This window comes from Amborella trichopoda, chromosome 1 (assembly GCF_054954075.1).
Source record: "Amborella trichopoda isolate Santa Cruz 75 chromosome 1, AtrichopodaSantaCruz75HAP2 v2.0, whole genome shotgun sequence".
In the NCBI taxonomy this organism is placed as follows: Eukaryota; Viridiplantae; Streptophyta; class Magnoliopsida; order Amborellales; family Amborellaceae; genus Amborella; species Amborella trichopoda.
The window spans coordinates 36,069,734-36,141,822 of NC_142336.1; the positions used below are offsets into that span (position 1 = coordinate 36,069,734).

At 34.7% G+C, this 72,089-nt stretch overlaps 1 protein-coding gene, 2 long non-coding RNA genes and 1 other non-coding gene across 5 annotated transcripts; 2 read left to right on the forward strand and 2 right to left on the reverse strand.

Annotated features, from left to right (window-relative positions):
• Window positions 1–15,075: 15,075 nt before the first annotated feature.
• On the reverse strand, window positions 15,076–18,748 carry LOC148783802 (uncharacterized). The gene is made up of 2 exons (XR_016053207.1): window positions 18,216–18,748; window positions 15,076–15,388 (listed from the first exon to the last, which is right to left on the reverse strand). It is a non-coding gene; the product is annotated as an uncharacterized LOC148783802 (long non-coding RNA).
• A 3,735-nt stretch (window positions 18,749–22,483) lies between these two features.
• Window positions 22,484–38,242, forward strand: LOC18433262 (uncharacterized). Of its 2 annotated transcripts, none has more exons than XM_088863674.1 (3): window positions 22,484–22,643; window positions 22,856–23,035; window positions 37,827–38,242. In XM_088863674.1, the coding sequence occupies exons 2-3, from the start codon at window positions 22,859–22,861 to the stop codon at window positions 37,899–37,901; spliced, it is 252 nt and encodes an 83-aa protein (XP_088719800.1). In that variant the 5' UTR covers window positions 22,484–22,643; window positions 22,856–22,858; the 3' UTR covers window positions 37,902–38,242. The 2 variants fall into 2 exon arrangements, with proteins under 2 accessions (XP_088719800.1, XP_088719804.1); XM_088863678.1 differs by having other exon boundaries at window positions 22,636–22,764.
• A 7,550-nt stretch (window positions 38,243–45,792) lies between these two features.
• Window positions 45,793–45,908, reverse strand: LOC148783803 (U5 spliceosomal RNA). Its single transcript, XR_016047241.1, has one exon. It is a non-coding gene; the product is annotated as a U5 spliceosomal RNA (small nuclear RNA).
• A 2,878-nt stretch (window positions 45,909–48,786) lies between these two features.
• Window positions 48,787–54,102, forward strand: LOC148783804 (uncharacterized). Its single transcript, XR_016046789.1, has 2 exons — window positions 48,787–49,022; window positions 53,372–54,102. It is a non-coding gene; the product is annotated as an uncharacterized LOC148783804 (long non-coding RNA).
• The last annotated feature ends 17,987 nt before the right edge of the window (window positions 54,103–72,089 follow it).

A 72,089-nucleotide genomic window follows, 5' to 3' on the forward strand; every position in this document is an offset into this window, starting at 1 on the left:
ACATCAACACTCCCTCGCATGAGCATCAAACATATGAGTTATACTACCCTTCGCCCTTTTATTTGAACTTGTAGCATTTTGTGTCAACCCTGAACACTGCGATAATGACATGAATACAATTTGATCAAGTGACCTCATGCTATCTTTTCGACTCAAACCAAACAAATGTTTAGCCTCAGACTCTTCTATCCTTAGTACATCTCGTTTGTCTTTTGATAATTTTTGGCAAAGAATTATCCCCTTAGAATTCTCCCTCAGTGAAACGCCTAATAAATAAGTACGCACACATACGTAAGAACCTGTAAAAGGGGTGTCTCTACAATTTTGCATCACCACCAACTAAAGTTACATAACGCCACAAAGGCGTTCGTGAGGGTCCATCAATCTCTTCATCTTTTACACTCATATTATCCCTTGCAAAATATTAAATAACATCATTTGGTTTCATAATATTACAAGAAGCGATACGTTGCACCAAAACAAGTGAATATTACTATATATCGACACGAGAATAGAAACAATTCTCGTTATTTATTACTTACATCTCTCAATACATCTTCCTAACTCTCATCTTTGCCTTATCTCACTATGCCTCTCTCTCTCTCTCTCTCTCTCTCTCTCTCTCTCTCGCTACGCCTTTCCTTCTCTCCCTAAACTAAGTCGAAGATGTATATATATAATAAGGACAAGAACGCTCATAATTACATACTATGAAGCAATGCTTTCCATATCCATAACATCATCACCCTTGAAAAAATAAAGCCTAAACACTAAAGATGTTTTCAATACAAATAAAACAGATATAAGTGAAGAAAAGTGAAGATGAAATATCAAATGCTCAACCAATTCAATGTCAATATAGTAACCAAATTAAAAAAAAAATCAAACCACATAGAAAATAGACAAGATAAGGAGAGCGATGAGATATCAAATGCACATCACAAAAGTGCAGTCAATAACCTAGTAAAAGAGATACAAAGATATATATATATATATATATATATATATATATATATATATATATATATATATATATATATATATATATATATATATATATATATATATATATATATATATATATATATATATATATCGAGAGAGAGTGAGTGACAGAGAGAGAGAGAGAGAGAAAGAGAGAGAGAATAGATACACAACAAAGTGCATTAACCCATAAAGATTTTAAATAAAAAAGTAGATAAAGTAATAGAGAGGATAAATTAAATGCACAACCAAATGAAAATAATTAAAGTCAAAGGAACATAAAGATAGAGTAGAACAGTTCGCCCAAGGGGCCCATAAAAATCCAGCATGAAGGTGGCACCCTCCACTAATGACTACGAACAAGGAGCCTCAAAGCGTCATGGTCCACGGCTGCACGCATCGACAAGCACCGGCCACCCTCCACCAAGGATCTCCAAAAATAGATGAACTGTAGTGCGGTGCATTTGAAAGTTGAGAAAAAGCGTTGCTCATTTCGCCTTCCATTTCTTACCTACAAAATACTAAATTCTAATAATGCGCTTGTAACTTCTAATATATAACAAAAATATAGAAAAGAAGGACCATGATTCATTTCCAATTATTAAACATAGAGGATGTGGGAATTAATTATTGACATTATAAAAAGATACAACATGATTAATCTGATTAGAAAATATACAACACTTACAATTATAGCATCATGTATAATCTGGTAATCATACCACATTGTTACTTAATATAAAACGCTAATAATGGAGCTTCTAATATATAGAAAAAATATAGAAACGAATCACCATGTTCCAATTTCCCTATTTTCGAAATACCAAGATATAAGATATAATCGGCAAATAAATTTAAACAAATGTAATGAAACATACCACTTTTTCAATTTAATATACCACAATTCCAAGGAAAAATGTTAAATTTACGTAAAACTATCATACATCTAAGGAAAAGAAATTAAGAATAACATTAATACAACTTAACACCAAAGGTAGCAAAAGGGAGAGGAGAGAGGATAATTTATAATACAGGCCTCAAATTGCATAGAGTATGAGAGGGCGGTGAGTACCCGTTTATTGTCTCACGTAATTTCGGGTGGATAATTACATGTTTGTAAACTGAGGAGCTCACCATAAATGAAACACTAAAAAAATAAAACCTAACAACAATAACTAATGCAGGACTACGGCCCATGACCATAGACCCGACTAGTACTTGTATACCAAGGAGCAAAGCTCCTCAAGACCATCTGCAACCACTTCAAACCACTGGATAGTATCTTCAATTTTTGTAAGCCTGGCATTTACAACTTCAAGAGTGGAGCAAACTAGATCAAGACGAACTTTTAGGCCCTCATAATCAGCCCAAACCCGTAATTTATCTTCCATATGACAATCAAATCTCACACAGAAAACCTCTGTCTTCGACAAAACTTCCTCGGCCTTGGAAACGAAGAGCATCTCCCCATGGGGAGGGGGGACAATAGGGTTAAAGGTTGAGCCATTAGGGTTTGAAGCCATCCTCTATGTCATATCAGACAAGCGTTAAAAGTCAAGCCATATGTGAGAACTTGGTTTATCTATGGTGCTCTTTATTTTTTACTTTTAATTCGACGCTTTAATCTATATTACAAAGAATAGACACTACAAACTAAAATACTAAACATTTCTCGCATTAACCTATGTAACAAATGTTACCAATTACCATACTCGTCCCCAAAAGATATGTTGTGCATGGGGAATCATAGTGGGGCCACTAAATTGTGAAGTCGTCCTCTATGGCGATTATGCGATGTGTAGGATTAATTGTTTCGTGAGTAGATCTAACACGAAAAACCTTTGTGTTTGACAAAACTTCCTCGGCTTTGGAAAATATGGGCATGCTCCCAAGGTGGTAGGGGACACTAGGGATAGAAGTTTTGAACTTTAAGTCATCCTTTATGGAATATTATAAACGCCTTAAAAATCAAGCTATGTAGGAACTTGGATTATACATTCTGCTCTTTTTCTATGGGTTTTCTAACGGATGCTAAAATATTCGCTATTTCTCACATTAACTAGCGAAGAAATAGGTTGAAAAATGGGAAAGAGAAATGAGGCTTCTTCTTCTTCTTCTTTTTCTTTTTTTTTTTTTTTTTCTTTTTTTCAATCACAGCTTCGAGCGGCTCAATTTTACTGCAAGAAAGAGCTTTGCAGGGTGTAAATCAATCAAAAACTTGGGGTTACCTTGTTCTTTAGAGAGAGAACATATGATTTCTGATGAACCAATTTGTGAGAATTTTTTGTTTTTCAGAAGAAAAAAAGTTAAACACATCAAGGAAAGTGTGGATTTTGCAAAGAGGATATCTTCAATTGTTCCAAAACGTAGGTGGAATTCAATTTGTTTTGATGAATTGAGGTTCGATATGAGCTCTAGGAATGTTTCTGGTGTTCTAAATAATGTATTTGAAGAGAGTCAGGATGCTCGATTATCTCTCTACATGTTTAGAATGATGGCTTTACAATGACGACGCCTAGAGCTGTCATGGATAGGGCTTGAGCTTCTTTGGTTTTTTTCAAGAAAGAAAGTAAAAATGCTCTGTTTATTCACAAAGAGAGAGTAAATTTGGGGTTTCTGAGCTTCTTTGGATTTTTTTATGAAAATGGATGGGGCTTGAGCTTCTTTGGTTGTCCAAAGAGTCCAATCGTTCAAATATGTTTCACAAGACTTTTGGATTGCAATCCAAAAATATTGCAATTTTTGGTACATCCAAACTAGCACTAAGGGATCCAATGAACCTCAAGTGCAATAATATATAAAAATTGAAAAAAATCGGACAAAAACAAATCATTCTCTAACTAAATGTAAAGTTACTTCCAATTCTTGGACAATACACAATTTAGTAGTAAAATTAAGAGCATAAAGTGTGTTCGCAAGATCAAACCCAAACGGTTAATCGAACATGGATACGATTACTAAAAAATGAAAAGCATGTGTTGAAAAAGACTAAAATGACTAATAAAACAAATCTACCAGAATATGAAAAGCATATAAAGAATGATTTAAACAAATGTTATAGAGAATGATTCAATCAAACGTTATCGCATATAAAAATGATTAAACAAAATGTTATATGGGACCTTTGCAATGGTGAATAAGATCACAGCTAATCTTGAACAATGAGCTCTCACTTGTGCTAATTGTTGAACGATAAAAGGAAACAAATGATTCAAGAATAAATGCATATAGAAATAGAAATTTGATTAATTTCATAAAGAACATGCAAAGGAATTACCAATAAAAATAATAAAAAGATATGAACGAATACACTGCTATTACTATTTGAGAACACACATTGAAAGTGCAAATTATTAACGGAACATTTGCAGCTAGATATATGCTTTTAGAGAGACTCTGGACTCTATATCATATGGATATCATGATAACTAATTTCATATCTACTAGTGCCTACAGATTCAAATTCCAGAGACCCTAGACATTAGGCTTTAGTCTACGATACTTATCCCACACAAACCATGTATATTGTGTTCTCAGATAAGTGATAAACAAGTAGATAAGTAACATTAGACTTTTGTCTTTCTAGCATACATAGGAAATAAAAATCATTCCTTATCAATAGCATTTTAGTGGTTATCAGCAGCATTTGAGTGGTTATCCACAAGACAATTTCTATGCACATTAATATAATATTGAAGCAACAACCAATACATAAAATCTGCAATTTTATTTTGAACATAAATTATGCCACTACATGGGAAATGTAACATGCTAATATGGAGAACATAAGGAGACATGTCTCTTACAGACTGTGTTTCTTTTAGATGGGTCAATGGCCTGTTGGGAAATAGGTATGATTTTGAGTCATTTAACGCTTAGAGCACTGCCAAAACAAGTAGATATGTAATACAAAGTTTCAAACTAGCAGTGTCATGAGTCATGTGTCATGACTAATAAGACCTAGACATTGAATTTGAATGAACATTCGTGGAATCTAAAGATAGTAATTAGCTGCAAAGGGGAAGGTATGCCATGGATTCTAATAGAAAATACCCCCGAAATCAAGGTCACAAATTGCAGAAGAGAGGAATAAAGTCACCAACTTTATCTAAATAATTTGAGATTTATAGAAAAAAAAGAAATTTGAATTTTTTCTTTAGAAAATACATGTAACATGCATGAAATATTTTGAGTGCAGGCAGCAAAACTGTAGACTATATTAAAAAATGAAATGTACAATTTTGGAAGTTTGGTGGCCCAAAGACTGTCTTTTAACACTCGGAGAGTGGACAAAGAGGAGGAGAAAGAAAGAGGAAACCATATTTAATCCCTCCAAGAAGAGAGAGAGAGAGAGAAAGAGAGAGAGAGAGAGAGAGAGAGAGAGACCGAGAGATAGAGATAGGGAGAGAGAGGAACCAGTGATAGAGAGAGAGGAACCAATGATAGAGAGAGAGGAATCAACACCTAGCGCGGCTCTTTTACTTACTAATCCTTGTAACAACATGATTTTAAAAACCATTTTGTATGAAACATACAAACCTAGAATGAGAAAGAATACCAAAAATATATCAGGATTCAAGAAAACGCTAAAAAGGCGAAAAAAACAGCTTTGCAAAAGATTGAGCAACAGGAATAAAATCGAGGAATAATGTAAAGTTGTAAACTCCTGAGTTTACTTACATTACAAAAACGAGTTTACAAAACGGTTATGCAAAAGATTGAGCAACAGGAATAGGGCTTGTTTTGGGATCACAGGAATAAGATCGTAGAATAATGTCAACTGCCGAAAGAAACACTATAAAGTTCATAAACCCTTGTTTTGCAAAAGATTGGGCAATTGTTTGAGGCTTTGAGCTCAGCAAAAAACAAACACTATAAACGCTAATGCTTAAGCGTGTACTCTATAGATGATATTTGAAAGCTTAAGTCGCCATTAGAGGAGAGGATGAAGAAGTGAGAACTGAGAAATGAAAACTAGCTAATTGCTGCTAATCTTAAGCTAAGCCGTATAAACAAACCTAAAAAAAAAGCCATGGAAAATACCTTGCGGTTGTGGTGGTCTTCCTCTTATTTGTTGTGCCAGTGAGAGTTGAGAGTTCTGAGGGTGGTCCAGGCTTAATGAAAGGACGTGAGGCCACGAGGGTGGTCTTGATTCGATGAGCGAGAGAGACATGAAAGGTGAGAGAGGTGAGACCGTGAGTCTAAGAGAGAAATGAAATAAGAGAGAGAGGTGAGTGCATGATAAAGAATGGGATATTCGGATGGGGTGGGGTGGTTCTTGTGTAAACGATTTGAGTGTTGAGGAGTGAGAGATGGAGAAATGGAGGGTGCGAGAGAGGAAATTATATAATCGTTATAACTTTTTTAGGCAATCTTAGCCCTCCATTCAGAATGCACGGTTGGATAAGTGGAAGTATATACATTGTAGGGAAAGCATAGAAAGCCTACCCATATATTTTTTAAGGGAAATGTTACCATGTGCCCCAACAGCTCATAAGTTATATGCGACCTCACTTCTTAGCCGTTCGATCTGATTCAAATGGCTATGATCGCTCCTACCTCAATGTCACGACAAACACTGTTTTATTTTTCATATTTTTTTATAAAAGGCATTTTATGATGAAATTTTGGGCATCCCATCAGAAAATGAGTGCGAAAATGGGAAAAATAAAGAATAAATATTTTATGTAAAAGTAAATGACCAAAATGCCGCTACAATTTTCATGCAATGGTTGTATAGTAATATAATGCAACAACCTTCAAAAATCATGTTAGGCCAATTGTGTTGTCCTAAAATTGAAATAGGACACTCTTTTCATTCTAATGAGCTGTCACAAAAAATAAAAAACCAAGAAACAGACCGTATAAAGTACTTTATTTAGCCCAATTAACATAGTCCGTCCATTTTGATAAGATGCTTAGATCAAGGCTGTCGAAAGATTTTTTTGTTTCCAAATTTTTAGGATGGCTTTATTATCATTAGATGAACAATGTTAAAAAGGAAAAAAAAAATGAATTTGAATTTGTAAAGGCTAAGATCTTGGAATTCACCAAATGAATAGTCTAAATTCGTTGTTGGAGGGGACTCATTTTGAACATATCTAGGGTTCCAATTGAAACCTTTTTTTTTTTTTGATTTATTATTGAGGTAAAGATTAAAATGGACTGCATATATTAATTGGGCTAAAATAATACTTTCTAGGTTGCATTTTCAAATTTTTCTTGTTTGTGATTGTTCATTTGAATTAAAATAGTGCATATTTTAACATTTGAATCAAACAAATGGCCCTAACATGGTTTTTGAAGGTTGTTGCATTATATTACTATACAACCTTTGCATGAAATCACTACCCATTATTGCCGAGTAAACTAAAAATATATAAGGATAGTCTTATAATACGTATTTATCCCAAAATATGAACTAACATACTTCAAAATGGTTCAAAACTTAAATTGAAGTATATCTATCGAGCATTATCACATCAACATCGAATATATGGTCTTTAATATCTTGTTTTAGGGTTTCAAGTTATCATTAACACAAGTGGTGACCACATGTCTTGTTTTCATCCCACAATCATAGATTCGAGATATCGAGTTACGCTTTAGGGTTTAAATATTTTGATACCACAAGTAGTGATCACATGTCTTGTTTTTACCACATGTCTTGTCTTCATCCTACAATCTTAGATTCAAGATATCGAGTTAGGTTTTAGTGTTTAAGTATTTTGGTACGATAAGTGGTGACCACATATCTTGTTTTCATGCTACAATTATAGAATTGAGATAACGGGTTAGGTGTTAGCAAGTGTTTAATGATTCAATTTAACGTAAGTCTATGAACATAAAATATGGGTCCAAGCTGGTTAGGCTCAACATGAGTGTTGACCGCCAACATATGTTTTAAAATAGTGTATGTTTTAAAATTAGGAAAAGTTCATATAGAGCTAAGGCTCTAAACAATCAAATTAGAGCCTACCTCAAAAATTTCACTAGAAGAGGTTGTTTTGATGCCTAAATATCCTTAAATCGATCATCTCGATATCAAGATGCATGGACATAAAAACAAAGGGATTTCAAGCTTTGGAAATAGTGTATTTTGTACAGGATTTTTGGATTGTACCCTTCCAATATTGAAATCACAAATCTCAACACTATTTGAAGGTAGGTTCTAATTTGATTGTTTAGAGACTAGGCTTGTGGTATTTGTATGACCAAAAACTTTTGTACACACACTCTCTTCATCTCAATAATCAATCTCCCAAAAAACGTTTGATTTGAACTATAGATGTGGTCAAAATGGGTCAAAATGAGACCCCTTCAACAACGAATCTAGACCATTTATTTGGTGAATTTCAAGATCTTAGCCTTTACAAACTCAAAATCATTTTTTTCTTTTTTAACATTGTTCATCTAATGATAATTAAGCCATCTAAAAAAATTAGAAACGAAAAAATCTTTCGTCGGTATTGATTTAAGCATCTTATCAAAATGGATGACCTATGTTAATTGGGCTAAAAAAAAATTACAAGATGCACATATTCCACTACTTGCAGTGCCCACACCAATCTTTATTTTAGTTAAAAACTCTCTCACTCCCCACATCGCTACCGTCCCTCTATTTTTACTATCTCGTACCTTTTACTTGTCGTAGTACACACACCTCTCTATTTTTTTTCTCTCCTAGCTATTTCCCCTCATAATACACATTGATTCACTGAATTCCATGTTACCACATCTCATTTCATCAACGTACATAATGCAGTAATGCAAAATCATATGTACTTTCAACTAATTTTATATCCATTTTTTAATAGTAATGTATGTAAGTTCATCTAAATCCAAAGACTGACATTTATGTACTTGCATCTTATCAGTACCACCTAGAATACATTAAGACATTCAAACTGTTGGTCCAGCTTACAATGCCTTGGTAGGGAAAATATACATAAATGTGAAGGGCCATTTTGGGTATGTCACAAAATTGTTTACAACCCTTGAAATGTAATCAATCAAGTGTTAGCATTTCAATGAATATTTAATTCACTCGGCATTAAATGCACAATTTTTTGATAAAGAGAGTATAGATTTTTTTAAGACCAAATTTCACATTGCATATGTACATGCATCCTATCAGCACCACGTGGAATACATTTAGAATTTCAAGCTGTTGTGTCGGGCTTCCAGCACAATAGCTTACAAACCTTTGTATGGGAAAATATAAAACGATGCCAATTTACATATAACCTGGAGGGCCATTTTAGGCATGTTACAAAAAAAATTTATAACCAATGAATTGTAATCAAGTGTTATCATTTCGTTGAATACCCGACATTTAATGTGCAAATTTTTTATAAGGAGAGTATAGATTTTTTTTAAGACCAAATATCACATTACATATGTACTTGTATCTTGTCAGCGCCACGTGGAATACATTTAGAAATTCAAATTGTTGTTCTAGCACAATGACCTACAATGCCTTTGGGTGGGCATATATAAAACGATGCCAATTTACATATAACCTACGGGGCCATTTTAGGCATGTTACAAAAAAATGTTATAACCAATGATTTGTAATCAAGTGATATCATTCCGCGAATGCCGGACATTTAATGCACAATTTTTTGACAAGGAGAGTACATACTTTTTTAAGACCTAATGTCACATTGCATATGTACTTTTTTTCTGTTAACGCCATGTGGAATATATTTACAAATTCAAACAGGTGTGCCAACACAATGGCTTACAAGGGCTTTGGGTGGGAAAATATAAAATGATGTCAATTTGCACATAACCTGTAGGGCAATTTTAGGCATGTTACAACATTTTTTTATAACCAATAAATTGTAACCAAGTGTTATCATTTCAATGAATATTTCATTCTGGCATTTCATGCACAATTTCTTGATAAGGAGAGTATAGATTTTTTTTAAAGACAGTGGCCATCAACAAAGTACACGACCTTGGCCCATCTCTCACTCTCTCTATATATGTCTCCACTCTCTCACTATGTCTCTATATATTTATCCACAATTGAAAATTAGTGATTTTGGTAGCTTTCAAATATTGTCATTTTTTAACTTGCATTCTGTCATGTGCCACCTAGTATGCATTATGACTGAGGATAAATTTTTTTGTTTTGGGCACAATTGGCTTGAGCAAAAACAAAATGAATGCATCGTATTAGACATGCTGTGAGAGCAGGTTGCCACCATGCAGAGCCATAAGTTACAAATAACTGTGAAAATACCGGGATAATTTGTTTTCCTTGAAAATTTGAAACATAATAAATTTTATCGCACTTAAGTAATCATTATCTCTAATAACCTTTATATAATATTGTCATGTTGTCCATTTCACACATCTAATGTAATTATAGTGCAAGTCCTCGCATCTTTCATGTAATGTACATATAATACAGGTCGTCGCATTTGATGCACAATAGTTGATATTATTGTAAATTGCATAGTGGTAAGAACAAAATAATTTTGTGATTTCTGATCGAATACAATGTTCTTTAGCAAGTACAAGGAAAAACTTATATATATTTTTTAAATGATAAAATACAAATATACATTATTTTTTAATTATATATGAATTGAAAAAAAACTTAATAATAAATATTCGCTTAAATAAATTGTTATATAATATGATCTTGCGTTTTCACGATTTTTCATATCTTCAAGAGCATTTAAAGGCGGCATATATTTTAGGAGATCATTTAATGTATTTTGAGAAATATTGACCTGATCATTTAATGTTGACAGCGTTTATTAATTTTGGGAAGGATATTTTTGAGAAATATGGAGTCATGATCATTTAATGCTCGCGTTTCATATTTTTTGGGAAATTATTAATGGAAATTTGGGAAATATGGACTCAAGATCATTTAATGCTGGCGTTTGATATTTTTGGTGAAATATATTAATGGAAATTTGGATGTGCATGATTTTGAATTCCGTAGGAAAAACAAGTTTATGTGCCTGAAGGAGCACGATGCACTTTAAAATTTACAAGGGAAAATGAGGTCTTTTTGTCGATATATAAAATTAATAATAATATCTTGTTTCTTACTTAGATGTGAAGTGAAATACAAAATTAATAAAACTGGTTCCACTGAATACATTTTTATATAACATGGTCTTGCAGTTCTTCAAGAATATTTCCAACAATATTTTTGGTCTTCACAGCATTTAATTCCGTTATGATATTGGATATGTATCATTCTCATTTTGGAATTTTCAATTTATTCATTAAAATATCCTATTCATAAATTTCAATCCTGAGCATTTAACGAACGACCCGGTTTCTATGCGGCCAAGCCCACATATGTAGAAATGCTGGCCTATAAATAAATATATTTTTTATATGGATTTTTTAACTTCATTTTTTAGGAGATGTAATCTCTATCATGGAGACCATGAATATGAAAAAATAAGTAAATTTTAAATATTACAATTAGTAATTTTTGAAAGAAAACATTTGGACCGTTAGTTTCCATTGTTTTTAGGTAGAACACCTACTGGCATCCATCTTTGAGATGGATGATTTACACTTTTTTGGACGGTATATGTAGCTATGCAATCCAGACCGCATGAGTCAGTTTTCCTTTTTGGACCGCATATGTAGTTTTTTTTTTTTTTTCTTTTTAAGGATAAAATATTAATTAGATCTACTTTATTCTAATATGTGATTGTGAAATCTACATGGGTTAATTTAATTATACTCCCTATTATGTCGTTAACTGGTGAATGTTGTGACTAATTTCTCAAGAAATAATATAGTCATCATCGCGCAACTATAATATTCAAATCTTAACGATCTTTCTATTTTATTATTAAAATATTATATTTCTTCATTTCTGAAAAAGTACAATACTCTTTAGCATGACCTATAGATTTTTTTTTAAATGGTAAAATAGAAAAATAATTTGTTCTTTAATTATTTATGCATGGAAAAACAAAGTAATAATAAGAATTCGATTGAAGATTTTGTTATACAACGTGACCTTGCAGTTCCACGCTTTTTCTTATCTTTAAGACCATTTAATGGTGGTGTGTATTTTGGGAGATTGCATTCACTGGCATTTAATGTATTTTGGGAAATATAAACTTATGATCATTTAATTCTAGCGGCGTGTATTAATGTTGGTAAAGATATTTTTGGGAAATATCGATGCATGATCATTTAATGCCGGCGCTTCATTTTTTTAGGGAAAGATATCAATTTTTGGAAAGATGTATATGCATGATTTTGAATTACTCGCGTGTTAAGGAAAAACAAGTTTGTGCTCCCGAATGAGCACAATGCTCTTTAAAAAGGTATGCAATACTATAACACATATGCAATCATTCTCTTTTTTGGAAATTTCAATTTATTCATTAAAATATTCTCTTATGCAATTTGATAAGTTTAAAACTAATGACCCGGTTTCTATGCGGCCAAGCCCGCATACGTAGAAATGCCGTAGAAATGCCGCGGGACTATAAATAAATTTATTTCGCTAATGGGTGAGGTTTGTATAAGGTGTCAACCTTATACTATTGAAGTAAGGTGCTCCTCAAAACTATGCTAAAAATGTAATTTTGGTGCTACAAAACCTTACGATGATATAAAAAGCTATTGTTGCCCCCAATTACAACATTTAAAGTTTTAGAAATAGTGATGGTTAAGCAAATCTATAAACACTTGAAAATCTTGAAAATAGACGGTACAAATAATGTGTTAGAAGATGAATTATTTTTAAGACTAGAAATATCCTTTTTTTTTCCCTTTTTTTTTCATATCAATGAATGTTGAGGTTGAGATGATTGATTTGAAGGCTTTCCAACATTGGAACAAGCTTCACTAATGGGTACTTAAGGTGCACCTTACCTGTACGGTATAAGGTTGAAACCTTATATAAACTTTTTACTGCGTTAATAGGTGAATCGAGTCACTGTTTTCTAAAAACATAATATACTCATCACCGCAACTATAGCATTCAAATCTCAATGATCTTTATTTCTCCATTTTCTTTTCCTTTTAGTGCCTATGAAGGCCACAAGAATCAACCATGGCCTAAATTACCATAGAAAAAAAAAATTTAATTAATTGCACCTGTTACTCTCTATTTTCATGTACAAATTTGGATGCAGCATACATTTTTATCCAATTAATGGCATGGACGATTTTTATAGCATCTTATACTTAATATATTCATAGAATTTCTTTAAAAAAAAAAAGTTTTATTGAGAGAGTCTTTTGATGGGCACACACCGCACACAAGGCTAGAGAGAGTACTAGTGCTGCTAGCAAGAAGGTGCACTAAGATTCAAAAAATGATTGTGGTTTGTTTCAGAGTACAGGTGATGCTATCGATGAACCACTCTTATATATGTTCAGTTCAAGGAACATTCCCCCTCCACATCGCAAAATTTTTATCTTATAAACAACATTCCCATCCACGTCACAACTCTCCCACTATTTTTACTCTCTCCCACCACCCTTTATCCCTTTATTTTTATCTTACAAATAACAATCCCGTCCACATCACAACTCTCCCTATATTTTTACTCTCTCCTACCCGTTATCCCTGAATCCAGCAACCTAGCCATGCAAACTCCTTGGTATGCCCCTCTCTCTCTCCCACCTCTCTCTCTCTCTCTTTGAGCCCTAATGTTCCTCCCTCTAAGCCCCTCTGATTTTTCTCCTTTCCCCACCATTTAAACCTAACACATAACGCATCAACTATAAGATTTAAAGTATTTTGCAACCTTGCCGATCCTTTCCATAGCCACAGCGCCACACCCAATTCATGCTCACTCCACATAATAAAGTTTTTTGCAACCTTGTAATGTGTTTTTCTCTAAAATCCCTTCTTCTTCTTCTTTTATTTAAAGCCCTTTTAATCTTGTAATGTATATTTTTCTAAACTCCCATCTCTTTTTTTCTTTTTCTTTTTGATATCTTGTTCTTTGTCCTTTATACTTTCTTTGCATTCTATTAATATTTCTGTTTTTTGGTTATGCTTCCTTGTGCAAGGTTGATGACTTGTTTTTGTTTATTTTCATAACTCAAAACTTCAAAACTTAGCTATTTACACAGTTAGCTATTATACATGTGGGTTGTGTCTTCTTGCTTATGTTGCTTATGTTGGGTTGTGTCTTCTTGCTTATGTTGTCTTCTTGCTTATGTTGGTTACCAAACGTGATCAGTACATTTTCATATAGATGGGTCACATAGCCCTTGTCAAACAAATTATCTTCAGAAATCTACGTAGTGGTGCTTGCCATATCCAAGATTCCAGATTGTATCATTACATTGTTAAAAGGGTGATTCTGTAGCCATCGAAGAACTGCAGTAGTCTCTTGACTCTGGAGCCCATAGCCTTTTTTGAATTGAATTCTCATTCCAAGTGCCATATATCTAACAACAAGATGTCCATTTGAACGTTAAAATGTTTTCCCTTTCCCAATATCCTTTTGAAAGATATGACTCCAATATCTTTTTTATCCGGCTGTGTTTTTTGTCAAACCGGCCGGTTTTGTTGCTAACTAGACGGCATGAATTGAAATGGTTGTTCGACTCCTAACCGACAGTTTGATTCCTAACCGGCATACCGATTGTGATTTGAAAAGGCGTATTTTCACGCTTTTTGAAATTTTCGCCGTTTCATCTATATCGTCCTCAATAGACAATGGGTTTTGATGAACTTTTGAGGGCTTTTAATCCTAATCTAATCATCTACCATATGCTTCTTTCAATTTGTTCAAAAACCAAATTATTGAGGGTTGATTTTGGGTGGAAAAGTTGTTGCTCGAACACCTTGTGTTCGATCCAATGGTTTAAAAAACGGATCGGTGACCCGGATCGGGCTTCCAAAAAACCGATCCGGATCGACGAATCGACGATCCGGATCGGGAATCGGGTGAATCAGTCAGAATAAAGCTTAAAAAAAATCCGAAAAAATTATTAAAATTCATTATAAATATTTTTTTTTAGAAATTCAATAAGAAATGAGGGTACTCCATTAAGAATTTTCATGTTTTTGAATGAATATGCGAATATTGATATGTTCTTTCCCTGCATGAACCGCCATTCAGCATTTAATTTACATCACACAAAAGGATAAATATAGAATTATCATGGAATAAGTATATCAACATACATGGACTACAATAAAACATAAAATTAGTAACATATGATCTAAAAATAAAATAATAGACGACGTTATTGTTCTTCTTGGTCACGTTGGTGCCATTGATTGAATTTGTTTAACAATTCATTGATTCGATCTAAAAACGAATCATTGATATTAGAAGGCGTCTGACTATTCCCAAATCCCTGAGTGTTAGTACTTTGTTGTGTTCCCAATCTAAAATCCCCGAAGATTGTTCATCCTTCATGCTCACCTGCATTGTTGCTGTTGGGACTCGACATGTGAATAATGTGGTTGGGATAGGGTGGCTTCAGAATCATCATCTTTCTCATTTTCTCTTTGAATAATATGGATTAAAAAATAATAATAACAAATTTTCAAAAAAATCGATCATAGATTAAAAAAAAAAATCACAAATTTTCAAAAAATTCTATCATGGATTACAAAAAAAAATTCGATCATGGATTAAAAAAAAAAAATCACAAAGTTTCAAAAAATTCTATCATGGATTACAAAAAAAAATTTGATCATGGATTAAAAAAAAAAAATCACAAATTTTCAAAAAATTCAATCATGGATTACAAAAAATTCGATCATGGATTGTATAAAATTCGATCATGGATTACATAAAATTTGATCATGGATTACAAACAAAAAAAAACAAAAAATTCAATCGTGGATTATAAAAAAAGAAAAAAACAATTCGATCATGGATTACAAAAAATTCAACCATAGATTACAAAAAATTCAATCATAGATTACAAAAAACTCTATAATGGGTTACAAAAAAAACAAAAAACAAAAAATTCGATCATGGATTACAAAAAAAAAAACAAACATTTCGATCATGGATTACAAAAAAAAAACAAACATTTCGATCATGTATTACAAAACATTTGATCATGGATTACAAAAAATTCTATCATGGGTTACAAAAAAGAAAAAAAAAACAAAAAATTCCATCATGGATTACAAGAAAAAAAAACAAACATTTCGTTCATGGATTACAAAAAATTCAATCATGGATTACAAAAAATTCTATCATGGGTTACAAAAAAAAAAAAAAAACAAAAAATTTGATCATGGATTACAGAAAAAAACAAAAAACAATTCGATCATGGATTACAAAAAAATCGATCAAGTATTACAAAAAAATCTATCATGGATTAAAAAAAAAAAAAAAAAAAAAATCCGTACGAGACTCGCCAATTCCGTACAGTGAATCGGCGAGTCACTGTACAAAATCATCCGGTTCTCTCTAGAACCGGACGAATCCCGTTTTTTTCGCCGATTCGATCCGTCCATGGTAAATCCCGAGTCGAACCGGGCGAGTCCGATTCGACTCGGCGTTTTTTTAAACACTGGTTCGATCCAAAAAAAACAGAATTTGCATCAATTGTTTGGTCGTTGTTTATCAAAGTGATTTGTGTTTTTTTATCATCAAGGATTCGTTTGTCACATAATATAGGTATGGTTATTGATTGAGTAACTATTTTTATATGAATTTTTTCTTGCTGGATATCACATACATGAATTTTTCAGGATTTTTCCATTGAATTAAAATAAAATACCAAATAAAATTTTTTTTTTTTCTGTGCATTTGAAAGGATGATCAAGGCCTTTACAGTGCTTGTGTATTGATTTGTTCGATTATCCGAACATTGAGGATCGTTTCTTGTTTGAAATGTTGCTTTGTAAACAGATGCCAACATTTATGAGAAGCCGATAAAAGATGAATGTTATCTATGGTGATCAATGATCACGAAAAAGAAAACTACAGTGTCTACAATTTAACGTTCTCAATTTATTTTTCAAGAGGAATAGCATTCCCAGAAAGAGAGCAACAAAAGGCATAAAAGAATCCAAGTCAATCGAAGTGAGATGGGTTACATTTCAAATAATCATCTCAACAACAAAGAACATGCACTAAGAACTCATCCATAAAAAAGGAAAGAAAAAGGCCAAACTAATTTCTTCACGTAATTTTTTTAAAAAAAAAACTACCTAATGCATAAAATAAAATAGAAAAAAAAAAAAATGAAAGCATAACCCTATGATCAAGGTGGCAAACAACCAGGTACACTCAAAAGAGTGAAAAAGGCAAAGTGCAACAACAATCAACATTTGAAAATTAAAAGGAAATATGCCAGTACAAGACAAGAGGGAAAAGTAAATTGAGGACATTTATGCAGCTAAAATAGCAACTCATTGATTTGGGGTTTATCAGCTAAACTAGCAGCGAAAAAAAAATTTGAACTCACTAATTTAGGGTTTATCAGTGACTTAACTTCTCTATTTCGGAATTAACAGAAAAAATAGCAACAAAAAAAGAAAACTCACTGATTTGGGATTTATGAGCCAAAATAATAGAAAAAATATATATATATTAACTCATTGATTTGGGTTTATGAGTCAAAATAACAGCAAACAAATATATATTAACTCACTGATTTGTGGTTTATCAGTGAGTTAAGTCACTGATTTAGAGTTTATGAGCAAAAATAACATCAAAAAAGCAAATAACTCATTGATTTGGGGCTCATCAGCCAGACTAACAGCGAAAAAAAAATTGAACTTACTGATTTGGGGTTTTGTCAGTGAGTTAACTTCTCTATTTCGAGATTAACAGAAAAAATAGGAACAAAAGAAAAAAACTCACTGATTTGGGGCTTATCAGTGAATTAACTCACTGATTTAGGGTTTATGAGCAAAAATAGTAGCAAAAAAACAAATAACTCACTTATTTGGGATTTATCAATGAGTAAACTCACTGATTTGGGGTTTATCAGCCTAACTAGTAGCGAAAAAAAAATTGAACTCAATGATTTGGGGTTTATCAGTGAGTTAACTTCTCTATTTCGAGAGTAACAGAAAAATAAAAAATAAAAAATAAAAAACTTGCTGATTTGGGGTTTATGAGCCAAAATAGCAGCAAAAAAAATATATCAACTCACTGATTTGGGTTTATTAGTGAATTAACGCACTGATTTGAGGTTTATCAACAAAAATCATAGCAAAAAAAAAATACTACTATGGTCATTTGGGGTTTATCATCATAATAAACAGAAGAAGGAAGAAAAAAAATACTGACTAATTTGGGGTTCCTTCTCTATGATGATGGCGATGGGGCAAGCGGTTGCTGCGAGTGAGTCCCTTTCTCTTCCTCAATCTAGGGTTTGCAAAGTGAGCATGAGTTTAACAGAGAGCAAAGGGTAGTAGCTGTGAGAGCTTTGCTTTATATTAACAGAGAACAAAGGGCAATAGTTGCTTTCTTGAACAAACGTGCACCTCCAAATGACTACAGAGTTTGCTTTATATCAGAGAGAGAGACAGAGAAGAGAGCTTTTTTCAGCGGTCTTCACGCGAGAAGAGAGCAGAGAGAGAGACAGAGAAGAGAGCAGATAGAGAGACAAAGAAGATAGCAGAAAAGATAGACAGAGAAGAGAGCTTTTCTTTGTTTGTGTTACTGAGAAGAGAGCAAAGAGAAAGATAGAGAAAAGGGCTTTTTGTCAGCGGTCTTCACACGAGTAAGCTTTATCAGACGATCAGGCTTTTGTTCACGCGAGCAAGTTCAGACGATCAGGCTTCAAACGAGCAGGTTTTGTCTATGGATGTGCTTCCCCTGAGGTTCCTGATGTAACTTCCATCTAAATAGACGAAACTTTTTTTAAGCTCAAATAGGGGAGGATCTGTGGGTAAGTTACCATTTTAACCTCCATATTTTTATCGAGCATGGAACATCCACAGTAACAGGTAACTTTCAAGTTCTTGGAAGCAACTTTATTTTATCAAACACGCCCTCAAAGTAAGTATCATTGCATCTATTGAAGGTTATTTGATGATGGTACATACTTTATTTGAGTCTTATATGTGGATGACATATTTTTGATGTGCAAAGATAAAGTTAGGATTGATGAAATCAAGACATTCTTGAGCAAAAGATTTGAGATGAAGGATTTTGGCCTAGCAAAGAAAATCCTTTGGTCTGTAAAGATAAGGCTTGTAAGGATCTTTTCTAGTTCAATTGTTGCCGATGAATACAAAATCGTCCTATATATCACTTAAATGAGTCAAACTATGATTTATGTGGGCACACATCATGAGTGGCTCCACTATCAAGGATCCAACTTAAATAAAATATGAGATTGTATACCACCATTACTCTTCAACTTGATTAGCTTCAATCTTGTTGGCAAATAGGTATAAACCCAGTCCCTACTTGATGTTGGTGAGCTCCCCACAACAACAAACCTAACACTGCAAAAGTGATTTGTCAATCACCGACAAGTTGATTCCAAGAAAACAAAATGCTCAAGAACAATACTATGTGCAATGAATTTGAAAAAAGTAAAGAAAGAACCAAAGACAAGTAAAACATGAATCTAAAAATAAAAATAGAAGCATAAAGCAAAGACCAACATCTATTTACGAGGTTCACCTAAAATGGGATTCATCTACAAGTGAGGAAGCATTTATTATTAATAGAAAATTTATAGGAGTGGGTGGTTTTGTAGAGATTACCTCACAATGACAAAGGAAAATCAAATTAATTTTTTCTACTATAATACCACCATCAATTGACTTCTTTTTTTATTACTGTTAACCTACTTTGTCATTACAAAGAAACCAAATTTTCTTATTTTATATGCATTTCATTTCAAGAGAGATAAGATGGTTTTATGCTTCTAGAGAAATTTATGCTCATACCCCTTGGATATCCCATATTACAATTTTTCTCAAAATTTTTATTTTATTTTTGGGAAATGGTCTTTTGTGTCCCTACCTAAACCGATGGCTTTGTAAGATGGGATTATATATAATGAGACTATTTATCTTTATTACAAAGATGTCACAATCGCTTCTACTCATTAGATGTTAAATTGGATGGCTTGGGCTAGTCACGAAGTCCAAGAATTTTTAATTTTCATTTTCAACTTTGAATCTTTTCAATGATACTCTTACAACTATTCAATTTGAAATCAAAGGGATAAGAGTAATTGTGCCTTCTTTATATAAAAAAATAAATCTTTGTATACTTTTTCTTATAAGACCCACGTACTTGCCGTCAGATCTCACAATTTATTGAATACGAGTGAAGTAACTTACGAAACAAGTTACCCATGTTTTCCCTTTAAACCAATGACTTAAAAAATGTCGACTGAGCATGGAGTCACTTGGTCTGACCCAGGAATCGGTCACCTTGTGCCAATTATGCTAATATATCGAAAATCGTCCAGGTCTAAAAGAGAACTGGCGATTTGCTATAGTAACATTGCCGATTCACCCATCCAAAATGGTTTTTTACTGATTCAGTGCTTTTGTACATGTTTTTTTGCCAATTTCACTTTCTTCCTGCATAATAATACGGCAATCCATACAGGCGATTCACCAAACCAAATCGATTTTTGCGATACCCAATCCTGGTCACTCATCTATAATTTGAATTATAGCTTTAACCTCTTTTTTTATGTAGTGGGAGCCTTTGAGAGATAGAGTAAGGGTATCTTTATTTCCTTCCTCGTAAACCACTTGTTTTGGATGGTGGCTATTGTTGACGGAAAAAAAAGATATTTCTTGTTCAGGGGGTAAAGGGGTAACTATATCAAAAACATGGTTCGTTCTTAAAGAGAGAATGAGCGGCTTGATTTGGGGAAGGATATGGGTGTTCTTAATCACACCACCGATGCATAGAGCAAAGGACGAGAGAAAAAGAGAGATGCACTGAACCAAAATTAAAATTCCCATAAATTCGTAACTTACCATGCATTCAACTTAGTTCCTTTCTTCACCTAAAAAATCTCAGCCTTTGGCTTGAAAGACGAGGCTAGCCTATGAAAAAGCGCAACAATCTCTTTAAGCTTCAAAAAAATCATGATAGAATGGAGCTCTTGAATGGCAACCCATTTAAAGCATACTTTATTTTATCCAAGATTATAAAGAATGAGTGATCAAAATGACATATTTACCCCTGAAAACACATAACGTAGAAAATCATGAGCAGCTCGAGAGGTTGATCTCACATAAAATGTGGAAGAGTTTGGTATCAACTTCGCGGCAGAGTACCATTCCCAACCTTCGCCTCTAAAAAACCCATTTTACGCTATTATAAAGATCTGACTCATGGTTTAAGAAAGGTGATGATCTTAAACTTTCCTTTTGTCCGTCCCATATCAAGGTAAAAAGGTTTGGTTGTGTTGGTAGGCAACTTACACAAAATTTTGCCAAAACTTATCATGAATCATAAACTATGATAATAATATAGAGAACTAAGTCAAAGACCCCCAATGTTTAAGCCTCTTCTGGAGCTTAGCTCTCCCGTTGTTCAATCTCTGAAGCGGTCGTCTCCACTTCTAGTTCGTAAAAACTTACTAGGGTGGGGATAAAAACTAGTTTACCATTTTGTTTTTTTGGATAGATAAATAGGGTAAACAAGCCCCTACACGTTTTTTTTAAATAGTTAGTGGTTTTGAAATGCTTCAGGAATAAAAACCACACGTTTTTTTTAAATAGTTAGTGGTTTTGAAATGCTTCAGGAATAAAAACCTGGACTGATATTATTACGACTTCAACCCCATTCCCGAGTAGTTTACCAGTTGACAAAACAAGGTTATGGTTTCACCTAATTCCTTGCTTACTCTATCCGCATCTCAAGGAAGGCAAGATATTTAATAGCTGCTTGTGGCCCTCTGATACTACCATGCGTCACAAATTCATCAGTTTATTGCTATTTATTTTTACCACTTTTTTCTACTTTTTGTTTTTTAATTTTTTTTAAATTATTTTTATTTATAAATACGCCTATTTCAAACTTTAAAGGTTTGAAGTGGCAATTTTGGATTGAAATTATGAAATAATTTTTTCTTTAACTTCGGATTTCAAGTTTCTAAGTGAACTGTAGATCTTAACTTTAAATTTTCTAGATCCCAAGTAAGAAATTTTAACTTGAACGAAGATAAGAAGTAAATACTTTATTTACTACTTCAAGATTTGAAGTATCGGCATTTGGGATAAAACAGAGGAAAAAGTTTATATAAAGTATGAACTTTATAATATTGAAGTAAGGTGCACATCAAATATTCTCTCGAAGAGAGTGTTTTGATATTGAAAAACCCTCAAATTGATCATCTCGACCTTTAAATTCATAGATCCGAAAAAAAAATAAATTTTAAGACCTAAAAGTAATGTATATTGTAACAAGTTATGTAAATTATTTTCAAATGTACTCAATCGGTACGACTTTTAAAATCATCAATTTTTACATCGGATTATAATAATATATTTGTAGGCCCTCATAAAATTCACATACCAAAAAATAAAAAGTAAAAAAAGGCCATCATTAAAATTTTCGAACCCCAAAATACATATCACGGACAAAATTGAGAGCTGAGGTTTAGCGCCTTATACCAACCTCACCTAAAAGAAAAACACAGGTACGAAGATAAAATACAAATTTTCCGTTATTGTCAAACGGAAAATTTCTCAAACATCTTGTTGGGAAGGTCCACAGGCTGAGTCGAAGGTCCTGAGCCCCTAAACTTTTTTGCCCTCTCTCTCCTCTCTCTCTCTCTCTCTCTCTCTCTCTCTCCTGCTGCTTCCAATTATGCGGTGGATTCTAACCACTTCGAATCTCTCTCTAACCAGTTGGATTGTAATTCCATTCACTCTTTCTCACTCCACAAGACATTGCCGCTGATTATATTGTTCTGTTTTCTTTTTCGTTTGGGGTTTTAGAGAATGGGTGGAGACCATGGTCATGTCGATGGAGCTCATGTTGATTACAGGACCAAGGTGTGGAGCATGACTGGAGGTCCTTACTGCAGGCCCAAGTACTGGAAGAGAAACACTGCCATAGCCATGGCTGGCATCGTTCTCATCTGTATCCCCCTTGCCATGAAATCGGCCGAGCTCGAGGTCGATTATTTTCTCTCTAACCATTTATCAGTTGAAATTCCTATTATTATTTGTTGGTGTTTTCACATCTCCATGAATAGTAGAGATTGAACTCTTATTAGGGCTTCCTAATTATTTGGTTCCACAAATTTATCCTACCAAATTCATATAGAAATTAGTTCTTGCTTGGAACCCTGTCTCAGGAATTATCGAAGTTTAATATATCACTGATTTTAGGGGAAATATCTGGTAATGTGACAGCTTTTTCCTTTGAAGCAGGCCCTCACTAAGACTTAATTCTTCACATATCTAACTCGTCTGTTTCCCCAGAATTAACCCCGTAGTTTTGTCTCTATCTCTCTCTGGATAGAGAGGGAGAGTTCAATTGGGACATGAAACTTCTGAAATGTTAACTCCAGATTTATGTGATAATGCTTGAGGGTTTGTTGCTTGAGTGATATTTCCAATTGGAAAGCATTCTATTGTTCTTAGTCATGTTGCATTTCTATTCAATTTGTAAACTATTAAAAAAAGGGTGTGGTTTGTATAGAGCCAATGCTCTAAACAATCAAAGTATAGCACACCTCCAAATAGTGTCGAGAATGTGGTTTTAATACTGGAAATTTTTGTGATGGTATTAAAATATATTTTCATTTCTAATTATAAAATTTCAAGCTTAAAAAATAGTGTAGATCGATCGAGCAGATCTGTGAAAACTTGAAAATCTTGAAAATTGATGGTCCAAAAATGCATTACAAGATGCACTATTTCCAAAACTTGAAATCTATTTTTATCATGTCCATGCATCTTGATATCCAGATGATTAATTTGACGATATTTGGGCATCAAAACTAACTCTTCTAATGAAATTTTTGAGATGCGCTCTAATTTGATTGTTTAGAGCCTCGGCTCTATAAAAACATTTTCCTTCGAAAAATGCTGACTAACTATGTTGCCTTTATTAATCTTTAAAAGACCCAAAACATTAATACTTTGGAAATTCACATATTTCTTTGTGGAAATTCCTATGTTCACATTAAAAAGGAGTAACATATGGTTTATCGTGACTCACATGTGAAGATGAAAAATGGGCAAGGTTTCCCTGAGGCCTGGGATGTCTAGGGTAGCAGGAGTTTGGGGTAGGTTTGAGAGGGAGAAGATTTCCCTTTGGGATTTGCACAAGAAAATAAGAGGGATAGAGACAAAGTAGGTTTGAGGTTTCATAAAGATAAGTTTGGGGAGTTGAGACATTAAAGCATGGGCCTTTGATTTTTGGGTTAAAGGAGTAACCTGATTTACCAGATTACCTAGTAAAGTATTAAACCTTTTGGTCTCCACCTCTGATGGGGGTGTGGGGGGTTTGGAATCCGATAGTGAATGTATAATAAAAGAAATGATGGGCTGTATCAAAGAGGGGCCGTCTCCTTATTTGATCTTCTCTCTTGATTTTATGACTTCAAAATTATGTTAGTTTATTTATGACTTCAACATTCTTTTAGTGAGTGGCTGGCTAATAATGTAATTGAGCATGTCATATGTGGTCAATGGATTGTGCTTGATGGTGACTTAGCTTGTGGGATTGAAAGGAAATATAAAGGAAGTTTACTCTTAGAGTGGGCTAGAGTATATTACATTTGTCAATGAAACTAGATGTTTGCCACAAGGTATTTGTGAAAGCGGTGACATCGTGCAGTGAGAAAGGCATAGGCCTTCTTTTGCTCTGGCCTTCAATACGTTTCTATAGACACACTTTGGGTTATGGATACACACCTTCTGATGCTTTAAAACCCTAAATTACTCTTATGGTGAGTCCAGTTGGTTTTCATTGTCTAGGTTTGACTTGATAGGTCTATATTCATATATTTTATCAAAAAAGAATAGTAAAAGAGTAGCACAATCACGAAACGTTCTAGCAGGTGATATGGGGTAGATGAAGCAGGGAAGTTGGTGAGGGGATATTTAATTGGATGAAGATTTTTAGGGGTGTGGAATGCAATTAATAATTTCTGGTTAAGGATGCTTAACTGGAGGAAGACTTCCAGGGGTGTGGAATGGTAGTGATAACTGCTGATTGAACTTTTCAGTAAAGGTGAGAATGAAGGTGAGAAATGGTAGGTGTACTCAGTTTTGGCAGTTTTGGTTTGATAGGTGGATTGTGTCACAACCTTTGAAAGAAATATATCTAGTCATGCAGAGTTGTTCAGCCTGGCTCTGAAACCAAATATAGTTGTGGTAGAAACAAATATGTCACAAGCTACTTGGTCCCTTGTGCTATTGAACACACAAAAATATATCTAGTCATGCAAAGTTGTTTTGCTTGGCTCTAAAACCAAATATAACTGTGGTAGAAACAATAGGTCACAAGCTACTTGGTCCCCTGTGCTATAGAACACACAAAAATAATGAAATTGAGGCCTTCATTAGGTTACAAAAGGTTTGCAAAAGCTTTTTTCTCTCACCAAGAGATGAGGACATGGAATTGAGATTCCAAGGAAGAGTTTTGTGAGGTCAATGTATAATACCATCACTATGAAGAAAACTCTAAGTCTCAAGGAATTGGGTCCACCCCCTGTCACGATAAGAGTTATTCATCTTCATGGCTTGTAGTCTCGAATAAGGTGTTGATAGTTAGATCATTTGTTTAAGAGAGGCGTGTCTATCCCAACTTCTCTTTGATGTGCAAGGACTCTGATTTGATAGTTGTTGAGAACATGATCGACAATGGTTCGAGGCTGCCCGAAAGCTCCTTATGATAGGGATCTATGTGCGTGCTGTATTAAATTTAAGGAACTCGATTCCTACGTAGGGATCGCGATCTCAAACTAGTTCGGATCGAGTAATTAAATTTCCTAGATAGAGATCATTCAGTTAAGAATCGAGGTTCCCGGGTGCAATTAATTAAGTTCCTCTACTGCTAGATCATACTCGGAACTACTGCTAGATCATACTCGGAACAATTGTCCTGACTGATGTAGGACAAAATTGTTCATATTTTAATTTTTGTTTAATATCAAGGGATGCATATTTGATATTAATTTTAGGGTTTATTTTTAGCATTTTAGTTTTATGGGGATTTTGTTTTTTATATTTTTAGATTTTTTAGGATTTGTTTAGAAATGTATTTAGAGTGTTTATGGGAAATTTTGTTTTATCGCCATCATCCGAGCCTTTGCCCAACTATTTGGGGTCGGCTACACGAATCCAGTCCGCTTTTCTTCTCTATCACCGGTCATACCCTCAGTGAGGACATAAGTCCCCATATCTTTTCTCACTACTCCTAACCATGTCCTTTTGGGCCTACCCTTTCCTTTTTTGCGCTCTTCATTTGAACTAACCCGCACCTCCTAATAAGTGTTGTATTGGGTCTGTTGCACATGGCTAGCCCACCGAAGTCTACTTTCTCTCATCTTATTCCCTTTTGGAGCCATACCTAAGTTCTCCCAAATGTATTTATTTCGAATTCTATCCCTTCTTGTCTTGCCACTCATCCATCTTAACTTCCTCATCTATGCTACACTCATCCTATGGGTATGTTTTTTTTCTTAACCGCCCAATATTCCACCCCATAAAGCAAAGCTAGTCTCACAGTTGGCATATAGTTTTTCCCTTCTGCTTTGTTAGTATGCGTGGATCACATAAAGCTCCAATTGCACATCTGCACTTTACCCACCCAGCTCTAATTCTATGTATGACATCTTTCTCAATCTCACCATTTTCCTGGATTATTGACCCAGGATATCGAAAGTACGTTCTTTTGGTATTTCTTGACTGTCAATCTTAACTACTTCTTCATCTCTACTCCTACTCCTACTATTACTAAACTCGGATTCCATAAACTCTTGTCTTAGTTCGGCTAATCTAATACCTTTAAATTCTAGAGCATCCCTCCAAAGTTGTCCAAAACTAAGACAAAGAGGTATGGGCTTAACGCTGACTCCTGATGCAGACCAATTGTTAATAAAACTCACTCGTCTCTCCACTAGTTGTTTGCACGCTAGTTAGCACTCCCTCGTACATATCTCTCATCAAGTCAATGTAGTATGTGGCGATTCCTTTCTTTTCCATCACCCACCAGATTAGATCTCGAGTTACTCTATCATAAGCTTTCTCTTGATCAATAAAGACCATGTGGAGGTCTTTTCCCTTTGCCTTAAACTTCTCAATCAGTTGCCTATGCAAGAAAATAGCCTCATTGTTGACCTCCTTGGCATAAAACCGAATTGGTCTCTTGATACACTCATTTCATGACTTAGTCGTTGCTCAATTACTCTCCCACATCTTCATAGTGTGGCTCATGAGTTCGACCCCTTGATAGTCCGCACAATACTGTATGTCTCCATTGTTCTTGTAAATAGGTACCACAATACTTTTCCTCCATTCATCTAACATTTTCTTTTTTCTCAATACCTTGTTGAGCAACTTGGTCAACCAGTCAATGTAATCTCCCCCACATATTTCCAAACCTCTATCGGGATACCATCTGGTCTTAAAGCCTTTCATATCTTCATCATTTTCAAAGCTTCTTTAACTTTCGATATCCTAATTCTACAGATGTATCTATGACATCTGCCCTCACTTATGCCAGCGGTTCCTTCTACTGTTGTGTTTTCATTATGTTCGTCATTTAATAATTTTTAAAAATAAATTCTCCACCTCTCATTGACCTCTTAATTCTTCATGGATATTTTGTTTTATCAAGGGTAAAATTATTGTTAAGAATTTTAAGTTAGGACTTTTGGGTCATTTTACTCACTGTATGGACATTTAATGTCCTAGAATATTTAAAAATATTGTTTCGGAGATGGGCCCTTTAGTGGTCATTCATGTGACTATTTTAGAAAAAGGAAGGAAAAGTCCCAGCCTTTTGAAGCCCTGGCTGGGTTAGGGAAGAAACCCAAGGTTTTTCTAATTATTGATTGTGTTTGGCTTGAATTACCATTGTTTTTTTGTTCACCTTAAGTTTTTCTTGCTTCAGTTTGGTATTAGAGCTCGATTTGTCTTCAACAACAAGGCCATGAAACGACATCCAAGTCTAGGATTTGCTAATTTTGGGCTGAGTTTTTCCAAATTCAGCCTAGATTTTGCTGTTTTCAGCAAGATATTGTTGATTCTCTATCTAGGGTTTGTTACTTCAGTGAACCCATGGCAGTAAGGGGATGTGGAAGAGGGATTTTCATAGACCCATTTGTGATCCCAGAGATGGGCAATTGAAGACCTCATAAGGCAAGTTTGGTAGCTTGCAATCTTCAATGAGATCCTTATAATTTGTGTATGAATATATGTTAAATATTATTACTCATTTTGTGTGGGTGTAGCGACACTATTGCACTTATCCTTGTAAAATTAATATATTTAAGAGGCAACAGCCACCTTCACTCCAATAAAAAAAAGAATAAAGAAAAAAGAACAATGATTATAAAAAAATGAAGCAGCAATCTCCCATGTAAGTTACTGATATGTCATTCATGCCAAAGAAATACCTCCTATAATGCCAAATTTTCTTCTAGTGTTTCAAAAAACGCTAGGCAGCCGGGGGGGTCCAGGCCACTCAATAGGTAGGCGCCTAGTCGGATGCCTAGAACTTGGGCGGACCAGTAGAAAAAAAAATGTCTATACTCTATAATTTAAGACTAACAATATAACTGTATAATACATAAGAGTTAGGGACGTGGGGCATATAAAATGTCTATAATACACAGTCCATATAGCATACACACTCCTCCATACTCCATAAGTCGATATTTAATTATCCATTGTCCACACTCCACTCATAGTTAAAACTTAAAATTTACAAACCAAAGTTATCAAACCAATGAACCACAAATCCACAATGCACAACCAAGCAAAGGAAAACAAAATGAAAGAAATATAATATAAAAATTATAGACTTGAAGCTCATAAGAATCTTTAATCATCAATTCATCAATCATCATAGAAAAAAATAGGGTCAGCTGCATCTGCATCATATGCATTAGAGTCGAAGCCATCATCGTCGAAATCATCTCCCTCCTCGACATAATGGTCGTCCTCCTCTGTCTCTTTTGAATCCGCCTCTGCTGCCTCCTCATCCTCCACCCTCGTCCTCTGGGAAGAAAATCTAGTGGCCCTTAGAGGGTCGGTTGATGTCCCTGAGGCCTCCATGAACATATCTCATGTCAATTCTTCATGCCCCTCGACCTGATCATCATCAACTAACCATTCCATAGCATTGTCCATATTTTTTGATCTAAGGGGGTCTCTCTTTTTTCCATAAGCAAATATGTCCTTCAAGTATCGATTATTTTTGACAAAGACTGGGTCATTGAGCCTCTTTGATTTAAGCTTGTTCCTTTTCTTTGTATGAATCAAACAAAATCAAATGAAACTAATTAATATAAATAATTTAATATATAATAGTAATACTACAAAACATATTTCGTTATTTACAACTGACAATGTGACATAAGTAAACTAAGTAAGAGTCTAAGACTAAGTAACTAACTAACTAAAAGTAATAACTATTAAATTGCTAATACAAATTACCATCTCAAAAGTACTTCAATTCCACTCACAGTCGTATGAGGTAGTGGTTAGGCTTAAGATTCGAATGACCAACTTTTGTAAATTTGGAGCACTACACCCATGTTGGCTCCACCAATTGGTAGCAAATTGATTGTGAATTACAAATTTACAATTGTTAATTATATAAGAAATATTACGCTATAGTCAGATAGAATAAGAGAATTATAAGTTATGGAAAGGAAAACAAGCTACAAACATGAAGTGATGAAATGAAACTTGAACTTGAGGAACTTAAGAATATTATTACCTGGATTAATTTTGGTCCTTTGCCTCACTGCCATTGGACTCCCAAAGGACTTTAATGCGCATTTGTAACTTATTAGCTCATCAATGCATATAATATCTTAGATGTCCAAATCAGGAATTAGCACCTCTACACCCTTATTAAATCCAGTCATAATTGTGCCATATGTGTGTATATCCCTATCAGCATAAAAAAAAAGTTGGGTTCAAATAATAACTAGCTGCATGCAATGGCCGATGTAGCTGCCTATCTCACTTCTCATCAATAATCTCCCAAATAGGCTTATAACGTCTCACATTATTATCTTAATTTTGGGCTATCTTTCTCTTGCATCTCTTTATAGCCTCATATATGTAGCCCATGGAAGGCTTGTCACCATCAACTATGTGAAGGACTTTCACAAAAGGAAAAAATACCTTAAGAGCAGCCTTCACCCCTCACCAAAAAGCCTTGGAATAATATCTCTCACCTTCTTCCCAACCTGATCCTTGGACCACTTACATGCTCTCCACTCGTCAGAGGTAAATATCTACCTCAATTGGACTCTCCTCGAATGTATGTTATCTAGGCATAAGTACAAGGTTGTAAACTTCGTGACCCCAGGCCTCACAGACTCTTTCTTCTTTGTAAATCTACGCATCATGTTGAGGGTGAGAGTGTGACTATAAATGAAATTCGTAACTGGCTTTGCCTTCTTCACTACACCTGAAATTTCGCTCAAACTGCCGAGAGCCTCAAGTATGAGGTCTATACAATGTGTTGCACATGGTGTCTAAAAGATTCTAGAGTAAGCTATGTGCAACAAATTAGCTATGTATGACATGATGCTCCCCACCATCCTTGATTCCCTTTTCCATAATTTAGAATATGTAATGGGCATCATGGCTTTAATCAAAGGCATCAATAAACCTAAAAAAAAAAGGTCCCTCAAGGACAATTCACCAGCAAATTCATTTGGCTTCTTCTCTTCCTATCACTCCAAGTATCAGTGATAACAGAAATTCCATACTGAACCCATGCATCCTTCTGAACATCAACAATATCCCTCGTGATACTCACCTCTTTTTCAAAAGAGGCTCTGAAAGCTCATATGGGCTTGGGGGTTTCATCCTAGGCCCAAATTGGCCAATTGCCTCTACCAAGGTGTAGAAGCTGCTTAGGCGAGCGGTATTGAAAGGAATGCTCACCTCATAAAACCATCTAGCAACATATTGTGCATCTTTATCTCTCTCTTCCTTCTTGAGTCTATTTTCAGTGGTGGTTTGCTTCTTTGTTTTTTCTCTTGCAACCTCCGGGGTCAAGCCAGGGTAACTCCTAGAAGCAATTACAACTCTCTTTCCGTTCCCCCTAATATGGGATTATTGTACCTCTCGACATCCTTCCCCGTCCTCATTACTATCATCATCATCATAATTGACCTGAACCCCAGACCTCATCTCTTCTATGGATGCCTATTTCTTATCTTTTTTCATTTTTACAAGACTCATAAAATTTTGTATCTCCTCTTTAACAACATCTTGAGCTTTTTTACGTAGGGCAACATCCCCTTTGATATTGGCAAGATGTTTCTTGAATCGGTTTATGCACTATTTTGTATCCTTTTCACAAACTTGCATCTTATGTAATTCTTATCCAAATGATTCAGGTTGTAGCCATAGTTTCAACCCAGATCACCACTTCGATTGGATCTCGAAGAAGATATCTCAAAATAATACAAGCAATCAAGAAAAAAACTTCACTTAACTTTGATTGCTCGATCTCCAAACTTCCATCTCTAAGATGTTTCTAAGGTCAAAATCTTCTAAGAAACCCTCTAATTGACTTATAAAACATCCAAAACTAAATCCTAATATCAATGGGATGTCCTTAGATCGATTTCTCGTAACTTTGAGAAACCCTTCGATCTTATGAAAATCACCAAATCTTGTTTTTTTGGGGATATTCTCTCTCTAAAATAGGATCTAATGGGGTTTACCTTTCAAATGAGCCTAAAACCTATGATTTTCCCGTTTTTTATTAAACCTCAACGAGGGGCATTACCGCCCCTGAGCGGTCGTTCGGTGTTGGGCACTAGGCGCCCACCTAGACCTGGGTGAGGCACCCAGGTCGTCTGGACCGCCTAGGCATTGGGCTGTCTACTTTTTAAAACAATGATTTCTTCCTTTGCTGCTTTTCCATGCCATTCGTATTTTGACCCCTATTGTAGCTTTTTTGTGTAAACATGACAAGCAACAAATATAAACTATGCTTCTAAACATTTGTTGATATTCCTGTTCTTTTGGCCCATTTTGTCCTATAATTTATTTCCCCTAGGAAGCCAATCGTTTGGTTTATCATTGTCAGTAACAAGAAATTGGATTCGTTCTAACCTTGCTTGTGCTGTGTTTCTTAAAAGCCTCTTCCAGTTTTGCATGTCATAAGACATGAGTCGACCATGAAACACCTAACCTTTTCACCATTTGCATCACTTTTACAGTTTTAAATCTACCGATTACCTGTCAAATCCTCTCTCTCTCGATATACACACGCACGTACTACATACATACATATATATGCATGTATGTAGTATGTGTGTGTATGTGTGTATGTATAGGTATATATAACATCTAGGCATATGCTCAATTGTTTACAAAAGGGCACTTATTCATCGTACGCCATTTTTGTGGAGCTTTTGAAACACTCCGCTTCATACCTGCAGTTCTCAGTCTTTTGCAAATACAGTTTTGATCTTTTTATTGCTTTCCTCCTAAGTCCTTCTTTCTAAAACTATGCAACAAGAGGGATATAGAAAGTTGTCGTAATTTTGCATGTGAATTGCTCCCCCTGAACCCTTTGACATAATCTGACATTTCTTTTGGATTTTCCAATTTTTGTATAATTCATCCATTTGTTTGGGACTTGATTGCCATTTGAGGCCTCCACCAAATAGTGGGGAGACTTCTACTAGTGCAATGTTCATTGCTGATAGGAAAGCTGAAGTCCTTTTGAATGCTTGCTTGAGGTTCCATACTTGTTTATAAAGATATACTACAGTTTCCAACCTGAGACCTCTAGCTATTGACCCTCATGTGGTTCAACTAGAGCATCCCCACTTAACGCCCTTTTCGGTTGCATAAAGTATTGGAAAGGATCCTTCCTTCCAATGCTTATGCTTGGCTTTAGCTAACCAATCACCAAACTAAAAAAAGGCCTATCCATGAACTGATTTGGCTCACTAAGCCTTGAGTCCATCCAGTGAGCTTTGAACCAAAAGAAGTCTTTGAATTTAAAAAGATGATTCTAAAAATATTCAGTATTAATCTATTTTAAGGAAATCTCTATTTATCTCACTTCTTTGTGCAACTTGATGATTACATTATGAAAGCTTAATGATGAAAAATAAGTTAAATATTCCTTTGTGCGAGTATGGAAAGTGCAATATGGAATCAATATCCATTTATATTTATTGGTGTTTTGTGTAGCCAAAAGATTTCGTGCTCCTGAGGGGTTACATTGTGGATTTATTCCCTATGGTAAAACCATATCTAAGAGTACTTTTGGGACCCCAAATTTTGTGGATATAACCTGTCCAAACCATTGACTGACCACCACAATAAATTAGAAGTTTGCAAATCACACTCTCTATGTGCTTCGAAAAAAATAATGTCCCTAGATTGAACAAAGACCGTCCAATTGTTGGAGGGTAAGACTAAGACCTACGTGTTAGGCAACTCAAATACCAAATTTCTTTTGAAAATAATCATTTAGTGATTCTTAGGTGGTTCCCAAAATTTGAAATACAAAAAATCCTCCCTAGTAAGTGTCTTTTGCTCGAGGGAGTAAACATATAGTATGCTCCCATGGGAACATAGTATACATGCTCTTTTTGTGCATACATCATTTTATGCATGAGGTAATGTACATGCAATATTTTTACATTATAGAACATTAATGTATTAAATGTAACTCATCAATTTTGGATGTCATAATTCACGAATAATCTATGTATTTGATATTTATATGTATTAATTTTTTTATATTTCATGTGGTTTTCTTATTTATGTTCTTTGGATTACTTTTTATATTTTCCATTGAAAATTTGTAAATAAATGAAAGTTTGGTGTCTTAACTTGACTCTGGTGTGCAAGTTTTGATGGGAGTCTGTATTTCTGAAGATTTAATTGGTGCTTGTCCATCGTATTTATGTACCACCAAATACTGCTGGCTGAGAGTACTGGTACTTGAAAAAGTGATGCTTTGCTTTTTCCTGTTGAACAACCCTCCTTTGGGGCTCTTGATGTTGTCTGCATTGAATTTAAATGCAACTATTTTGTTTTGGGCTTCTGGGCTCTTCATATTTGCAGCTCCCTGCACTACCATTGCTTTGGATTCATGTGACTGTCCCTAATCCCTAATACTCTCTCTTTGATGTCCTAACCTCCATCTACGCCTAAATGTAATGGACCTCCTCTCTTGTTGATCTATGTTCTATTGGTCCTATACTTAAGGTCTCTAGTATTACTGGATGGTTATAAAGTGCTGATGTTTTTGGCGCTGTATGGTAAATTATGCCTGAGCAGTTCTGAACCTGCTTCAACTCTCTACATGTTGATGGCACTCCCTGGATTGCTTCATCTCGTGAGTTTATAAATCGATTGTTACATGCTATATTTGCACCTTGTTTCATGCACATAAGCTGTGTGGGATCCTCGATGACAGGAAACTTAAGCTCAATTAGCAGCGACATTAGCCTCACAAGGAGAAAAAATGTCCTTTTCATTAGTTAGATATGTCCTCAGCACTTATTCAGACTTGAGGTTTAAGCTTCAATTATTATCATCATCATCCAAGCCTTATGGACTACATGAATCCTGTTCTTCCATTCTTCTCTATCAAGGACCATACCCTCTGTAAGACCAAAAGTCACTATATCTTTTTTTATTACTCCTATCCATGTCATTTTGGGTCTTCCTCTTGCCTTTTTAGAGCCTTTCATTTGAACTAAATCTCTCCATCTTGCGCATCCAACTCTAGTTGTATGTTCGATATCTTCCTCAATCTCTCCATTCTCCTGGCTTATCCACCCTAGATATTGGATTGCTGAAATGATAATTTTGTTAGCAGTACTATGTAGATTTATAAGAGGATATTTGGTAAGAGGTAAATTGAAATTCATGGATTTCAACAATCCATAGATTTTGAAATCCATGATTCCTTCATTGGATTTCCGTTTTTTCAAATTGGCAAGCAATTTGAATATTCATGGATTCCTTGCAGGCATTTCCATTTCTTATTGTTAGATAATCAAATGAATTTCCACAAGAATTTATTTACCCCAACACCTCAAATTCTCTCTGGATCCCTCCTCCCTTCCTTCACTGATGATTTCTCTCTGTCCTTAAAAGAGAACCCAAAACTCTATCAATAACCTTTACACCCAAACAGTGTTTTAAAATGCGGCCGCATCATGTGGTATGCGGTGGGCTCCGCATCAGAACTGACTCACATATGCGCTTTTGATCTATGCGGCCGCATATGCGCCGCATCCCCTTCCGTCGAAGTTTTTTCGATTTTGCTCCTTGGGGAGGGGCAAAATGGTCTTTTTGACATCCAAATTAGGGGAAATTGTTTTTTTTTTGGGGGGGGGGGTGGGGGGGGGGGTATTAAACCCCCTAAACGATGATTTCTAGCCACTTTTGTGGCTTTTTTTGCATCAAATCGAAGGAAAAAAAATTTGGGAGAAATTTATTTTTCATTCAAATCTTCGATTTGGCGGTTGTTTGATACTTGGATGTTGATTTGATGCTTTTGATTGTTAATTTGGGGATGGTAGGGTGAAGTTGGGATAAGAAATCAGGGGCAAAATTTGACTTCAATTTTCGAAATTGACTCTCAAAATAGATGATTGTATTAAGTTATTAACTATTAACTCTTCTTGAGCTTGACTTATGGTTTGTAATGTCACTATTTTGTGCTTATGGTGCAAATTTGTGCTTATGGTCGTTGATTGTTGAATGTTTTATAAAGCTAGTTTCAAGTTTCTAGTTTCTATCCGGGGATAGTGGATAACTGGATGCAGAATCTTCGACAGCTAATAATTTTGAAGTTAATCATTAAACTAAAATACCTACTATCACATATATCACCTCCATATTTTTTTCTATGCATTAACCTATTTTTTTAGATTTTTTAGAATTTTTTTACATTTATTGACCTCATCGTTGCGATGCACCCGCATTCGGGCCGCATCGCCCCCCCCCCCCCCGGCCACCCCACCGCTTTTGGCCCCATCCCGCATTTTAAAACACTTGCACCCAAAATCGACGGTCTTTAAGAGCTAAAACCACGAAGAGAAAATGTTGACCACATGGTTCACGAAGGAAATCCCAATCTGGTTGTGATGGGGTTCAAGGGCCTAAAAACTCGCTGGGCTTTGAACACCAAAACTAGCACAAGAAAATGACAAAACGAATGGATTTTCAAAGAAACTCCATATCTGATCTTGAAAAGTTAAAGAGACCCCAAAATCACTGTGATTCGAACTCTATAACCAGGAGGGGAAAATTAAAATCAATTGGGCTTTCTAAGAAACACCAAATTTGGTTGCAAAGGGGTTGAAGAACCCCCAAATAATGGTCTTGCACCTCTCGCTTAACACTAAAACCAGGAGAGGAAAATGAAAATCAGAGGGGTTTTCTAAGAAATCCCAAATTTGGTTAAGTGGTTCAAGAACCCCCAGAATCCTTAGGCTTTGAACATCAAAACCAGCACTGGAAAATAAAAATCAGATAGGTTTTCGAAGAAACCCCAAATTTGGTAAAGGGGCTCAAGAAGCCCTAGAATCATGGTCTTTGAAGTTTGAACGCATAATCGATGATGGGGAAATAAAAATCAAATGGGTTTCCACAAAAAACCCCTAATTTGGTTGTGAAGGGTTTCAGCTTCAACCACCCAAACTCATCCAACAATGGGAGGGTCTGAACTTTGAACACCAAGCCTGCTTCAATGGATGAGTTTCTCCCCCTTTGAGCATATAATCCAGGACAGGGAAATAAAAATCAAATGGGTTTGCAAAAAAAAACCCTAATTTGGTTGTGAAGGATTTCAACTTCAACCACCCAAACTCATCCAACAATGGTAGGGTCTGAACTTCGAACTCCAAGCCTGCTTCAATGGATGAGTTTCTCCCCCTTAATCTTGATGGAAATGACTCATTCGAGCAAAGTCCAACAGCAGCCCACACCAAATCACCACCATGAGGGAGATACAAAGCAGATGCCGTTCTTTCAAGCGTGCTGAGGTGGCTTGAGCCTTGATGGCTGACCCTTTGTCGCCTGACTTGGTGCAAGCTCCATCCGAGAAATCAATGACTTTGGCTTTTCGTCGGCTTCAATAGGTGGATATGGCTTCATCTGTCTTGCTGGAAACAGTCAGTTTTTCTTTTTCCTGGCACTAGTGATGGGGAAGACATGTGGACCTCCGATAATTTGCAGAACTCAGCTGCCTATTCTTGAACAGCCAAAGATGGATGATATTATTTTATATAGATGTCCTCTTATCAGGTAGCATTATCTTTGCTTTTGTGGCCCGATATTTCCTTGCATAATGCTTGGAAAACAGCTTCTCTAGCTCCTTTCCAAATTAGGACCTTCTTGAATGCGAGATCTCATGGTTTTAGTGTCCACCATCAGTTATGTTATCCTTGGTTCCAACCTTCTGTCCTCATGTAGTCAAAAGTGATTGTTGGCTTGATTGCTGGAGTTGAAAATGGTGCTACTGATGAACAATCTGCTGAAATTACCTGAATATCATATCTTTTACATGATCGTAATGTTTGGGGTACTTCTTAGCTATCTTGTGATAGTAATGCTCATGACATGGCTTGAAAGCAAGCCTTCCATGCTTGGATCTTTGCATATAAAGCTAGGATCACATTGAAGTCTTCAGAGCAAGACTTCAATGTAACTTTTGATTTTTCTTTTACCCTTCATTTTATGTTGGAGCTCATTCTTTTTATTTTTGTTGCAGCAACGCCCTCATCATCCTGTTCACCCGATTCCATCACAAATGTGGTGCAAGAACTTTGGGAATAAGGAATACTGAAGTTGTATTGTATTTTTGGTTGAGAACACCTTTATTATACCCATAGGAAAAGGCAACCTGTGCATGTGCCTTTTCCTTAGGAGACACTAGGACTTTTAAATGATTCTAAACTTCCGACTTCACTATTTTCTTCTTTCGTTTCTTGGGTCTGATTTGAAGAATCGAAAATAGAAGGAATGCAGCCAGATTATAGCAAGTTCCCGAGAAAGTTTTGTGGTGGAATATTCAACTCGTTCAAATGTTAACGACGGTCTTATGTACTCTGATGGCTTGTGTGTGATTATTTTAAAATTGTATGGATGGTTTTCATTGTTCAGATTTTAAACATTTCATTTTGTGTCCATTTGTGCTGCCCTGGCTCAAAAAAAGAATGAAGACACTTGATATGCGGGAACAATTATAGAGCTCTTAAGCTATCCAAGGTATGGTTGACATATGGTTAACAAGTTTTGGAAATAACCATGCTTAACTAGTGGTAGTATTATAATGACACCTTGGTACAATTGTTATTTATTAAGAAAATTATAAACTTTATTATGTATAATAATCTTTCTTTGGAGGCAGATGGTTGTATGCAAAAATTACTTTGGATCAAACTTTGCGTTGAGCAACTCGATGATATTTAGTTATGAACTTAGATTACATTGTACAATCACTTCCTCAGGTATTGAGAAGATTTTCTTGATCTGAAAATTTGGGAACCATCTAAAAATTATTAGATCATTATTTGCTCAAAAAAAATATTTTTTTTTTTGATATTACCTTTCAAAAATTTGATTACCACAAAATTATTTATTTGGAGTCAGCCATTGGTTGAAAACATTACATCCGTAAAATTTGAGGTTTTATAAATTCTTCTAAATTGGGTTTTACATGAGAGAGTGAACAAACAATATGGCCCCCTAGGAATATGAATTCGTTTTCTTTAGTTATTTAATTATTTTCCATATTTTGTAGACAAAGGACGGGTCGCTGTAAAACTGGCTCACACCCGTAAAGGGGATTTGGGTATTTTGTTTCTATTATTTATTTTTCGTCTTTTGTTTCTGGAGAGATCTTTTTGTTTTCATTCATATATGGGAAAAAGATATCCATACAAATATTAAGAGAACCTTGTTTTTTTGTTGCATTTACTTTCGGAACTCTCCAATTTAAATATTTTCCCTAAGTTCGTGCGCACCTATTGTCACTTATTGCTTTTATCCATTTGGATGGAAAAAAGCACACCGGTAGGTTGAGAGCTTGGATTTGAATGGGAAGAGAAAAGTGAAAAGAAGAAACCGTGTAATCATTTCCTATCATTTATGACATGTTTGTTAAAAACTCAAACAGGACATGTTTGTTTGATGGGACTTTTAGCAAGTGGGAGGCAAAAGTCCCACCAAACCATATCAACTGCGTTTTACGGAAAAAACAATTTGGATCTGCATGGAATATTGCCCATCTAGGCACGTCCAAAAATGGGCTGTGATCGGCTTTCATTCCCTGCGATGGAAGCCCGCTCATTTATGCATAATGATTGAGGGTTTTCAAGTCCAGTACTTATTATTTCTTGAGTTGTAAGTGCTATCTTATTAGGTTCAGCCACCATCGTTGTTCGGAATCCACAAATTACTCGCCTCTATCTCTTTCTCTCTTTGGAGAGATGTCATGGGTAGAGCTTCTCTAACCTAGGGATCATGGCCAGAGCTCCTTCAAACATTCATCTGATCTTCTTCTATTACTGAAAGCTCTTTCCCAATCTTTTGTCACCCCCCCAAACACAGTCTCTAAAAAGCTTTTTCCCTCTCTTAGACCCATAGCTCTCTTTCCAACTCAAAGGCCCCATATTCTCTCCCTAACTGAATGCTCTCCCCCATTCTCTCTCTAAACCCGAGCACACTCGAAACCCCCTATCCCTCCTTTATATTTAGATCTATGTTGTTGAAGTCAGTCTTGGTGGCCTGATGAAGCAAGTCAAGTCACAGGTCATTCTTCCTTCAATCTTTTCACTACATTCTTTTAAGCGATTGACGGCACCATCGAGAACCTGCTCTAGTATGAAGGGCTTTGTTATGGAGGTGATGTTTATGAAAATATTCTTATACATGTACATGGCTCCTGTAGCTACTTTTGTGTTAAGAGTTGCAAGGTTTTAGGGTTAATATTTTTTTTTCTTTTCTTGTAATTGAGGTGAAGTATTTCTTTTCTGTGTTGTTTATGGGTAAACTTTATTTTTATCTCTCTCTCTTTGTTTGATTTTCAAATTTTCTTGAAATCAAAACAAGGTCCCTAGTCTCGCTGCCTATTTTACAGTTTCAAAACTTCATATTCTTAATCTTTTTGTTCTTCATAAATTACTGCTTCGTCCTTCTGCAAATAACCCAAGTTGGGAACTTTGTCTCAATGGAGAAACAACGACGCTGATTTCTACAAAACATACGTGCAAATAGTGAGTGGAGACAATATCCCATACACCTTATCAGGCTCCCAAACTTTCAAGAAATTCTAGGGAGCTTATCAAAAGCAAAATTTGGGAGTTCCACCTTGAAGGTGGTTAGATCTTCCACCTCCAAGGACGTTCCACATTCAAATTATCAAATAAGCTCTCATTGTTTTAAAGCTTAACGATTTCTTATCCAGATCATCAATTCAGTTAGGAATCGGTTAAGACCAAACCAATTCTAGTTAGCATGGGTACTGGTCTGGTTCCCCCTAAAACCCTTTCTTAAATATAGTTTTTTTTTTCTTCTTAAGCTTGTATAATGTTTTTTTAGGTCCCTTTTAATCCTCAACACATAAACTCCTATTTTTAATTTTATTTAATTTTATTTATTTTTGATATTTTTTGTTACCAATTAAGACAGATCTAGACTTGATCCGAATCACGAATCCAGTAATTTGATGCAGATTTGTAGGCAAACAATCTGCCTAACCGATCTGGGTTTTAAAACACTGCTATCAGTTAAAAGAAACATGACACCAAGAATATAACAAAACCCTTAAGAAAAAGAATGATAAAGAAGAAAAAATGCCACATAGGTTAATGTAGTGGAATTTATTGACAATTAGATAAGAGTGGTAACCAATAGGCCATGGGAACAATGTAGAATTGCTAGTGCCTCAACATAACGTCTCCTATTCCATTCCCACTATTAACATGTCAAAACAAAAAGAAAAAAAAATATAGGACTAGAAGAGACATTGAAGTACATATCTTCCAATATAAAAATAATGGAATAATAATAAGAATACTTTAAAAAAAATAATGGAATAAGAAAATAGGAGTGATATCATTTTTTCCTCTTTTTGGCTAATTCAGTGGGGAAGGCATGCCTCTATCCAATTTTTCAAATAATTCAGGAGTTAGGTTTTTTGAAGTGTTTGTAGGGTGATATCAATGGGAATGAAACATCTAATTTTTCAAATAGTTTAGGAGTTAGTTTTTTTTTTCTTAAGTGTTTATAGGGTGATATCAGTGGGAGTGAAAACTACAGCGTGGTGAGTAAGGTGTGAGAATGCTACCACCATGATGAGCCCCCCTCGCCCAGGAGTGATATCACTATGTATGGTTTAGTTACTCTTTCCTTATATCATTTCACAGGTGACTAATGATGTCTCTATTAATCTACATAAACAAAAAAGGAATACAAAACTTATCCAAAACTATTATGCCAGCTATTTACAGAAAAAAAAGGCTTGTCCTATATATAACAATAAAAAAAAAGGGAGAAAGAAAAGGAGTGACTTTTATATAACACCACTTCTATTTTTTGTCTGTGAAATTTCTCTTTCATCTATCAAATTTTTCACTTAAATTCATCTGATTTGTTATCTAATCCAATGATAAAGGTGCCAAAAATAATCACGTCCATTTTCACTCGAAGTTATTTTAAGTATGGAAAAGGTTTATATAAGGGTGAACTCCTAAACAATAAAATTAATGCGTAGCTCAAAACTTCACTAGAAAAAGTTGTTTTGATGCCAAAAAATCCTCAAATCGATCATCTCGGCCTCAAGATGTATGGACAAGAGATAAGATATAGTGAGTCTTGTCATGTATTTTTTGGACAGTCAATTTTCAAATTTTTAAGTGTTCATAGATCTGCTCGATCTACAATATTTTTTAAGCTTTAAATTTTATAATTAGAGATATATATAAATTTTTAAATTATCACAAAGATTTTCAATTCGGAGACAACAACTATCGACGCTATTTGAAGGTGCACCTTACTTGGATACTTTAGGGGCTCAACCTTATACAAACCAACCCTTTTAAGTTTTCGCTCAATCACAATTTTGTAAAAACAATTTAATTAGAATAGGAGCTTGTATAAAAAAAATTAAGGAGGATTTTAAATGCTCGTGACTACAAAAAACGGAAACCAAAAAAAATAAAAGAATATGCAATAGAAATTTTAAAAGCCATAAAATAATTAATACCATCAAATGATAAAAAAAAAAAAAAGTCTCTTTCAATTTTCAATTTGATTAAATATGTCAAAATGTATTTTTTACCTAATCGCTTAACAGGGCAATGGTACAATAGGGCGATGGTAATTTTAAACTTTCTCGATCTTCATTAGCTTCAACAGCACACGTGCCAATAGCAAATTCATTTTAAACTTTCTCGATCTTCATTAGCTTTATGTTATGATTACAAGTATTTGAAAAAAAATTTATACTTACCCTATTCAACTGTCCGATCTGAATGGACGACGGAGTGTATGCTCAAAATTAGCTTCCCTATCCAACCGTCTGATCTGAATGAACGACAGAGTTGGACCTAATCCCAATGTTATGCCTCTACACTATTCTATTTTTATTTTTTATTTTTATATAACATTTTGACACCAAATTTTGGGCATCTACTCCTCTCTTGAACTTACACATGCTAAAAAAATAATATTGATAAAATAAAATAACCAAATACCCTTGAAACGTTTAGGGGTATTTAGTCACTTTCTGAGGTATTTGGTCATTTTATTTTATCAAGAATATTTTTTAATATATTTTTTATGTGCGCCCCATTGGGATTATGTCACGTACCAAATTTCAAATATATGATTTATAGAAAACAAAAATTAAAAATGCAATAGTATGAGACATTGGTTCTAGATCAAACGATTCGTGGCTCACTTGATCTAAAATGGACAACTGGATGGAGGGGAGTGTATACTTTAGGTACAATATGGGAAGTTTAGAAAGCTTTCCATGAGTATTTGGTGTCTCAAAACGTGGAAAATATATATTGACTCTCGGACGTTGTATTACAGATCTTTACAAAAAGAAACTATTAACACGAGAGAGACATACAAGTCATTGCATTGTGGTTTGCATAATGTTGTTACCTTAAACAACCCTAAACGCATCCAAACTTTGTTATATGATAAAATTTTAGGGACTTGGATTTTATTTGTTTTTCAGTTATCCATACATCTCGACTTCAATGTCGTGAATATGCGTTTTTTATGCAAAGTTGACAGCGATAATGCCTCTCGTCTCTTCTTGGAGTGCCCGTTTTCATTGAATATGTGGAGCTAGGCCTGTGAATTGTTTAACCTTCAAGTGCCCATTCCAATAAATACTAAATCTCTTCTTGAGCAGTGTATAACACCAGTTATTTCTAAGATAGATATTGCACTATGGAGGTCAGTTTTGGTTAGTGTGGTTTGGGGTATCTGGAAGGAGTGTAATAGAAGAGTCTTTCAGGGAGTTGTGTTGGAAGAAACTATCAGTAATTGATTCAAATTGGTAGGTTTTAGTAGGTATTCCCTAAAGTTTTATAATAATGGATCCTTATGAAGTAGCTAATCTTCATAGCTATAGGACAACCCTGAGTGTAGTTTGGATTCCTCCTCCTTCAAATACCTTCAAACTCAACTTTGATGGAAGCTCATTTGAAAATCTAGGGATGATGCGCTTTAGGCGGCTTATCAGAGATTATCTTGAGCAGACCCTATTGTCTTACTCTGTCCCTTATGATAATACAATAATCAATAAAGCAGAAGCTAGAAGTCTATTGGAGGGAATTAAACTGCTTTCTAAATTTGAGGCATGAAAAGTTATTAAACGGGATTCAACGAATATTATGGCATGGTGTAAAGGATAAGCGAGAGTTCTTAAGAGACTCTTCTCTTTTTGATGAAATTGGTGACATCCTTAAGTCAAATGAGTTTGCAATTCACCATTGCTACTGTAAACTAAACAATATTTTAATAAAAATAGTAGCCCCCACCACTTAGTCTGCTAACGGCAACCCAACCTCACCTCTCCTTACATCACAATCATCAAGGTTTCATCACAATCACAATCCTTCGATGTGGGATTAACTCGAGCATCCGTTTCAAGTGCGAACACATCTATTATGCAGGTCTCATATGAACCCCCTCAAACTAAGGCCATTATGGAACTGTCTCTAGCTTTTTTTTCTCTCTCTAGCTTGCTTTTCGACTCCATGGCACTTGCCCCCATAGAAATTTTCTCATAATACACTCCAATTTTTTTGGAGTCTTACCTGGCATCTTTAAAAGCGACATGTAATAGATAGGTAGATTGGATAATGCAGTTTTAATCAAAGTAATACGACCCACCAAGGATAATAACTTGAATTTCCATGGGTCTAATTTATATTGGGTACGTTGTATCAGAGGATACCATAAAGATAGAGGTCTAGCATTATCAAATAGAGGCAAGCCAAGATATTTTAATGGAAATCAATCAGTCCCACAGTGCAGTATTTCAGCAATGGCCTTCACTTTTTCTTCATCACAAGCCACTCCTATCAAATGGGTTTTTTGTAAGTTCACTTTTTGCTCAGTAACAACCCCAAAAACTCTAAGGCATCTCTTGAGTGTTTGTATTTCCACTTCATTTGCCCCACAAAAAATCAATGTATCGTCTGCATATTGTAAATGTGACACCATAGTCCCAATAGCTTTTACTTGGAAACCATTTAGCACCTCTAACTGTACAACCGAACTAAGCATCACACTGAAAATTTATCCTGTTATTAAGAATTAAAAAGAGGACAAAAGATCACCTTGGCGAATCTCCCTAGATGCTATAAAAAAACACTTTGGGCTTACCATTGATGAGGATTGAGAAATGTGTTGTTTCGAAACAACCTTTAATCCATATTATCCACTTTTCACCAAAACCTATAACTCTCATAGTATTCAATAATATCATCCACTCAACTTTATCATAAGCTTTTTCAAGATCAATTTTGAAAACAATTCTTGTTCTTTTCCTGTTTTATGGGAGCTGATAACCTCTTTGTGCACACAATATATTATCCGTTATTTGCTTATTTTGGATAAAGGTTGATGACCAAAGGTAACACAGTTTTTAGTCTTCTAACCAAGCATTTTATAAGAACTTTATAAAGGCTAATCGATAGACTAATAGGCCTAATGTCACATAGACATTTAATCACACTTTTTTTGGGAATCAAAGCAAAAATGAATTGTATATTATATCACCTTTTTTGGGAATCAAAGCAAAAATGAATTGTATATTATATCGCCATTTATCATTGATATAAGAAAATCACAAAAAGTTAGATGGCTATTTTATAAGGCAGTCAATCTCTCCTCTAATGAAGATAAAAAGTTAGATGGCTATTATAAGAAAGTCAATCCTTCCTCTAATGAAGAATTAGATGGCATGTGTCTCAACAAAAATGATTTTGAGTATGTGACCTAAAAGTCAATGGTCTTTATTAACATCAACCTTAATTTCTTCTTAAAATTGTATTAACCTAACCCAAAAATAGTCAAATTTATACTGTATTAACTTCAGCCTTAATTTATTAAAAAGGCTGAAAATTAGGTAGTCTAATACTCGTACGACTGAAGTATTTTTCCTGATGAGGGAAAATAGGAAATAATTTTGTTTGTTTTGTGTGGGCTAACTCAAAAGAGAAAAGCCCTCCAAAAATAGGCGTATGCCGCTTTGAGTGACGAGCACACGGTATTCTTTAGTAAAAGGCGAAAGAATAGTTCGCTTTGTGCTCACCACACGGCTCCGTGCCTTTCAACGTTTGCGCTGCTTAGGGATATATAACTCCTGCACGCCATCAATGTCTCGTTACTCAACGATGTGGGACTACATATTAGAGAAAGAGGGAGATACAAATACAACGAAACTGGAGAGAGGGAGAGGTGGCAACCCTTACCCAAACCTATACCCGAAAAAAAATTATGGGACTTAGATCCAAAGTTACTGGATTTGGACCCGAACCAGAAAATATTATGCGGGATTTGGATCAGATTTAGACCCGACCCAAAAATCAAAATATTTATATAGTCAAATACACTTATAAATGTGTTAAATATATACATACGTTATTTAAATATTATAATTAAAATATATAGTTATATTTATTTAATAGTAATGATCTTAAATAAATATATTTAACTGTAGAAACCACTTATGTTTCTCTCTTAGAGTGGTTTTCGCTCTTTGATTAAACTTTTTCTCTCTCACATTCTATAGTTAAATCCTTTCTTTCTCCATAACCCAAAAACCCTCCTGCTCCCAATTGTGCCTGCCCATATTTACACATTGAATGTCCTCTCTAAAATTCATCCTTGTCTTGCTATAGTATGAGCTCGCTGAAATCTACATAGGGAATCCTCCCCCCTCTTGCTCTCACCAATCCAGTCCCTCTGCCTCCACACTTTCTGCAAAGCCCATGAAATCTCTATCTCTGATCTCTTTCTCTCTCTACTTCCATGGAGATCAAGAAGTCAAGCTTGTTGGGTCGTCGGAATTTTTCCTGGAAAGTCAAGAACTCGGGCTTGAAGCACTGTTGCCCATCATGAAAGAAGAGGAGGAGAGATGGGAAGCACCTGATTCGAGTGTTTTTTGCTGATTTTGATAGGCTAATTTTTACGGTTATGCATAATAATGGTTCTTCTTTGAATACGATTGAATTCCTCTAAATTCCATTGGATTTTTCTCACCATGACTTCTTGAGACACATGTCCTAGGATCAAGGGCTAAATTTTTTGTATTTTTAATGTGGGTTTCTCTCTTTCTACAGTGTAAATAGATGGAAGGCTCAAGCATCTTGGACTTTCCCTTATTGACAATTTTCAATTGGTTTGATGTGATGTTTTGAGCAATTGGACTCTCTCTCTCTCTCTCTTTCTCTCTCTGTACATGTGATGACCAGTGGCTTGTTTCTATCATATGAATTTTCAAATATTACTAATTGTTGAATTTTCAAATGAATATTGAGGTTCACGAATGGGTTGTAGTTGATATGCTGGATATTTTATTTACCTAATCTATGTCTCTTCTCTCTCTTCCCCCAACAACCCACCCAAGCCCAAGTTTTTACTCAGTCTTCCCCCTCCCTCTTTCGGCAATTGACATTGATTGTCGTAGTTATGTGTTGCTGGGTTTATGTGGCCTTTAAAGACCTTATGAGTGTGTATTGAAATACATTTATTATAATGAAACATAAACTCAATGAGATTGTGGTCCTCGAGGACTATACTAAACGAATGATGTTTGCTTATACCGGATTGTGCTTATCGATCTAGGCCAGTCGGTTGAAAAACCCACGGTACCTAGGCATAAAGAATTAACCGAAGAGGGTTTTAGGTTAGCACTTTGATGAGGTCGGAGCTTATACCTAGATGAGTGAGCCGAGGGATTGTATGACCCTTGTGTGTGATGGTAGGCCTACTGAGATGGGGGCAAAAACATCATCTATGTTTCATCACACGGCATGCATATTGATAGATCGTTCAAGAAAGCCAGATATCCACTTTTAGTTGAAGCGTATGCATGTGCGAGAGATACCCTTATGCACCATAGAGCTGTGGTCGCATCAGGTCGTGGTAACCTTGACTCGTCTCTAGAGGAGGACCTGTAATCCACAGACTAGAATTGCGACTCCTTGATTCATCGACCTGACTTTGGTGACCCGCTACTGAGCCCCTGCTTAGACTTTGGGTCATAGAAAACACTGGATCGATTCGATAAAGCTAGTGTGGTATGTAGTCCACAATTGGAGGTGGAGTACCCCATATTTACAGATTGAATTCCTAACATCATATGGATCATTTTCCCATCATATTAAATTAATTGTGTTTATTTTATTATCGAAATGATTTTGATTTAATTGTATTCATTTTATTATTGAAATGATTTTGGTTTTATTATTTGAATTTTTATGAATCTCTCAATAATTTGAATATGATTTTTGGAATTATAAAAATACAGTTATTGACTTTACAAAGTTGTAAAAATTCAAATATATATTAATTCGTTTTATTTAATTTTAAAATTTTTTTTTATAAAATTCCATAGGGCCCCAAAGTGCACATAAGCCCACCATGTGGCATGTGGGTGGGGGCCCACATGGGCCACAAAGGTAAGTTTAATTGCTTCGTATTCAAGACTTTAAGTTAAGGTAAGTTTGATTTGTGACATGTGGTCAAATCTTGGAAGGGAAATATTAACCATGGCTTTATTTGTTTTATAACAAGTTTGCTTTAAAAGGATATGGTCAATTTGAATAGATAATAAATATTGACCTTATCTTATTTATATTTAGTAGTACTTATTTACTTGATAATATTTGACATATCCTTATGGAATATGTGACATGGATCATGCAATTTTATGGAATGCATGAAATTTTTTATTTAAATATATTGATGGCAAAAAGGTTTAAGAAAAGAAGGATAATGGTTCAAAGCACCTTCCATAATGTTGATGGCTCATCTATGGAATGGATAGCTCAGATCTCTCACCCCACAAGTCACCTTGATCAACGGTCAAGATTCAATCTCATGACAGAAGCAAACTATGGGAAAACCCTAAACTTAAATATTCACTATAAATAGGGGTACTCTCCCCCAATCTCTACACAACCTTCTCTCTCCCATAACCTCTCTCTCTCCCATAACCTCTCTCCTCTCTGGACCTAAGTAAATTTTAAGGGTTGGAAAAATTAGAGGGGGCTTAAGTTAATTTAGAGGGTTATGGTTTAGTAGAGATTTTGAAGGGTGGTTACCTAGTTTGACCGAAATCAGCTATCTCGGTTTGTGATTGAAACTAGACCACAGATCCTGTGTCATTGGATGTGGTGACTCGATGTACGGTGTAAAAAGCCCAGTTGAGGTAATCTCCGGCATCTTTTCTTTTATTTGTTTGTTCTTTTATTTTATATTCTCAAGCACAATATTAGGTTGTATAAATGGCATCAAGTAGTTGAGATTTATTTTATTGATGTGTTATTTATTATGGAATTTCTATTGTTTGTAATAAGACCATCTGTGAGTGATCTTGTTGGTAAAATTATAAGGGGATATTATTCTTAAAAAAAAATTGTATTTTCCCAGCAAAAGATCACATGGTCGTTCTTTCATGTGTGGCTTCTCTTAACTAGGAAGAGGCAGGGGTTGTGCTCTCAATCCTTCAACAATTAATCCACCTGAGAGAGAAAGAGAGAGAGAGAGAGAACTTCATCTGGGAAGAGTCTAATGGTGAGTGTGAAATCGCATGAATTTATGCCTTTTTTTTCTTCTTCTTTCTTTATTTCTTTCTTTTCTTTTCTTTTCTTTTTTTTTTTTTTTTTTTTTGGACTTTAACAATTTCACCCTATTCCTTTTAACTACTTTTACCGGTGAGCTGGCATCCCCATCTCTCCTCGAGATCTGGTATCAAATATGATGGCACAAGCATGGGTCTTATGCAACTCGTATGTGTGAGGATCTGATAGGATCATTATTTAAAGGGTGCAGTTGGCATACAGATGCATCCGTAATTGTAGAGGTAATTTGCGCCTTCAAATTTTATCATGGTATATAATTATCTCAAAATCTATTTTTATATCTAATTATAAAATTTTAAATTTAAAAAATGGTTAAAATCAAGTAGATCTATAAACATATGAAAATCTTGAAAATGGACGGTGTAGATAATATGTCATAAAATGCACTTTTTTTAGACTTAAAATCTTTTTATTTTTCATGGTCATATATCTCGATGTCTAGATGATCAATCAAAGGGCTTGTTAACATTAAAGCTACCTTATTTGACGGATTTTTGAGGTGCATCCGTAGCTCTACATTATAAGGTTACATCTCTACATTATATAAACTTTTTCCTTATTTAAATAGTATAGATATATGGGTATGATTTCTATAAGGTTGCAACCTTAAACAATCCAAATAAGGCTCACCTTAAAATTTTATCATAACATGTAATTTTGTTATAAAAAATTATTAGTATTATCTTAAAATCTATTTTCATACCTAATTAGAAAATTTTAAATTCCAAAAATGGTTAAAATCAAGTAGTTCTATAAATATATGGATATCTTGAAAATGGACGGTCTAGATAACATGATCCAAGATGCACTATTTTCGAGGCTCAAAAACTTCTCTTTTCTACATATTCATACATCGCAATGTCAAGATGATCGATTAGAGGGTTTTTTTCAACATTAAAACAACATTTCCGATAGGTTTTTGATATGTAATTCTACATTTTAAGGTTGCAACCTTATATAAACTTTTCCCTTCAAATATTATCTATTAAATATTATTTAATATCAACACTATTCAGGTCGGGTCTGCATGGACCAGAACTCGGACCTGGATCCAAACATAATAGTGTTTGGGTCCAAATTTTGGACTGTGACCCAACCCGCTGCCGCCGGTTCTAATATTTATACCCATACCTGAACCCGAGTTGGGTCTACCCGATAGGTTGCTGGTCGAGTCCATGTGGTCGAGTCCATGTCCATTGCCACCCATAACATGCACTTGCCGGATGAGAAGAGATTAAGTTGGTTCTCTCTCAAACCCATTCACTCTTGCCCTATTTCATCCTCTCTCTATCCCCTCTGTCATTCTCTCTCTAGCCCGAACTTGTTGGACTGGACAGATTGGGCTGCAAAGAACTGTTAAAGCTAATAGCAGATGAAACTCGAAGAGGGAACCCGAGCCTTTTCTCGCCTGCATGAAGCAGCTGCTCGCCAAACCGAGGGTCGCCATTTGAAGCTCGCCCATACCTCTTGCTCACACAGAGATGCCAAACCCTAGTTACCCATTGAAAAGTTGTGAAAAATAAAGGACTATTATATTTCGCAAGAGAAGATGCACGTTGAGATGGAGATGAGCAATGAGGAATATTTCCAATAGCTTAAAAGGTGGGCTTGGGATGGAGCTCTCCGTTGTGTTCTGCAATTTCGGACATACATAGAATCAGCCATTTCAGGTACAGGAGAATGATTGATAAAAAAACTTTTATCCATGAGTATCAAATCTTGTTGAACAGGTTAAACAATACTTAGCTTTTTCCCTATTCTACATGATGATGTTATATATGACCTTACCACCTAGGGTGATTTCTCAGTTAAGTCTGCATATGCTCTTATCTTTTGCGATCGATATAGACAGTTGGATCTAGGACTTCCCAAATAAAGACACTTCATGTTCCACTTAAATTATGTTGTTTCCATGGATACTTGGTCAAGACAAGCTAGCCAATGTGGATAACTTAAGGAAGCGAGGGTTCATTATACTGAATGTCTACATTTTGTACAAAGCTAGCGATGAGACGGCCTAACATTTATTCCTCTTCTACCCTTCCACTTATGATCTTTGGAATTCGATTCGCCAATGCTCTAACTTATCCATTCCAATTCCAGAATTTTGCAAATTGCTTATCACCCAATGGTTATCCCTTGGTATTCCTTAGGTGGGTAATATATTTTGGTGTTCTTTATGGGTAAGTATCCTTTGGGGTATGTGGAAGGAGAGAAACCAAAGAGTGTTTGAAGGAATTTCTATTGATTTTGCTATGCTAAAATCCAATATTTTGGCCTCAGCAACATATTGGTTTCCCTCTCACAAAGATAATAGCTTTACACCAAAGAGTCTTATCATCAACAACTCATTAGCAGTCGTGACCTTGAGCAATATGAGATCTAGCCAAAGAGCCACTGTTTGGTGCCCTCCTCCTTTATACTCAATCAAATTAAACTTTGATGGCAACAATTTGGCAATCCAGGAGTAACAGTGGGTTGATTAGAAATCATTTGGGTCATGTCTTGTGCTCATATTCAGGTCCGTGTGGTATTGCTACTGCAAATGAAGCGGATGTTAGAGGTCTCTTGGAGGGTTTGAAACTTCTTTAGCGGTGGGAAGGGTAAGAGATTATTGAAAGAGATTCAGCAAATGTCATAGCTTGGAGCCGTGAAGAATTTAATGTTCTATGGAGCCTTAGAGTATTATTTCATGATATTAGGAACATCCTTTCTTCTATCAACATCAATTTGCATCATTGCTTTCGTGAAGCGAATGATGAGGCAAATACCTTAGCCAAAAGAGGAGCAAACTCCACAACTCATCGAAAATTGCAAGTCAAACACTAAAAAACCTTTACATCGATCAACATGGCTTGATTATTATGATTTGTGAAAAAAAAATTAGGATTTCAAGTTCTAAAAATAATATATATTGTAAAAAATTATCTTAGATAGTTCAGTTTTCCCTAAAAATAAGTTTCAAAGATCCACAAGATCTATACTATTTTTTTATTTTTAAATTTCATTGGCTTGTTGGAAATTGATTTTAGAGCCATCATAGAGATTTATACTGTCGAAAGTGCTTTCTGGACAAGGATTTGAGGTGACGCTTTATTTTATACTCATAAAACCTAGGCCTTACATATACTTCATCTATAAAAAAATGGAGGAGTTTCTTCTGTTCCACCATTTTTAGGTTTCATCCTCCAAATATGGTAGGGATATATGTGGCTACAAGGTGGTCGTTTCAATGATGCTTCCTTCCGATGGAAACGTATCTACAGGTGTCGACCTATGATTGCGAGTCATTTCCGTTGGAATGTGGGTAATGGTGTTTCCCCCTTTTTTTGGCATCATAAGTGGTTAGGCGACATCCCTTTGAAACTTTACTTCCCTAATCTCTTTGCAAAGGCTCTCCATTTGAATACTATGGTTGCTGATTTGGTGGACTGTTCTGGCCCTAGTAAGGTCTGGAATATCTCTTTTCTATATCTGTCTTTCTGGTGAGGATTTCAATAAATGGCTTCTTCTTATGGGATTATTGGATAAGGTTTACATGTCCCCTGCCCACTCAGATGAGATCATATGGGAACTTGAATGCTATGGTGTTTTTTCTGTCAAGTCTTACTATAGGTTTCTCTTTCACAATAGATAGCGGTGGCCCATTTATCTTAAGGTACAGGTTTTTATATGGCTGGCAATCCAAAACAAGGTTTTGACGATTGACAATCTGATTAAGAGAGGTAAAATATTACCCAATATCTGCTTGATGCGTAGGAGGGATGAGGAAACGGGTAATCACGTCTTCATTCATTGTCAAGTAGCCTCCAAGATTTGGTATTAGTTCTTTTGTTTACTTGGGGTTCATGTCCCTACTCCCTCATCAGTTGTAGATATTGTTTCTCAACTTGCTTTTCCTCACCTACCTTCCTAGGGATCTAAGGTTTGGCAAATTGCTAGAGGGGCCGTGCTTTGGGAAATTTGGAAAGAGAGGAATAGGCAAACCTTTGAGGGGGTTAGCATTTAGGATGACGGACTGCTCGATCACATCAATCTCTCCTTATGGAATTGGTTATCCGTCACCAAATTGGAGTGGGGTCTATCTCATTCAGATGTCATGCTCAACCTTCCTAATCTCTTCTTGCTGGGTAAAGTCAAGATGAGACATCATTCTATTTGGACATCGTCAAGAGAGGGATGCCTTAAATTGAACTTTGATGGCAGCTCGCTAGGCAATGCTGGTCCCGTAAGGATTGGGGGAGTTCTGCGCAATAGTTTGGGGGAGGTTATCTTCTCCCATGCCGGTCCCCTTGGTACTACCACAGCTAATCACGTGGAGCTTGGTTCTTTATTACAAGGCCTAAAATTCATTTCCTCCCAAAATCTCTCCTCTTCTTATATTATTGAAGGGGATTCCTTGAACGTGACTGGCTGGTGCAAGATGGAACGACATATCCAGTGGGAGCTCCGATCTATTTGGTTGGAAATCCTGGATCTCTCGGCCTCCCTCTCGTTCTCTTTGTCTCATGTTTATCGAGATGCCAATTCCTTGACTGATTCCCTCGTTAGACGAGGGACTTCCTTGCCTTCCCTTGTGTTATCTCCAGATGTAATCTCTTTTCTTTAGTTATTTTAATAAAATCTTGGATCCTTTGTCAAAAAAAAGAAGTGATGAGGTTATAATAAATATATAAATTTGTGAAAGTAATGGAGATACGAAGATCTATACAAGGGTGTGGTTTCTATAAGGTTGCAACCTTAAACAATAAGCGCACCTCTAAATTTGATCATAAAACGTAATTTTTATATAAAAAATTCGTAGGATTATCCGAAATCTATTTTCATATCTAATCATAAAATTTTAAACTCCAAAAATAGTTAAAATCTAGTAAATCTATAAACATATGAAAATCTTGAAAATGGATAGTGTGGATAATGTGTTGCACTATTTTTAAGATTCAAAATCTTTTTTTTTTTTTCTTCATATTCATACATCTTGATGTCGAGATGATCAATTAGAGGGCTTTTCAATTAAAACAATCCTTTCCAATGGATTTTTGAGGTGAATCTTGAATTCTACATTTTAAGGTTGCTACATGAACTTTTTCTTTTATAGAAATGGTTCCTTTATATAAATGGGATTCTAGCACCTCAGCTGATGCACTTATATTCAAATGTGGTCTCCTTTAAAACTTTATCTTAGAGATAGATTTTAATCTAAATTTTCAAAAGTTAAACATTGTGAACCAATACAATTATGGATCTAAAAAATAAATTTTTATTTTTTTATTTTTTGAGATGTTTCATCATTATTCATTTTAATTCTTCACATGTCATAAAATCTGCAAGCTAAAATATCATGGATCTAAAGTGAAAATGCACCTAGGGTGGCATTAAAAAAATACTTTATATTCATCTTTGAAATGGATTTCCAAAAGGGGACGGCATTTGAAATTATGAAAAATTATATATATCCCCCAAATTCAAGTTTCTAAACATCTTACTTAAATACTTTTTGTATTATACCCTAAATTCCAATACTTTTTTTCTCACTCTCTCTACCCACTTTCTTTCTTTCCTATTCGCTCTCTACCCGCCCTCTCTCTCTCTCTCTAATTATCTCTATGTCTTCCATACTTGGCTGCTGATTTACACTCATTTATGAGGTTTTTCACCTTTCAAATTGTGTCAAGAAGCTCTCTGAAACATAGAAATGAAGAAGGGGGCAGTGGGGCAAGGGTTTCTTTGAGATCTCCAAATAGGAGTTGAAGGAGCATGGCCTTTCTGATCATGGGTTGACTGTTCAGAACAGGGAAGTGATGGAGCTTGTCCATGGAGACGAGCTCTTTTGTGGATTCCAGGAGGCCTTGAACCAGACTTAATGGGGATGAGATCAATGGGAAGAAGTTAGTGAAATTTGAGGTGGCCTTGGCCATTGTTTCACTCTCCATGTTCATCAATTCGATTACTAATTCTAACTAACCATGTGAGAAACTCAAGTCTGCTGGAACTGTGGCTAACATTCTCTCTCAACCCTGATTGTTGGCCATTCTCTCTCTCTCTAAAAAGGTTCGGGAGAGAGACAGATTTCGTTTTTCAAAGTAGTGAGAGTGGGAGTTTTTTTTTTTTGGGCATGTAGAGAGTTTGAGAGAGAAATATAAAATGGTATTTTGTAAAGGGGACTTGAGAGATAAATGGCAATTTTGTTTTAAATTTATTCACTATTTGACCGAGGGTAAATTGAGAGAAAAAAAATGTTGAGGTTTAAGATATAATACAAAAAGTATTGAAATAAAATATGTAAAAAGTTAAAATTAAAAGAGTACCTATAGTTTTTCCTTGAAATTAACCTCATACACACTTTTCCATTTACATCACCCATTGTTTCATTTTTCAAAATAATAATAATAATAATAATTCCTTGTGTGCGACAGCCACTTTAATTTCAAAATTACTAATGTTTATTTGACCATGTCGATAGATTTTCATGCATATTTTAAAATGGGCAAGCAACAATCTATTAATATCAACTGCTATATCCGACTCTTGTGTGTTCGGGACCATGAAAACCACATAAAAATTCTTTGGTTGTAGACTTATAGTCTTACAGAGAGCACAAAAATCTCAATGAAAATGAACAACAAATATTTTTTTTTTTTTGCGTAAAAACGGAGAGTCCTTGACCCAGCCGCTCGGGAAAATCAATCCCTAGCTCAAATTTAAAAAATCTTTGAATGCAGGATTTCAACAGGTTCTATAGAGTCTGTGAATTAAAGGAGTGTTTCGAGGGGGGTAAATTTATAGTCCTTCACAGCAACTTGCTGGGATTTCCTTTACGTCGATTTGGGATTTCCTATACGTCGATTGTATGAGACCATCGATAGATGGTTGAGATGAGCCATTGTCTTTGGTTTAAATTTCAAAAATCAGTCATCACGACTTAAAGGAGTGTTTTGAGGAGGGAATTTCAGGTAGCCTCGACTCAATTGAGTCATTGTGAATTATCAAAAGATCGTTGAGACGATCCTCTATCCCGTTTCTAAATTTGTTGGAAAGAATGCTGACATCTATCGTCTATTTATATGATGGATGGTTGATATGAATACCCCAATACACATACGACCCTGTGCTCCTTTTAAAGAGGATGGTTTGGTATCCACGTGGCCCCATCTTTTGGCATTAAAAGGAGAAAATAATCTAATGATTTGGATTAATCCCATAATATTTAGAATTTGGTCAGTGAATTTTAGAGTATGATATTACATTGCAACCCTTAAATTTAGATGGACAAAATTATTAGAAAATTACTTGAAAAATCCTTGGGCTTTCTATTTTTTTCAATTTGTCTTACTTACAAATTAGAATTAATAACTTCCTATAGTTTCTTCAACCTTACATAACTCTTTCTTAGAAACTCGACTAATGCGAGCTTGCCAGGGAATATATTTTTTGTATTTTTCTTCTTTTCACCTATTTTCTTTTCTTTTTCTTTTCTTTTGGCAAAGATCACTTACAAGTAGTCTTATTACAATAACTCTTGATTCAAAAAAAATAAAACTAACAAGATCATAAAAACATTGATGTCATTAAACCAATTTTCTGTAAACAAATAAAATATCTATAATTCTTATGCTTTGGAATATAAAAACGAGGGAAAGCTTTCTATGTTCCCCTTACAACATAGAAGTTCTATCCTCCCCCTTATCCAACCGTCTTTTTTTTAATGGAGGGCTAAGATTGCCCCAATCACAATATCACGTCTCTACACTATTTTATTTTTAATTTTTTTCTATAAACTATTTTGGCACAAAATTTTGGATGTTCATTCCTCTATTAAACTCACACTAACGAAAATATATAAAAAAAATATTTTCGATAAAATAAAATAACCAAAATACCCCTGAAAGTTTTAAGGGGTATTTTGGTCATTATTTTTTTCAAAAATTTATTGTTAATATTTTTTTATAGGTGTGCCCCAATGAGAAGATGACACATACCAAATTTTGTATTCAGAAATTTGTATTAAAAAAAATAAAAAAAAAATACTTTGAGACGTCGGATCTAAGATCAAACGGTGAGTGGCTCTCTTGATAAAAAATGGACGGTTGGATGGTAGGGCGAGGATAGAACTTCTATGTTGTAGGGGGAACACAGAAATCTTTCCTTAAAGACATATAATTAAATATAACAAGAAACAAAAAGAGACGGCCAGAAATTACCTCAATCGGGCTTATTACACCCCACATCGAGTCACCACCATCCGATGGCGCGGGATCAACGATCAACTTTCAATCTCAACTGGGAAAGAAAGTTTAGGCCAAGTCCTCTAATGGAACTACAGTTTCCTTTATCATAAATCTCAAACCCGTAGGTGAATCCCTTAGCAACTTAGTTTGAGAGAGATGGATTATTTTTTTGCTACACCCTAAAACCCTTAGCCATAAATTTATAGTTGAGAGATGGGAGATAGAAAAACTCCATAGCCCAAACTCTTAGGTTATTTCACAATGTAGGAGAGAGAGAGATCTCAAAGATGGCAGAGTGAGACATGCCCCTTTTAGGCTTTCATAAGAGAGAAAGATGGAAATTAGGTATAAGAGATAAGGTGTAGAGATTTTGAGTAGAGACAATCGTTTTTTATAGCCATTGAATAAGATTAGGGTTTCTTAGGGTTTTCCTTGGCTTGTTTCTTCTTGTGAGATTGAATATAAACCATTGATCTTGAGTGACTTGTGGGTGAGAGATTTGAGCCATCCATTCCATGGATGAGCCATCAACATTATGGAAGGTATTAGAACATTTATCCCCATTTCCTAGGTCATTTTCCCATCGATAGAAATTAAATTAAATAATTACAAATATAATATTGAGCATACCAAAATAATGCACAAGCCTTCTCATGCTTTCCAAACATTCATTCAAAGCTGTCTCATGCCAATACCTTTCCAAAACACATAGCAACTTGGCCTACAAGCCAAAATCATTTATCACAAAAATAGAAAGCTTCTAAATGGGTGGGGCATACCACCTATGAGAGGATCTCATGGGCCCCACCATTTATGCCATAGTGGGCCCATGTGTACAATGGGACCCCGTGCAATTTTAAATATTTTTAAAACTCAATAAAATAATTTTATAATTTATTTGAATATTTAAATCAATGTAAAATCAATATCTCTTATTTTTATAAATCCAAATTTGATAAATAAAATAGCCAGAAATTTAAAAAAATTTAAATAATAATTCTAAAATCATATATATCGTAAAACAAACATAATTAAATTCATTAAATGGGAAAATGATCTATATGGTCTATGAATTAAATCAATCAAACATTGGGGCACTCTACCTTCAACTGTGAACTACGGACTATACTTGTTTTATCAAACTGGTCCAATGTTTATCATGACCCACAGTCTATGCAGGGCTCATTAATAGGTCACCAAAGTCTGGCTGATGAGCCAAGGGGTCGCAATCCCAGTCGTTGGATTTCAGGTTCTCCCCTAGAGACGGGCCAATGTCACCTAGACCTGATGCGACTACAGCTCCTATGACGCATAGTAGTATCTCTCACACATGCATACGCTTCACCCTGAAAGGTGACTTGCTTTCCCGAAATGGTTTATCAATATGCATATCGTGTGATGGTACATGGATGAGGCTTTAACCACTGTATCTGAAGGCCACCATCACACAAAAGGGTCACACAGTCCCTCGACACACTCATCCAGGCATACTCTGACCTCATCAAGGGATGACTCATTAGAACCCTTATTAATTTATACTCTATGCCGAAGTAACATGGGTTTTTTCCAACCGATTAGCCTAGACCATCAAGCACAGTCCGGTATCAACAAACATCGTTTGCTTAGTATGGTCTACGAGGGACCACACTCCCACTGAGTTTATGTTCCACTATATCATTTCATTTTACAATAAGGTTTTTAATGGCCACACTCACCCAACATCTCCCACTTGGCCTTTGAAGACCTGACATTCTCTCTTCCTCACTTTCTCTCATCCTCATCTCTCTCTCTCAATTACAATTTTCCTTTCATAAAATGACTTATAAAGGCAACGCCTTTTTTTTTCTTTGTTGATCGGATCTCATCTCAAAAGTTGGCATAGTCAATCCTTCATATTGCATTGCGAATCATGGACATGTTGTCACAGAAGATCATTATGTATCATCATCACACGAGGTCGTATGTTCATGGGCTCAAAAGAGTTCTTTAAACAAGCTGCTCCTTTTTATAGCCATACAAACAACGCCACACATCCGGGTTCCATGGGTGAACAACAACACTATAGTCTGTTGTTCCAGTTAGCCTGTCAAATACTAACTGGTGCTCCTACTGAAATATTTAGTTTATCTGGATCTTTATTAATCTCACCTCATTCCTCAGATAATAGAAATATGGTATTATATGGTTGAAGTTCTTATAGAATCGTGGTTCTATTGACACACATATCATTGTCGTGATGTCGCAGAAAATCCTTACTACCTCACAACGCACAGGGTGAAAGTAAAGTCAAGGAAGAAATTTCTTAATCCATACGGCCTCATTGGCCGCTAAAAGGCATGCCACGCACTATACCTCCATGGTGGACAATTCCACCACATCTTGTTTCTTTGATTTTCAAGAAATTGTACCCCCTCCAAGCATGAATACATATCTAGATGTAGACTTCTCATCATCTGGATCTGTGAAATAGCTTGCATCTGTATATCTGAATATCTAAGCAACAAAATGAAATATGGGATTGTAGCAGCTCCCACTCAATTATTGCACACGTAAAATATGCATTCTTAGCATTCTTATGCAATAAGTAATTCAATACCCGTTCACAATATGCAAAAACATTCCTGAACCACAAAGGTTCAAGCACACTAGTCGTATTGGTAGTAACTTCATACAAACTAAGTTATCTAATCAATATAGCATGTGTCAAGGATGCCTAGCAATAAGGCCTTCCTATAACATTCCCTATGGTTTAAGGTCTTATGTAATTGAGGATTTTAAATAACTAGAAATATGGGTCAAGGTATATGCGTATTTAAAAAAGGTACATGATAATTTTTCTTCCACTTTTATAAATACCTTCATGACACATTGTTTTTCTCTTTAATATATACATATATATACATTCACAAGCAATAGTTATATAATAGTATGACAGTTTAAAATGATTTTTATAAAGACTTAGTAGACCTTGTAAGACTATGTGCTTTTCTCAAAACCATATTCATAGACTTAGGTTTTTTTCAAATTATCCAATTTTAATTTTTAAAATACATGCTTAGCCTTCATAAATCATTTTACTACATTCACTTTTAATTTCCTTGGCCACAAAAAAAAACAAATCATATATATCATCTTATAATTTTATCCAAAATAAAGCATTACTAAATAATGGTTACTAAAGCCTTGACAAAATACTTCTTTTTTGACAAATATGGTGAATTTGTCAAGAGATCATTATCATATACAACACATCATATTATAGACATTATTGGGAGGATGGTCACTAAGACCGAGTTCCATCAGAACACTTCCTTTACGCTTACATATTTGAATGAGCCACACCCATCTCTCGTGTTTCATCTTTAGAGTTCAAAGCCCCTGATCAAATCACATCTCCATGTGCATGACTCCCTTTAGTAGTTCATACTCTAGCACAATGAGGCACTAAAACACAGGGTATTAAAAAATCGGCTCTTTTAAAATTTTTAGTACTTATCACTTAATATACATGCACTCCATACATATTCACAAAACAATTACCCAAAATATAACCAAAGCATATTAACATAAAATAAAAAGTTATTGAATTATCTTTCCCTATATGACCTTACCATGTAATGTGGGATAGATTTCAACTTCAAAATTATGTAGTGTGGTACTTGGGCTTTCTTGATTTATTGTTTTTACTTGTTTGAAAAGCTTTTGTGATCTTAAAAGAGCATACAACTTATGGATAATATATTGGTCATCGGTTTCACATGACATGAAGTGTCCATCTCTTCGGCATTTGGATTCTCCATGTCTCATACTGTAAAAAAATTCTCTTCTTTATCCTATCATTTTTCAAATATCACAAATTTGATTTTCTCACTAATTTTTAACGTTTTTTTGCTATCCACCAAGTCTATCTATGTATCCATTCATCTTGAAGAAATCAAGATGCTTTTATACGAATTATGTTACTTTTTCTTTTTGTTATTCCCACATTGAAAACTCTTCATATAGAGTGTCATATCTCACCAATTATGTATTACATCTCTCTGAAGTTCTACTATAATAGACCATACTCACGGCACACTATAAAACATTTTTAAATGAGGCCTAAAAAGGTCACCATAATTAGGAATCCAAAGATGTGCCTTATCATGCCACATCTTTTAATTTACTACAAAATAGAACTTGAGGATCCCATAATAAAAATATGATATCTCTCAACTCATAAAGAGTTTATGTCCGAATCCTTTTGAGTATTGAAATTGACTAAAAAATATAAAATAGTGCACAATTTCATTACTACATCATATCATTTAGTAAGTCTTCATTTTAGTGACATTTACGTCACAATGTAATTTTTTCAGCATACAATTAGGTTGAGCACCTCTCAATAAAAAATTTGTTTCTCTCAATCCTCAAAGAACTCTTTATGAAATCTTTTGTGTTGAAAACTAGACTCAAAACCAAATCATAACATCATAGTGTGAATCCCAAATAATACTTTTATTCAGAGAAATAAATTAAGTAACATTCACGTCACAAAATAAATCTTACTGCAGAATTCAATGATGAACATTAACTAATAAAAATGTATTTTCTCTCTACCCTCATGGAGTTTGCAAACCAAATTTGTTTGAAAGTCGACACATAATAGTAACACACATATTTCCACAAGCCTCATATGAATCTGTTAAGTAGGCTTTATAAATATAGTTATTCATAACTCAATGAAGAATATACTAAACTGCAGAAAATTTAGGATGACATCTATTTAATCCAAAATTTTTATTCGTCTATTCCCCTAGATATTTCTCTCTTAAATAACTTTTATTAGAAAATAGACTCCGAATAGAAGTCTAAAAACTTAGTGTGGATCATAAAACATTCTATTAATAATGAAAATAAAATCATGACTTCCAAGTCATTGAAATATTTTTCGTTGCAATCAATAAATGATAATATCTTTCAAACCACAAGAAATTTCTTGATGAAACTATTTTCAGTGGTTTAAAAAACGGATCGGTGCCCCTAATCGGGCACCCCAAAAACTCATCTGGATCGGTAAATAGACGATTTAGATCGGGAATCGGTCGGATTAAGCCTTAAAAAAATCCAAAAAAATTATTAAAATTCATTATAAATGTTTCTTTTATGAATCTAATAAGAAATGGGGGTACTCCATTAAGAATTTTTATTTTTTTGTATCAATATACGAATATTGAGATGTTATTTCCCTGTACAAATTACTGTTAACCATTAAATTTATCACACAAAAGAAAAAACATTGAATTATCATGGATGAAGTATATAATCATACGTGGACTACAATAAAATAATAATATAAACAAATTAATTTACTAATATAACAAAAATAATACATTATAATACTTTATAACACAAAAAAAATTAATATATAAAATACAATATTTGATTATCAATGTATAATTATTATTTATAATATTATAGCAACTGTGATTCAAAAAATAATAAAAAACACTTCCATATCATACGATAAAAATTAAAATAAATTCCCTTATAAATGTGAATATTATGACAATACAAAATTACTCAAGAAAAAATTTTCACCTAAGAATACAACTAACAATGTCAAAATTTAGAAATAAAAAAAAAAAAAAAAAAAAAAATTACGTATCATATATCTTAGTATTTTGCAAAGTATAAGATATACTCTACACTTTTTATGTCAATAAGCATTCACAATTTTTATGTCAATAAGCATTCACTAGGGGAAACTGAAATTAGTCCCATATTGTTCTCATTGAGAAGTAAATCTACCTATAAAAGGTAGAGAATGCATTGGAATGTTAAGAAAATTCAACGCGTTAGAGGAACATGACTAATGCTTCCCATGGAAAGTAATGACGTAGCTCCAATATCGGTACATTTTTAATGATGGGAAGTGATGATGTTTGACGTGCGTGAACCCGATTGAAATTGCTAGTGCTAGTAAAACTCCGCGACGCTCTCCAGACATGGGTGCGTATTTTACGTTAACCGACACAGGGTGTCCAAAATTTATGTCTGGTTCGACTAGGCGACTTTGTAATCACTAACCGACACAAGGTGTCCAAAATTTATGTCCAGTTCGACTAGGCGACTTTGCAATCACTGCTATTTTTGTTTGAAAGTAGAATCAATTTGATCATATGGTTGGTGGGTTTTTGTTTGAAAGTAGAATCAATTTGATCATATGGTTGGTGAGAATTTGAAAGTAGAATCAATTTGATCATATAGTTGGTGCGAAAAATTATGGAACTCAATGGACAATTGATGAGTCTAATTCCAATTTAAGCTAGAAATAAAATCAAGCGGATTCAATTTGATGAGTCTAATTCCAATTTAAGCTATAAATAAAATCATATGGTTGGTGGGAAAAATCACAGATCAATTTGATCATATGGTTGGTGAGAAAAATCACGGAACTTAATGGACAGTTGATGAGTCTAATTCCAATTTAAACTCGAAATAAAATCAAGTAGAATCAATTTGATGAGTCTAATTCTAATTTAAGCTAGAAATAAAAATCATATGGTTGGTGGAAAAAATCACAGAACTCAATAGACAGTTGATAAGTCTAATTCCAATTTTAACTATAAATAAAATCATATGGTTGGTAGGAACAATCACGAAACTCAATAGACAATTCTTGGATTTTGCAGGTCAGAACTGACACACTTCATTGATAAGTCTATATCTCTCAATTCTCTTAAGATCTACCACTGAAATTTTTCAGGTAGATCCTACTCTTAAAGATACACAATATTACTAAAGTATGCAATATAAAAATACATCATTATCATCATCATATCATTGTTTCAAAATAGCTCAGAATACCCATTTTACAGAGTGCCTTTTTCAGTGTTTGAATAATACCGTAGATGTATTACTTGACCACAAAGGTAATTAGCTTTCTTACATCTTATTGCCAAGCTTGATCTAGACTCAATAAAGAGAAAAGATAACTAATGGCATCAAGTGTCAATAGTTCTGATACCAATGAAAGAAAGACTAATACGATTTTGTCGAGGAATATATTTTATTTATTTTTCTTCTTTTCACCCCTTTTCTTTTCTTTTTCTTTTTTTTTTGACAAAGATCACTTGCAAGTAGTCTTATTACAATAACTCTTGCTTCAAAGAAAATAAAACTAACAAATCCAAAATCTTAAAACCCTTGATGCCATTAACCAATTTTCCTTAAAAAAGAAAATATCAACCATGCTTATGTTTGGGAATATAAAGACAATATATATAATTAAATATGACAAGAAACAAAAAGAGAGTACCGGAGATTATCTCAATCGGGCTTATTATACCCCACACTAAGTCACCACCATCCGATGGCTCGGGATCAATGATCAACCTTCAATCTTAACTAGGAAAACAAGTTTAAGCCAAACCCTCTAATGAAACTATAATCTCATTTATCACAAATCTCAAATCCTTAAGTGAATCTCCTTAGCAACATAGTTTGAGCAATATGAATTATCTTTTTGCTACACCCTAAAACCATTAGCCATAAAATAATTGAGAGATGGAAGAGAGAAGAACTCCATAGCCTAAACACTTAGGTTCTTTCACAATGTAGGAGAGAGAGATCTCAAAGACGGTAGAGTGGAATGTGCCCCCTTTGGGCTTTCATGAGAGAGAAATATGGGAATTAGGTATAAGAAATAAAGTGTAAAGATTTTGGGTAGAGACAATCATTTTTTGTAGGCTTTCAACAAAATTAGGGATTTTTAGGGTTTTTCTTGGCTTACCTCTTCATGTGAGATTGGATATGAACCATTAATTTTGGGTGACTTGTGGGGTGGGAGATTTTAGTTATCAATTCCATAAATGGGTCATCAACATTATGGAATGTGCTATAACTTTTATCCCCCTTTCTAAACCATTTATTCATCAATAGAAATTAAATAAAATAACTCCAAATATAATATTGAGCATACCAAAATAATGCACAAGCCTTATCATGCTTTCCAAAAATTAATTCAAATTTCCAAAACACATAGCGACTTGGCCTACAAGCTAAAATCACTTATCACAAAAATAGAAAGCTTTTAAATGGGTGGGCCGTGCCACCCATGAGAGGATCTCATGGGCCCCACCATCTAGGGCATGGTGGGCCCATGTGCACAATAGGCCCCTATGTAATTTTAAATATTTTTAAAACTCAATAAAATAATTTTATAACTTATTTGAATATTTAAATCAACGTAAAGTCAATATCTCTTATTTTTATAAATCCAAATTTGATAAATAAAATATCCATAAATCTAAAAAAGTTCAAATAATAATCATATATATCATAAAGCAAACATAATTAAATTCATTGGATAGGAAAATGATCTATATGGTTCAAGAATTAAATCAATCAAACACTGGGGCATTCCACCTTCACTGTGGACTACGGACTATACTTGCTTTATCAAATCGATCCAGTGTTTTTCATGACCCACAGTCCATGCAAGAGCTTATTAATGGGTCACCAAAGTCTGGCCGATGAGCAAAGGAGCCGTAATTCCAGTTTGTACATTTCAGGTTTTCCCCTAGAGACTAGTGACGGGCCAATGTCACCTAGACCTGATGCGACCACAGCTCCTATGGTGCATAGGGGTATCTCTCGCACATGCATACGCTTTACCGTGAAAGGTGGCTTGCTTTAACGAAACGGTCTATCAATATGCATATCATATGATGATACATGGATGAGGCTTTAACCCTCGTCTTTGAAGGCTACCATCAAATACAATGGTCACACAGTCCCTCAGCTCACTCATCCAGACATGCTCCGACCTCATCAATGGATGACCCATTAGAACCTTTGTCGATTTATACTTTATGCCTAGGTAACATGGGTTTTTTCAACCGACTGGCCTAGACCGTCAAGTACAGTCTGGTATCAGCAAATATCGTTAGCTTAGTATGGTCCACGAGGGACCACACTCTCATTGAGTTCATGTTCCACTATATCATTTCATTTTACAGACACTCGTAAAGCCTTTAATGGCCACACTCACCCAACGCTTCCTTCTCCCTATTTCTTTTTAGGTCACATGAGGCTATATTGTCATACCAGTTTTGTTTGTTCTCTTCCATATATATCTTCCAAACTAGAAAATGTAGGACCTCCTAAAATCTGTGCATGCATCCATGTAGCCCTCCCTTCTCTCTGTCACTAATTGGGCTAGATGTGGCTCTATTTTTACATTATATTTTGCATCTTTTTTCAAGTCTATCTTCCTCATTAGATCAGTATTCAAAAGAATGAATCAGGTCAACTGGTCAATCCTGGTCTGATCTGATTAGTCGAACCGATTATGAGAAAATCGATCGATTAGTGCCCCGATTTTTACTTTAAAAAATGTAATTTGGATAAAAATCCCAAAAAATTGTAAAAATAAGGTAAAAATTTACATGTATTGTTTTTTTTAATATTTTCACATAAAATAATCAAAACAAAAAAATATTTTAGATATAATTGGGTTTCCGAAAAAATTTCTACTACACACCTAATGATGGTTACTTAGCCATGTCAATGTAGAAATCAGGCTTGCGCTCTGATTAGTTAGCAGTAGCCATTTAGCAGTGCTACATCTCAAGTTTGATACATACCCCTAGACTACCCAAGAAAAAAGAAAGAGTATTGACCTACTTATTCTGTCAAAAAAAAAAAAGTAGGACAACTTTAAAGCAATGGTCGCACTTTGATCGCATACTAGTAGAAATTGAATCCCAAATGAAAAGACCAACAATTGAATTGATAAAATAAATCTAGTAAAATGATTGACACAAGCTATTTGTATGCAAGGCCGTCTATCTTTGATATAAGAATATTACCATCATCCCTAGCCGTTAGACAAGAAATTGGTAGGCTAAGGGCATGCTGCAATGTTATAAAAACTTTTTTTTTGACTTAGAGGGTAGTTAAAGGTATGCCTCCTAGTCACCTAATTTTGCATCTATTGGCTAGGGATGGTTGTGACCATACTGGAAAAAAAGTGTATGCTTTTATTGTATACTTAAATAAGGAAAAAATTTATGCAAGGGTGGGGCCCTAAAGAATCAAATTAAGGAACGCCTGAACAATTCACTATAAAAGATTGTTTTGATACTCAAAACTCCTCAAATCGATCATCTTGGCCTCAAGATATATAAACAAGAGAAAATTTGGATTTCTTATCTTGGAAATAGTGTATTATGTAATGCATTTTTTGGACCATTAAATTTTCAAGATTTTCAAGTGTTCATAGATCTGCTCCGTCTATATTATTTTTCAAGATTTAAATATTGTAATTAGATGTGAAAATAAATTTTTAGGCCATCACAAAGATTTTTAGTACTAAAACAATGTCATTCGACACTATTTGAAGGCAGCCTTATACAAACCACCCCCCTTAAAACCCATAAAGGAAAAAAATTATTCAAGGGTGAGGCCCTTAACAATTAAATTGACGCAGCACACCTCAAAAATCCAATAGAAATGGTTATCTCAATGCCCAAAAATTCTCAAATCGATCATCTAGACCTCAAGATGTATAGACATGAGAACAAATGGATTCCAAGTATTGAAAATAGTCCATCTTGTAATTTACTTTTGGACCGTCAATTTTCAAGTGTTCATAGTTTTTTTGCTGTAATAGTGCACAAAACGGGCAATGTTTACAATAAATCATCGATTAATGTACAAATCGGCCGATTTGTACCGATTTGTGTCGATTAATACCAATTAGTATAGTAAATCGATCGATTAGTGAACTGTATGAAAATTTCAAAATAATTAACCTTTGAAATCGGGCCGGTAACCCATCCCGAATTAGTCGACCGATGTTTGAAAAATAGGCTGATCTTTTAATCACATAATATAAAACCTCCTAGATTTTGTGTGAACAGATATCCATGTAGACCTCCAACAGTGTGTGTATGCTCTCTCTATATTTTGTCCTAAGTTACCTCCATTTTCTAGAGTACCTACCCTGAGTTCTTTAAAAGGATAGACTCCCCTTTCATACTTGCGACACTGTGTCTATTTTTAACTATACCTTAATAACAAGTATATAGATGTGCTTGCCAAAAGGGAACAACACCACCTTGTCCAAGCTCAAAGGATAAAATAGTAAAGTAGTATTCGAACTTGCAAGTGTTACCCCTTAGACAATAAAGGTTAGGAGCAAGAGTAGGGTAACAATTAAAAGATGTAAAAAAAGGGAAAATTATAAATAGGCCATCTTATTCAACTTTCTAGATATCCTACCTCTCAAAACGTTTTGTATCTCACCCTAAACCCTAATAATATATTTCTTTATATTTACCTCCCAAATAAAAAAGTCAATAGGTTTAAGATAAGAATGCCCTTACCTTCTCTCTTCTCTATTTTAGAGTCACTTGATTCTCTCTCTATCCACACTCTCTATCCACAGCCTTTCTCCCAATGTAAAAACACATTCTCTCTTTCTCCCTTTTATTCTCTCTCTCTCTCTCTCTCTCTCTCTCTGTGGTAATACAATCCAGCACCTAGTGTGTTGAACTGCATTGAGTTCCAGTAACGTAGCTTGTAATGCAGTCCGACACCAATGTGCTGGATTGGTTAGAATTTGAGTTAAGGTTGTATGCCGAACCGTATTATCAGAGGATGAGAGAGAGAGAATGGATTTTTACTTTACGGGAGAGAGTGTGGGTAGAGAGAGAGAGTCAAGTGACTCCAAAGTAGAGGTGAAGCAAGAAAGTCAACACATTTTTGTCATAAACCCATTGAGTTTTTTATTTGGGGGGTAAATATAAAGAAAAACAATATTGGCGTTTAGGGTGGGATACAAAAAGTTTTGGAAGGTAAGATATATAAGAAGTTACATTTGGGGGGATATCTATAATTTTTCCTCAAAATAATCCTTGCCAAGAATATGGGGGCAAGATATTCCCAAATAATATTGACAATAAAAAAGAGTACATATAATCTAACAAATGGGACACCATGAAGTTAATATGATCTGCATGGTCATAGCAACAGCATGACCATGAGGTTATTGCCATCCCATCAAGGGTGTAAGAGGGATCCGATTAAGGGTTGGACAATGTTGGAGGGAGTGGATCTTACTAAAAAGTCATTAATTAATAAGAGCATGACCATGTGGTTTATCACTATTCAATGAAGGGTTGGATGGCATTGGAGGGAGTGGATCTTACTAAAAGCCATCAAGTAATATGTACATCGCGATCTCTTCCATCACCATCCAACCCATTGATTAGACGATGATAATCTAAATGCTCATGTCATTATTATGATTATATGGATCATATTATATTCTTTATATATGAAAACAAATCTTGATTGGAGCTTAGCACTTGGGTAAAACTGGGTTAAAATGTTGAATCAATGTATAAATATCTTGTATAAAATTTTGATTTTTTTATGATAATTTGTGAGCTTTTCTTGTCTATGCTTTATTCTTGTATTTGCCCTTTTTTTACTTTTCTTAATCCTTTCTTTTATATATTTCCATTTTATGTGGATTTTTAATGTTATTTATAGTTTACTTTGATTTTTAGTATTTTTATTTTTACTATTTTTTATTGTTTAGTCCCTTTTGGGAGCAGTGCACTTGTTCGAGTAACTTAGCCCAGGCAGGACTCCAGTCCTAAGATTGAGCAGAGGTTTCAAACCTTGATTTTAAGTTTTTAACCTAGCTCGTGAATATATCTCATTAAACAGACTCTCAATCATTCATATTTCAATGACACATTAGTTGGTGTTTAAAACGTCAGATGCGCCCAGCTAGGCGACAAGGGATCCCAGCTGCTTAAGTAGGCACTAAGAAATCAAGCGGCCTGCAAATTATTTTTCCTTCTTTTTTTTGTTTTTTTTTTGGAGAGAGAAAGGGGGGGGAAGGGGGGTAGTGTGATGAAAAGATAGAGGAATACTATTAGATATTTCATTAACAAAAATGGTATAATATTAAAATATTTTATAGTCAGGTTGCGGTTTGTATAGAGCCTAGGCTCTAAAAAATCAAATTAGAGCCTTCAAAGAGTGTAGAGAAATGTGGTTTCAACACTAGAAATCTTTGTGATAGCCTTAAAATATATTTTCATTTTTATTTATAAAGTTTAAAGCTTCAAAAATAGTGTAGATCGACAAATCTATGAAAACTTGAAAATCTTGAAAATTGAAGGTCCAAAAATGCATTACAAAATACGCTATGTCCAAATCTTGAAAGGCACTATGCATCTTGATATCGAGATGATCAATTTGAAGATATTTGGGCGTTAAAACAATTTCTTTTAATAAATTTTTTAGGTAGGCAATTTGATTGTTTAGAGCCTTGGCTCTATATAAACTTTTCCCTTATAGTCAATCAAAGATTTTATCTTCATTATCAAGGTTCAAAGTAAGGGTGGGGAGAGTGGAGAGGATTTTTGCATTCTTAATGGCATGGTTTTTCTTACTGTTTCTCTCTCTTAATCATGTTGTTTTTGCAACTCCCTCCTCTTGTTTGTTCAAGGGGAATAAAAGAGAAGAGAGAAAGAGAGAGGAAGCAGAGATGGAAGAGGCACTCACTCTCTTAGAACCCTACCTCCTCCTCTTTAGTAACTTTCTTTTAAAGGGCCTTATGTTTCTTTTTTTAGGACTTCATGATTATTTTTTGAAGGGGGCTTATGTCTTAATTTATTCTTAGGTAGGCAAGCATTTGCCAAGAGCTTGCCTATGTGCGCGCCTATGGCAAAAGACGGCCGATGTGAATCGAAGATTCTTGATTTCTAATTCAACCGATGTGAATCAACGATTCTTGATTCGGATTGGTACACCAACGTAACAAATATTTTAAAAAAAAAAAATGGGGGGGATTAAGTGATTTTGAGCCGCTTTAGACTAGGTTTGTGTCCCCTTACCCACTGGTCTGATTCACATGTTTCTTAAACACTGCTTTTCATACGCATCTTCTATCGAACTCGGCAATTCTAGTTCAAACCATCAATTTCTGAACACTACTTTTATATACATCTTCTGTCTTAAAATGACATGGCTTGGACATGATTTATTAAAATTTCAATTGCAGTGGGACATTATTTGAATTCACCGTTGAAAAATTATAAAAGGAAAAGAAATAATTTTTTATGAAAGTTTTCATAGAACTTTTATTCATCAAAACCACATAATTACAATGTTATAAGAATTAATCAAAATCTTGTAACTATCCATATTCCGCACGTAGCCGATACACATCAGCTTCCCCATTAACTTATCTATAAACATGCTCAAGGTTCACTATTAACCTCTTAATAATATTTAATATTTCAAACCAAATCAACAATAAACCCCGTAACACTCTCTACTCCTTTCGACACCATTTAATAAAATTAAAAAAAAAAAAAAAGGTACAAATTTCTCATGTGT

Excerpts from the sequence above, each read along its gene's own strand:
- LOC18433262 (XM_088863674.1), top strand. The coding sequence starts at position 22,859 with ATGGGTGGAGACCATGGTCATGTCGATGGAGCTCATGTTGATTACAGG. Across the intron at positions 23,036-37,826 it reads TGAAATCGGCCGAGCTCGAG|CAACGCCCTCATCATCCTGT; the intron begins GTCGATTATTTT and ends TTTTTGTTGCAG.